Genomic DNA, 72089 nt, shown 5'->3' with positions numbered 1-72089 from the left:
AGATGGCTACATGTCCCATCAGGACAGCTAAGACAGTGGAGACATCTACATGTCCCATCAGGACAGCAAAGACATTTGAGACGGCTACATGTCCCATCAGGACAGCTAAGACAGTGGAGACATCTACATGTCCCATCAGGACAGCGGGTCTCAGCAGATCAACCTTAAAGAACAGCCGCTGGCAGGAAACCAGACGGCTGACAAAGGAAGGAGAAAACATATAAATTACGCAGGTTTTTAAATGAAGCCTTTTGACAAACGCTGATATTTCCCATAATGCAATGCACCAGTGAAGATTTGCAGTCATCCAGGTCATAGTCGCTCCAAAAAGGTAAAAAAAAAAACAACAACAATCGAGTGAAGAGAGTGAAGGAAGAAAGAAGAACCGACCTTAAACAGAGAGGGTGTCATGGTTTTAGTTCTGTTCAAGTTTAATCTTTGCTTTCATTGGTTTTATTTCCAGTTTATATTATTCTGGTTATTTTTGATTATATTTGAGTTCTTATGTATTTTTGTTTTCTTTCTGCTGCCCTCTAGTGTCAGTCTCCTTTCCCCTAGCTCCTTTCTAGTCTCCTCTGTTTGCACCTGCTCCCACTCTGCTGATTAGCCTGCTCTTTGTTTCTCTGCCATATATGCACCTCCTGCTCAGTCACTGTTCCTGGTTTGTCGTCGTTTCTTTGCCGCCTTGTGAGGATTCCTGGTTCTCAGTTTTTGTGCATTTATGTTTTGGATTTTTCCGTTGTTGGTCCACTCTATAAGCTTGGAACTAAACGCTATTCCTGACATTTTGAATTGAAAAAGTTTCCTGGATGGAAGAGAAACGTCTTCAAATTTGGAAACAAAGTACGAATTCCCATAATGCACTTCTTCATGTTTGGAGAACCTCGTAGAAAATCTGCTCCACCTCCGTTGTGCACTGGAAAAAAAACGAAATCATTTTTTTTCCTAAAATAAGTGCATTTGTTCTTCAATTGAGGAGATAAGAGATATTTTGCCAATGGAACTAGACAATTTAGATTTAAAGTCGTAGGGAAGCGGCTGTTCCAACCGTTGTATTTCCGAATTCTCCCCAGTGGTGCCCGACTTTACACAAATGAATGAAGTGAATGTGATTGGTCGATTATCAAGGGGGCGGGATTGTTGTGGCGGAAGGTTCGCAAGCAAGTTTGGTTGTGGCCGGTTTGTAAGCAGCATTTTGCTAACCAGTTAGCAACTTAGTGCTAGCAGGTTCCCAATGGGAAATTCCATTGGGACCAAGTAGCACTAAATTGGTGACTTAGAAACGACGCTGTCAAGGAACGCTATGGACAGCGGAAACACGCAAGAGGAGGAGAGTTTAGTGTCGGAGGTCGTGGATGAGTCTCCTCCGTCATCCATTTTTTATTTAGAGGAGGAAAGCGGGATGAAGATGTTGTGGAAGAGGACGCCAGGGCGGCAGAAGCTTGGTTTGGTGTAGAAGGCTTCCAGCCGTACATGTTTGAGCCCTTGCCTCGCAACGCTGCCAGTTCTGTTAGCTCTACGCCTGCCGAAGACACAGACGTTCATCCCCGTGAACACTGGGACGCAACTCAATGGGAAAGGAAAGGATTCTGGTTTCAACCGTTGCGTATATTAGCTGCGACACATGAATCTAGATGCTATGACCGAAAACATTTGATTGACAGATGACCGTTGATCTATGATTGGCCGAATTTAGGTGTTCAGGCTGACGTAGAACTAACTGGCCTGCAGGAGATAACGGGAAAAAACAGACAGGGTTGTTTTTTAAATATAAATTTAACTTTTGGATAATATGGTCTTATAAAGAGTACATTATATACATGTTTAAGCTAGAATGATTTGACATTTAAATATGATTTCCCTACGAATTTAAAATAGGTGCATTGTATGGAGGACCAGCTCTACCGTATTTAAAAATAAATACATCAATAAATAACTAATCATATAATTAACTTTCCCCTAAAATACAATAAACCAATAAATGTAGGTAGAAATTAAATGATATAGTGTATATTCGCCTCTTTATTTATTTGCCTTTGTAATAATTACCTTATTTATTTATTGTCTGTTATATCTTCAACTTTATTTATAAATTACTTATTTTTACAAGTATTTATTTATGTGCATGTTCTAATATTTTGGTCTGTTTTATTCTTCCTAATTATTTCTGTATTTATTTTTAAATATGGCAGAGCTGGTCTTCCATACATTTGTTTTGAATTGAGGAGATAACAGAGATATTTTGCGAATGGAACCAGACAATTTCGATTCAAACAATAAAACACTATTTCATTGTCTTATTTCAAGTGCATATTATGGAATGATCTTATTTTAAGAGTAAAAATACTCCATTGGTAAACTATCTCATTTACCTACTCAAATGAACGGTAAATTCAATTAATTTAAGACCGGTTACTTCAGGTCAAGCCCGGACTGCACGTACTCTTTCACACACATCTTTTAATCCAGCTTTATGATGTTTAGTAAAATAAAGTTATGACAGAATCGGATGTATTGAGAGCATTTTAGAACCTGCTGAGGTCTGAACCATGTGTAAACTGCCTAAGTTAGCCCCCAGGACTAACCTTAAGCCCAACACTAAAGCTAAACTCCTTGGTCGGTGTCTGCAGATCGTCCCTCAAATGCAGAAGAAGAGTTCAGTTGTTTATTGTTTCAATCAAACTTCCGTTTATTTGGGCCTCTAACGGCGAGGCTGGAAGGGGCTTAGCTCCAGTGAGTCACAGGAATCTAACCCCCCCCCCAAAACAAAGAGAAGAGAAATCCGCCTGACGACAGCCACGTCGGCACTGGCGTAAACATGAACAAAGCCCCCCTCACAGGTGGTCATTTAGAGAAGCTCAACCCACTTAATCCACACACAACATCTGAAGCTTAAGCTGCAAACCAATCTCATCAAACTCTGAAATACCAGCAGGCTCTTATCAAAATGTCATGGCGTGTTTTAACGTTGGGTTTAATGTTTAAAAAGTAGCAGCAGCAGACTGCCATTAGCCAGAGACACACACATGAAGGAGTGAAATGGCAGCTCTGTGAACAAACGGCCACGCCGGCTGAATGCCAAGCAGCTGAGCTGGGAGCAGCCACTGTTTACAGGGAAATGATGGGAGGAAAGACTGGGACTGGAAAATATCCATCCATGTCTCCATCTTCAAGGTAGAGGGAGCTGAGAGGGCGGCAAGGTCGGGTAAGAAGTGTCCAATCATCCAGCTTTGCAGAGGACTTTCTGATTTCTAGCAGATTAGGGAAGAAATGGGAGCAGAGCGGAATGATGGTCGGCACAACAAGCCTCGGTGGGAAACACAGGAAAACCACTGAGACGCAGAGCCAAGATGGGGATGGTCTAAAGCCTGGGCTGTGCTCAGAAACCTGGTTGTCTGCGCCACAGCCAGTCTTTAGGAAACACACACGGGTTGTAGATGGCGAACAGCCCCGTCAAACCGACACACAGACGCCCACGATGCTAGCTAGTTCCTGATTGTCCCCTGGCGTTGTGGCGTGGAATAACAGCGCAGAAAACTGGAAAACAGGCCAAGCTCCAACATATAGAAACAAAGGTGTTGATGGCAGCAGCACAGCTGATATTTCTCTCCAGGATGGAGTCACAGCCAAACAGGAACAGACCAGATGAAGCTACTATGAGAAAAAGCAGAGAGAGCAGAACGTTAGAGATTGAACTAACAGATTCTGCAGAGTGGGAGAATAGAGATAGAATGAAGCAGAATGATGAAAAAGGGGTCCCTATGTCCTCCAGCAGTCTAAGCCTATAGCAGCAGAACTATAGAGATAGCTCAGGATAGATCTATAGGAGATAGAGATAGCTCTATAAGGTCCAATTGGAACCGACTGATGTGAGGGGAGGCAGCTCAGCTGATCCTGCTTACCGGCGGCCATGTTGGAGGTCATTTCCACAGCTGTGGTTCTTTTGATCTCCACCTGAGAAACACCACGCTAAGGTTAGCTAGAGCTGCTAACTACAGACGTCTAGTTTCTGTGCTGTTTGTCTCTGAAGGAAACATCTGAACCAGTTAACGTTGTCTGAGCACCCTGGGCCGCCGCTGACTCGTCTCTGAGGGCAGAAGTCACATTGCAATCAAAGCAATCTCTGCAGCGCAGCTGACATGCAGCCAGATTCTCCTCTCAGGGGCCCCGCGGCGGTCTTACAGCCTAATAAGGTGACTCAGATGGGGTTTAGAGAGCTGAGCAACAACAGCGTGTCTCATAATGCTCTCCAGATATCAGCGGCTGTCAGACGGTGAGCCTCACTGTGAAAGACCATGCTCTGCTAACCGCACCATCTAGGTTTTACACAGAAGCACCAACCAGACCACAGTGGTGGCAGCATCATGCTGTTGGAGGCATTCAGTCAGAGGGGGTGGATGGAGCTAAATCATGGAGCTCCAGGCTGCAAGGAGATGGTCTAGTCCAAGTCCAGACTGTAATCCACAGAGAATCTGTGGCTGAATTCCAAGACGCGTTCCTCGTCCAGCCTGGAACAGAGGACAAAAAATGTCCTCAGATTAGCCAATATTCTGTTGCCTGCTTCCCATTCAACGTTGCTGTGTGCCGTCGCCCCCTGCTGGCAGCGTCTAACAGGACACTTAAACAAAGACTGTCTCTGGTCCCTTCGTCCATCTCCATGGAGCCCTCTACATCCTGACTTCCTGATCCTTTCCTGAGCCTCCATCTGTGGCGGCTCCATCGCCCGCATCATCATCAGAGCCTGATGGTCCGTGGAAGGCGACAGAATCTCCAACGCTAGCAGAGATAGGAAACCCCCCCAACCCATGGAGGATGAGGATGTGGCACCTTCCTAAAATGGAGGCGTTTGGATCAGGCAGGTCCAGGAAGTGGACCTCTGGCTCATCTTAGGGGACATTATGGCCTGAAGATGTTAAACCTCTTTGCTCCATCTAGTTGCTCTGTCTCCATGGCAACATGTCAGCGCCCCTATCCTCCCATGTTTTCCCCACCATCTTTGGTCTATTAATGAGGACAGAACCGGTAGAAGTGGGTCCAGCCTGCAGTCTCACCAGCTTTCAGACCCTCTAGATCCTGATCTCCTCGTCCTCCTGATGTTCTGCCCATCTGCTGTTGGACTGAGGACGTCCTCCTTCAGGCTGATTGCTTCAATATAATTTATTAGTTACGTATTAGAACCTGATGGAGTCAGAGAGAAGGTCTCCAGATGTTGCTCCAGCTGTGACGCCGCCTCCTTTCAGTTAAGTTCAGTTCTGGACCGGTTCCCCTGTTGATCAGGTCTCTCTACCAACACCAGGAGCCACTGGAAGGCCGCAGACTTCTGTCTTTAATCACAAACAACTGATCAGATGAAGGTGGGACCTTCAGCTGACCTTCAGCATCACCATCTGATCGTTTCTGAACATTTGAACCAGAAACGACGACAGAGAGTAAAGAATCCGAGTCAGGAAGAAAGGTAAACGTCTGCCTTCACTGCAGCTCTGCTGAAGCTCCGAGGGGAATCAGCTGGAGAGCGAAGGTTTGTTTTTCTGCTGCCTCATCGATCCGGAGGAGCTGCAGAGATACATTGACTGGAGTCACAACCAGAGCAGGTATCTGAGCAGAAAAAGAAAGGAAAAATGTGTTCTGCAAAGAAAAGACAGAGGTGGTTGTTTTCTACCAGCTGCAGGTGTCTGGATCCAGGCACTGGGTGAACCCTACCCCAACCTAAACCCTAACCCAACCCCAACCCTAACCTCAAACCCTAACCTCAAACCCTAACCCTACCTCTCCTTTGAGTAATACTATGGTGATATACACATACAACTTCTATTTGGGTAGTTGGACTTAGTTTAGGTCTACTACTCCAAAGCTCTGAGCTGTAGAGTAGTAGTAGTTATCTAAGCTTCCTGCTTCCTGTTTGGACCTGTTCACTTCCTGTTTGGATTAACTGAGTGTGCAGCTGTTCAGAGGATCTCCATCTGAAGTTAAGTTATTTTCTCTGTGATATCTCTGTATCTAAGTAACTCTAACTGACTACTTTAAAACATAGCACCTTCTGCTGCACTTTTCTACTGAGCACTTGTCAGTTTCACACGGTTTTATTTCTGATAGCAAGGAGTAGCTAGCCTAGGCTAGCGCTAGCTTAGCATTGCTATGGCTTCTCTCTCTCCCTCCCTTGACTCTTTTCCAACTCTTCCTTCTTCCTCTCCTCTCTCCTGCTCTCTGTGTCAGATGTTCAGTTATTCCTCTGCCTCCTTTAGTGATAATGGGATGTGTAATAAGTGTAGTATTTTTGTAGCTTTGGAGGCGAGGGTGTCAGAGTTAGAATCCAGGCTTCAGGCTGTTGAAGTAGGCCCCCCACGTAGCTGTCCTCCAAAAGTGCCTGAGCAGCCAGGCGATTGGGTAACTGTACGCAGAAAGCGTAGTCGTGGATCTCTGCCCACTGGTCACCACCAACCCGTTCACGTTTCTAACCGGTTTTCCCCACTCAGTGACACACCCACTGAGAAGCCCACTCTGGTGATTGGCAGCTCCATAGTCAGAAACGTGGCATTAGAGACACCAGGGACCATAGTCAAATGTTTGCCGGGGGCCAGAACGGGCGACATCAAATCCTACCTGAAACTACTGGCTAAGGATAAGGTTAAATACAGTAAGATTGTTATTCACGCTGGTGGTAATGACACCCGGTTACGCCGATCGGAGGTCACTAAAATTAGTGTTGCTTCGGTGTGTAAGTTTGCCAAAAAAATGTCGGACTCCGTAATTTTCTCTGGTCCCCTCCCTGATCTGACCAGTGATGACATGTTTAGCCGCATGTCGTCATTCAATCGCTGGTTGTCTAGGTGGTGTCCTGAAAACAACGTGGGCTACATTAATAATTGGCAATCCTTTTGGGGAAAGCCTGGTCTGATTCGGAGAGACGGCATCCATCCCACTTTGGATGGTGCAGCTCTTCTTTCTAGGAATCTGGCCACATTTATTAGTCCTCCAAAACCCTGACCACCCAGGGTGCAGACCAGGAAGCAGAGTTGTAGTTTAACACACATCTCTGCAGCTTCTCTACTGTTACCCACTCTTTACTCCATCCAGACAGTGTCTTGCCCACGACCAAAATCTAATAAATTAGCAAAGATTCCCAAAGGAGTAAATCATGATAATCTAATTAAAATCAAAATAACTCAAATTGGGGAAAAAGTTAAAACAATTAAATGCGGTCTGTTTAACATAAGATCGCTTTCCTCTAAAAGTCTACTAGTTAATGACTTGATTTGTGATAATCACATTGACTTGTTTTGCCTTACAGAAACCTGGCTGCAGCAAGAGGATTATGTGAGCATAAATGAGGCAACTCCTTCAAGCTATTTAAATTTTCACATCCCCAGAAGTTCTGGGCGAGGAGGAGGAGTAGCAACAATCTTCCAGTCTGACTTACTGATTACTCCCAAAACAGTTAATACCTACAACTCTTTTGAACATTTAACCCTTAATTTCCCTGATCCAAATTTCAAGGCAAGAAAACCTCTTCTTTTTGTAACTTTGTATCGTCCACCAGGTCCTTACTCTGAATTTTTAGATGAGTTTTCAGAGTTCCTTTCTGATTTGGTATTAAATACTGACAGGGTCATCATAGTGGGAGATTTTAACATCCATGCTGACATTGAAGGCGATAGCTTAAGAGCAGCCTTTAATGCTATCTTAGACACTATTGGCTTTGTTCAAAATGTGAATAGTCCCACGCATTCTCATCTTCATACTTTGGATCTTGTGCTGACATACGGCATAGAATGTGAAGAAATAACAGTATTTCCTCACAACCCTGTCCTCTCTGACCACTTTCTAATAACCTTCAGGATTACTTTAACAGAGTTCTCCTCCCCCAAAAGAAGGTTCAATTTTAGTAGATCTTTATCAGATAGTGCAGTTATAAATTTTAAAGAATCTGCTTCACTTTCTCTCTCCTCTGTGTCACTGAGCAGTGCTGCAGAGTGCAAAAGTTTAGCTTATTCGCCTTCACAGGTTGATGATTTTGTTGATGGGGTTGCTAGTTCTCTGCGTATTGCCTTAGACAACGCAGCTCCTTTGAAAATGAAAACCGTTAAAAATAGAAAGCTTGCTCCTTGGTTTAATGCAGAGCTGCGTACTTTGAAGCAAAATGCTAGGAAACTGGAGAGAAAATATCGCTCCACAGGCCTGCGAGAGTCCTTCCTAGTCTGGAAAAATGGTTTACTGCTGTATAAGAGGACCCTTTGTAAAGCAAGAGCAGCATACTTCTCCTCATTAATAGAGGAGAATAAGAATAATCCTAGATTTCTTTTTAATACAGTTGCCAAACTCACCCAGAGCCATAGCTCTGTTGAACCGTCCATTCCACCTGCTCTTAGCAGCAATGACTTTATGGGATTCTTTATAAATAAGATTGATCTTATTAAAAATAAGATCATAAGCACTCCTCTATCCGCGATTGTACCTGAGGTAGTCATGGAATCTGAACTGGGTCTAGACTGCTTTGATCCAGTTGAACTCTCTGAATTAGCAAAATTATTGTCTTCATCTAAGCCTTCAACTTGTATGTTAGATCCAGTTCCAACCAGGTTATTTAAGGAGGTATTCCCTTTGATCTCCTCCTCCATTTTAGATGTGATTAATCTATCTCTGTTACAGGGATATGTACCTAAAGCTTTTAAGGTTGCTGTAATTAAACCTCTGCTTAAGAAACCGTCTCTTGACCCAGATGACTTGGTCAATTATAGACCTATATCCAATCTTCCTTTCTTATCCAAAATTCTTGAGAAAGTAGTTGCCAAACAAGTTTGCGATCACTTCCACCATAATGAACTTTTTGAAGAGTTTCAGTCTGGCTTTAGAGCTCATCATAGCACTGAAACAGCTCTGGTGAAAGTCACTAATGATATTCTCATGGCCTCAGATAATGGACTTGTATCTGTGCTCGTCCTGTTGGATCTTAGTGCTGCATTTGATACAGTTGACCATAATATTCTTTTAGAAAGACTTGAATATTTTGTTGGAATTAAAGGAACAGCACTAGACTGGTTTAAATCTTATCTATCTGATCGAATTCAGTTTGTTCATGTTAATGATAGATCTTCAACACGCTCAAAGGTTACCTGTGGAGTACCACAGGGATCAGTGCTAGGACCAATTCTCTTTACTTTATACATGCTCCCAATTGGTAGAATTATTAGACAGCATGGGATTAATTTCCACTGTTATGCTGATGATACCCAGCTATATCTGTCTATAAATCCAGATGAAGCTAACCCATTACATAGATTACAGGCATGTCTTGAAGACATAAAAACCTGGATGACTCTTAACTTTCTGCTTCTGAATGCAGACAAAACAGAAGTTATAGTCTTTGGACCAGAGTCTCTGAAAAAGAAACTGATTAGCCAGTCACTTCATTTGGATGGGATTAAACTGATTTCAGATAATAAAGTAAAAAATCTTGGTGTTGTTTTTGATCAGGACCTGTCATTTAAATCCCACATCAAAGAGGTTTCTAGAATTTCCTTCTTTCATCTGAGGAACATTGCAAAAATTAGAAATATCCTGTCCAGGGGTGATGCTGAGAAACTAGTCCATGCATTTGTTACTTCAAGGCTGGACTATTGTAATTCTTTACTATCAGGAAGTCCACAAACTGTAGTTAAAAGCCTTCAGCTGATCCAAAATGCTGCAGCCAGAGTTCTAATGAAAATTAAAAAGAGAGATCATATCTCGCCTATCCTGGCTTCTCTTCATTGGCTTCCTGTTAAATCAAGAATAGAATTTAAAATCCTCCTTCTCACATATAAAGCCTTAAATGGCCAAGCTCCATCTTATATCAGAGATCTGATTGTTCCTTATGTTCCTAACAGAGCACTTCGCTCTCAATCTGCAGGTTTACTAGTGGTTCCTAGAATTTCTAAAAGTAGAATGGGAGGCAGATCTTTTAGTTATCAGGCTCCTCTCCTGTGGAACCAACTACCAGTTTTAGTCCGTGAGGCAGACACCCTGTCTACTTTTAAGTCTAGGCTTAAAACTTTCATTTTTGATAAAGCTTATAGTTAGGGTGGCTCAGGTTATCCTGAGCTATCTCTATAGTTATGCTGCTATAGGCTTAGACTTTTGGAGGACATAGGGACCCCCATTTCATCATTCTGCTTCATTCTCTCTCTGTTCTCCTATTCTGCAGAATCTGTTAGTTCAATCTCTAACCTTCTGCTCTCTCTGCTTTTCCTCAGAGTAGCTTTGCCTCGTCTGTTCCTGTTTGGCTGTGACGTCATCCTGGAAAAAAATATCAGCTGTGCTGCTTCTATCAACACCCTTGTTAATAGATGTTGGAGATCGGCCTGTTTTCCAGTGTGGTCCTGTTTCTCTGACCGTGACTGAGTGGATGTGCTCTCTTCGTCCTCTGGCATGGGAGCTGCCTCGGAGCTCGTCTGCCTGGCTGTGTGTTTCCTGGACGGGGCCGCCTTTTACAGCTGCTTTTTGTATCTCTGCTTCTGTCTCCTTGAACCCCAGTCGGCCTCGGCAGATGGCCGCTCACACTGAGCCTGGTTCTGCTGGAGGTTTCTTCCTGTTAAAAGGGAGTTTTTCCTCTCCACTGTCGCTACAAGCATGCTTAGTTTGGGGGATTGTATTTGAGTCAATGAGTCAATGCAATCAACTGGTTTTCCTTAGATAGAAAACTTTGTATCAATTTGATCTGGTTGAACTGTAAAGTGCCTTGAGATGACATGTGTTGTGAATTTGGCGCTATATAAATAAACTGAATTGAATTGAATTAAGTTAGCCCAGCTAGTTATGTCCTACCTGGGCTAAACACAGAGATGAGCTCTTGAGTGACACGCGTCGGCCCGTACCTTGCCTTTGACTCCCTAAACCAAACTTTTTTGGTTATTGCACTGAGTTAGGGGGACGTCATCGTGACACTAGTCCTGCACCTAACCACATGACCTGCTGAGGACGACCTCTGACCTCCACCAGAGACGGAAGCTGCTAGTATGACCAGTGTTTGCAGTAACATCATTATTGGTTAGTCTAAGACCAGATTCACAGCAAAACAAAGTCACAGAAAGCAGATCTGCTGTCAGGGAAACAAAGCTGACCGGACTGGTTTCCAGCGTCTCTTTACTGGTGGGAATGGGAGCGTGGTGGGAGAACAGCAGAGAGGAAAAAGCTGCAGCGAGGCGTGGAAACCTCAGCCATGGATTTCAGGGGACCATAATGTGTGACGGAGCTGTCAGCAGTGCAGCAGTGAACCCACCCACTGTGACGAGGTGTGGACTAAGATGAGGGGCTGCAGAGGAAGAGGATGACTGGGAGGCGCTGATGTGACTGTTTTTCATGAATCTTCCAACAGGGAGGAGTGAAAGTAACCAGAAATATCTGCAAACAAACACACATCCCGGCTCTGACTCAATCTGGGTCACCAGGCTTTCAATCTGCTCCTTCCTCAGCTGCCCTCACACACACACACCTCGCCCCGCACCATCTGTCCTCCACCACCCTGCCCATTAAATCCACCCTCCCCCACAGCAGCAGAGCTACCATGCTAACACAAACTGGTGAAAGGTTCTACTAATGTCTGCTCCCCATCTTCCCTTCCAGCTTTAGATCAGACACCAGTACTGGCTTCACTGGGTGGACTGGGTTTAAACAACCAAAGCTGATTAACTGCAGTGAGTCCAGCTTTCTGCCTGCAGGGATCTAGCTCTGGTTTAGGGACAGGAAGGGAGTTCTGATCCGTCATCCTCAGGGAGCTGCTGCCACAGAGTCAGAGATTTATGAATCAGCAATGCTTTCACTGTAGAGTCTGCTGATAGGGAATGCTCTGTGTCCGAATAGATACAGTCCTACATCTCATGACGATGGCCGTCTGTTTAATGATAGTCCTGACAGGATGACACCCTCAGTCCTTCTGGTTTTAATGAGTGCAGACAGCAAAGCCAGGTTCTCATCAGTACGTTACATAACCAGTGACATCGTCTGTTTGAAAAATCTGCTGAAAAATCAAACTGTACTGGAAAAATCTAATTCTCTCATCATAAGGTTTAAACTTTCAAAAACTGCATTATATTTATCTACCCCATGATTAAAGCAGCAATCCACAGATCTGACCAGTGATGACAAGTTTAGCTGCATGTAATCATTGAAGTGCTTAAGTCTCCACCACCCTAAAGTCCTCTGATCACGGCTACCGTCACACATTAAGTTAGCGCCATAAAGGTTCTAGAGTTAATGAACATAGACAGGTGTGGATTATTAAACAATCAATATCAATATAATGACACTGAGGGCCAAAGATAAGCTGATGACAGCTGGTCCTCAGGAAGCCGGCCTCCTCCATCTCAGACAGAGCTGCCAAGTCACCAGTCAGCCAAAGGAAACAGATCGATGAGATTGCTCCACATATTAGCAAACTGATATTTACTCTATGTAAACATCACAGCTTCTAGACCGGGGGTGGGGGTGGGGAAACTCTGTTTCCATGGTTAATACACCTTCTTCTTTGTGAACATCAATTATGTTGTTAATAAAAGTCCTTTCTCTAAAATGCCATCAGAACGCTGATAATATTAAGTGTGTCTCAGCCCCCCCCCCTTCAGTGTCCACCATATTGGATCAGTCCATTTGCTGCACATGTTTAGAAAGGTCCAGACAGACAGCAGCAAACCATTTGAAAACAAATGATCTAGAAAAGCACATTAACTAATAATATAATAAAATCAGACTCCCAAATGAACTGTCCTTGGTGCTGAAATCACATGTTGTTCCACAGGAGCTAACAAAACACCATTAGTTTGTGGTGTAGGAGAACAAAGGAGCGTGGCGGAGGAGTCTTCTGACATTGGTGAATATTTATCACCTTTACTTGCTGCTTTTCACTTTCAGTTCAAAGCTTCTGCTTCTATTGAGAGAAGAACATGAGGCCAACGGATAAGATGAACATGAACCCATGAAGAAACTAACCCTGTGGACGTTTAACATGCGGATACCTTACAGGTTTCTCTTTGGTTCCCTATCCCGTTTACAGCCACACGCTGTGAAGCTTGTGACATCATCGCCCGTGTGATCTTCCCTCAGCTAACCGCCATAGATTCTCTATGACCTTCAGCAGGTCCGCATCATCTGACCTCTTTCTACCCATTCCTGCCTTCCTGCTAGCTGCAGACAGACGGTCCTGAAGCAGGAGGGAGGAGCTCTCCTCCAAATGATGCACTTTGTTCGGATGATTCAGGCGAGGTAATTAGGAGAGAGGCAGCAGGCGCCTCCTCCTCCTCCTCACTTGTGTCTCTACAAGATCAAAGCCACTCTGGCCCACTTGTTGGTTGGCCGTTTGGCTCTCCTCTCTCTTTGGCCTGGAGTTGTTGAGCAGCATCGCTCTTTAATCAGCTTGGCATCTGGGGAGGATTCTGCCCCCCAGATATCATGCAAATGAGGGCGGCTGTCTTTGTTGGTGGCTTCCTGCATGCTGGTGGTCTGCCGCTGGATGCTGCATCGTTACGTAAGCAGCTTGAAACTTCCTGCACTCTCAGCAGACTGAGTGGATTCCTGCGAGCAGCTCCATGTTTGGGCGGGTTTCCGCTTGGATGGGGCTGGAAACAGATCCTCCTGCCGTATGTGGGCCGTGTCGATTCGGGTCACTGAACGTTTGCCTGGAGTCTTGGAGGCTGGTGTCTGTGGCTTCTGGAAATGAATCCATGGCTGGTACATCATCAGCTCATGCAGACGGTCAGAGCGTTAGCTGCCAGCTGCTGTTACCATGGAGATAGCATCAGAGACGCCTCCTTTCAGGCCAAAAACATAGCTTTATCTCTGCAGGCCGACGAGCAGAGCTTCAAACAGGTCTGGCCAGTAGAGGAGACGCTGAACATCAATGCTTCCATTTATCAGAAACACTTAGAAAAGCAGCCAGTCAAGCCCTTCCTTTCCTGACTGACCTTTGACCCCCAGCGCTGGTCCTGATGCATCCCTGTCCTCCTCCATCCCTGTCCTCCTCCATCCCTGTCCTCCTCCATCCCTGTCCTCCTCCATCCCTGTCCTCCTCCATCCCTATCCTCCTCCATCCCTATCCTCCTCCATCCCTGTCCTCCTCCATCCCTGTCCTCCTCCATCCCTATCCTCCTCCATCCCTGTCCTCCTCCATCCCTATCCTCCTCCATCCCTATCCTCCTCCATCCCTGTCCTCCTCCATCCCTATCCTCCTCCATCCCTATCCTCCTCCATCCCTATCCTCCTCCATCCCTGTCCTCCTCCATCCCTGTCCTCCTCCATCCCTGTCCTCCTCCATCCCTATCCTCCTCCATCCCTGTGCTCCTCCATCCCTATCCTCCTCCATCCCTGTCCTCCTCCATCCCTATCCTCCTCCATCCCTGTCCTCCTCCATCCCTATCCTCCTCCATCCCTGTCCTCCTCCATCCCTGTCCTCCTTCCTCCCTGTCCTCTGGTTTTCTGTCCTCAGTCTGTGTTTGACCTCCATGTCCAAATGAATCGGTGAATCCTGGTGGCGTTCCTTTTGCCTCTGATTCCAGAAGTGTCCTAAACAGGCCAACAATAGGAGTTATTAAATCCTGGCTCTGCTGGCTGATATAGGATCCATCTTTATTCATGCAGCGCTCATTTCCTTAGCGCCTCCATGCTAATGCCGAGCAGAGCGGCTCCCGATAAGGAGAGGAACATTGTCTGACATCAGCTTCCGCCATTTTGCAGGAATAAAGATGTGCTGCCTTTGATTTGCTCGACAAAGAGCCGCTGTGATTAGATGCCACTCAGCTCCGCCGCACAGTGGCACCGCTACGTCTGAAGCTGTCTAGATAAACGAATCAATGAGCAGGAGCCTCAGAGGTGCACCCTCCTCCTCCTCCTGCTGCTCCTCCTCATTTAAAGCAATCTCCACTTAACCTCCAACCTCCTGGAAAAATATGGCTCACACCTGCTGAACGTCTTCTTCACACCTGTAGTCCATCTCCATGGAGACCAAGGATTGAAGGAGCTTCGTCTAATGTGAGAGGCTGCTGAGAGTGGGCGGAGCTTCTCCTCCTGGATCCACCTCTCAGATAAGAACTGAACCAGTACCAGTCTGGATACACCCCTCAGATAAGAACTGAACCAGTACCAGTCTGGATACACCCCTCAGATAAGAACTGAACCAGTACCAGTCTGGATCCACCCCTCAGATAAGAACTGAACCAGTACCAGTCTGGATCTACCTCTCAGATAAGAACTGAACCAGTACCAGTCTGGATACACCCCTCAGATAAGAACTGAACCAGTACCAGTCTGGATCCACCCCTCAGATAAGAACTGAACCAGTACCAGTCTGGATACACCCCTCAGATAAGAACTGAACCAGTACCAGTCTGGATCTACCTCTCAGATAAGAACTGAACCAGTACCAGTCTGGATACACCCCTCAGATAAGAACTGAACCAGTACCAGTCTGGATACACCCCTCAGATAAGAACTGAACCAGTACCAGTCTGGATCTACCTCTCAGATAAGAACTGAACCAGTACCAGTCTGGATACACCCCTCAGATAAGAACTGAACCAGTACCAGTCTGGATCCACCTCTCAGATAAGAACTGAACCAGTACCAGTCTGGATCTACCTCTCAGATAAGAACTGAACCAGTACCAGTCTGGATACACCCCTCAGATAAGAACTGAACCAGTACCAGTCTGGATACACCCCTCAGATAAGAACTGAACCAGTACCAGTCTGGATCAACCTCTCTGATAAGAACTGAACCAGTACCAGTCTGGATACACCCCTCAGATAAGAACTGAACCAGTACCAGTCTGGATCCACCTCTCAGATAAGAACTGAACCAGTACCAGTCTGGATCTACCTCTCAGATAAGAACTGAACCAGTACCAGTCTGGATACACCCCTCAGATAAGAACTGAACCAGTACCAGTCTGGATACACCCCTCAGATAAGAACTGAACCAGTACCAGTCTGGATACACCCCTCAGATAAGAACTGAACCAGTACCAGTCTGGATCTACCTCTCAGATAAGAACTGAACCAGTACCAGTCTGGATACACCCCTCAGATAAGAACTGAACCAGTACCAGTCTGGATACACCCCTCAGATAAGAACTGAACCAGTACCAGTCTGGATACACCCCTCAGATAAGAACTGAACCAGTACCAGTCTGGATACACCCCTCAGATAAGAACTGAACCAGTACCAGTCTGGATCTACCTCTCAGATAAGAACTGAACCAGTACCACTCTGGATCCACCCCTCAGATAAGAACTGAACCAGTACCAGTCTGGATCCACCCCTGAGATAAGAACTGAACCAGTACCAGTCTGGATCCACCCCTCAGATAAGAACTGAACCAGTAGCAGTCTGGATCTACCTCTCAGATAAGAACTGAACCAGTACCAGTCTGGATCCACCCCTGAGATAAGAACTGAACCAGTACCAGTCTGGATACACCCCTCAGATAAGAACTGAACCAGTACCAGTCTGGATCCACCCCTGAGATAAGAACTGAACCAGTACCAGTCTGGATTCACCCCTCAGATAAGAACTGAACCAGTACCAGTCTGGATCCACCCCTGAGATAAGAACTGAACCAGTACCAGTCTGGATCCACCCCTGAGATAAGAACTGAACCAGTACCAGTCTGGATCCACCCCTCAGATAAGAACTGAACCAGTACCAGTCTGGATCTACCTCTCAGATAAGAACTGAACCAGTACCAGTCTGGATCCACCCCTGAGATAAGAACTGAACCAGTACCAGTCTGGATACACCCCTGAGATAAGAACTGAACCAGTACCAGTCTGGATCCACCCCTGAGATAAGAACTGAACCAGTACCAGTCTGGATCTACCTCTCAGATAAGAACTGAACCAGTACCAGTCTGGATCTACCTCTCAGATAAGAACTGAACCAGTACCAGTCTGGATACACCCCTCAGATAAGAACTGAACCAGTACCAGTCTGGATCCACCCCTCAGATAAGAACTGAACCAGTACCAGTCTGGATCCACCCCTGAGATAAGAACTGAACCAGTACCAGTCTGGATCCACCCCTCAGATAAGAACTGAACCAGTACCAGTCTGGATACACCCCTCAGATAAGAACTGAACCAGTACCAGTCTGGATCCACCCATCAGATAAGAACTGAACCAGTACCAGTCTGGATCTACCTCTCAGACAAGAACTGAACCAGTACCAGTCTGGATCTACCTCTCAGATAAGAACTGAACCAGTACCAGTCTGGATCCACCCCTCAGATAAGAACTGAACCAGTACCAGTCTGGATCCACCCCTGAGATAAGAACTGAACCAGTACCAGTCTGGATCCACCCCTCAGATAAGAACTGAACCAGTACCAGTCTGGATACACCCCTCAGATAAGAACTGAACCAGTACCAGTCTGGATCCACCCATCAGATAAGAACTGAACCAGTACCAGTCTGGATACACCCCTCAGATAAGAACTGAACCAGTACCAGTCTGGATCCACCTCTCAGACAAGAACTGAACCAGTACCATTCTGGATCCACCTCTCAGACAAGAACTGAACCAGTACCAGTCTGGATCTACCTCTCAGATAAGAACTGAACCAGTACCAGTCTGGATCCACCCCTCAGATAAGAACTGAACCAGTACCAGTCTGGATACACCCCTCAGATAAGAACTGAACCATTACCAGTCTGGATCAACCTCTCTGATAAGTCCAGAACCGAATAGGGGAGGAGTCTGCAGGGAGGTCACAGTCGGTCTCATTCAATCTGGAAAACAGCAGCACATGGTCGGTTTCCCAGCCATGAGCTGTAGTCATGGCGACGAGCAGCAGTGACAGGAGGCGCCATATTTCCATCTCTTTTTTCTCTGACATCAAAGCTTCCAATATAATGTGGCTGAAAGTCAAACTTTCAAAGGGAGAAAATTAAGAAAGTTTTCCTCCTGAAACTGGAGCACCTTTGATCTGGAGAACGTCTCCCTTGGTCACACATGGCCTGTTTTTGGTCAACCTTTAGGACTTTGACTAGGCCGCTCTGAAACCTGAGGGAGGAGTCCTCCTCACGGTCCAATCAGAGACCTCCAGAACCAGCCAGCCCCACCCCCTCTGGTCGACCATGTGGACCCAAACCCAACTCTGACCAGCTCTGCACTCACAACTCATTTAACTGTTGATGAAACATGCTCACCAACCAGCCAATCAAAGGCCAGCCTTTTTCATCCAATCAAAGCCATCCATTTAAATCCTGCATCTGGATGGATGGAATCAGCCAATCACAGCCAGGAACTAAAAATCCCCTGAGACAGAGATTTGGATTTAGGAATCAAACTGTCAAAATTTTAAAGCTTTTTGATTTAACTCTTTAAACTATAAAAAAGTGTCAATGTTGTGTATTAATAGATCTATTAAAAACTCTTAAAACTCTAAAATCTTTTTAATATTTTTCCTTTTACTTCAGTTAAGAGACGTTTGATGAGGATTTTCTTTCATCTCAAGTGGAATTAAGACAAAGAACTTGGATCTGGATCAAAATATAAATATTAATAAAAACAGAGTAAAGGTTGTTGGTTAGCAACCAAAGGGAATTTTGCATCACCATGAAGGACTGCTGTGATTGGATGGAGGCTGGCCTGCAGTCACTATTCATCAGAATCTAACTGATAAACTACATTTCTTTGAATACCAAAAGTAGGACATGAGTAAAGTTTCTCTGTGGAAATCTGACAGCATCTGATCCGCTATGCTCTGAGTCATAACCACGCCGCATGTCGCCATAACTGCAGGGAACGAGTTTTCACTCGGTAGATGTCGACATGTTTTCCTCCTCATATCTGGCCCCACCCAGCAACAGCCTGACTCCTCCCCCAAATGGACGGCAGCTTAGGGAGGCGTGCCCTGAGCAAGCGGTTGGCAGCAGCTGCAGCTCCCATTGTGCTTCCGGGAGGATGGAGGAGGAAAGATCGGGGAGCAGAGTCATTTCTGGCTGAACCTCCAGAACCTCCTCCTCTCTGGGTCCATTCAGAACCAGAACCTCTTGCTCTCTGGGTCCATTCAGAACGAGAACTTCTTCTGCTTCACTCAGCTAACCAGACTAAACAGCTTCAGTATTGCTCAAAGCTGGTGAAACATCCCATAATTCATTAGTTACCATCTCAGCTGAACATGAATGGTTCTGATCCGACTGAGACTGGGACTCCCCATCAGAAACCCCAGCTGCTAGTTGACCCAGAACCCCCAAGCTGGTAGTTGACCCAGAACCCCCAGCCAGTAGTTGACCATGACAGATTGAGGCAGACTGACCCAAAACCCCCAGCCAATAGTTGACCGTGACAGACTAAGGCGGACTCATCCAGAACCCCTAAGCCGGTAGGTGACCCAGAACCCCCAGCCAATAGTTGACCGTGACAGACTAAGGCGGACTCATCCAGAACCCCTAAGCCGGTAGGTGACCCAGAACCCCCAGCCAGTAGTTGACTGACAGACTGAGGGAGACTCACCCAGAACCCCCAGCCAGTAGTTGACCGTGACAGATTAAGGCGGACTCACCCAGAACCCCCTGCCAATACTTGACCGTGACAGACTAAGGCAGACTCACCCAAAACCCCCAGCCAGTAGTTGACTGTGACAGACTAAGGCAGACTCACTCAGAACCCCCAGCCAGTAGTTGACCATGACAGACTAAGGCAGACTCACTCAGAACCCCCAGCCAGTAGTTGACCATGACAGACTAAGGCAGACTCACTCAGAACCCCCAGCCAGTAGTTGACCATGACAGACTAAGGCAGACTCACTCAGAACCCCCAGCCAGTAGTTGACTGTGACAGACTAAGGCAGACTCACCCAAAACCCCCAGCCAGTAGTTGACTGTGACAGACTGAGGCGGACTAACCCAGAACCCCCACCCAGTAGTTGACTGTGACAGACTGAGGCGGACTAACCCAGAACCCCTAAGCCGGTAGGTGACCCAGAACCCCCAGCCAGTAGTTGACTGACAGACTGAGGGAGACTCACCCAGAACCCCCAGCCAGTAGTTGACCGTGACAGATTAAGGCAGACTCACCCAGAACCCCCAGCCAGTAGTTGACCGTGACAGATTAAGGCGGACTCACTCAGAACCCCCAGCCAGTAGTTGACCATGACAGACTAAGGCAGACTCACTCAGAACCCCCAGCCAGTAGTTGACCATGACAGACTAAGGCAGACTCACTCAGAACCCCCAGCCAGTAGTTGACTGTGACAGACTAAGGCAGACTCACCCAAAACCCCCAGCCAGTAGTTGACCGTGACAGACTAAGGCAGACTCACTCAGAACCCCCAGCCAGTAGTTGACCATGACAGACTAAGGCAGACTCACTCAGAACCCCCAGCCAGTAGTTGACCATGACAGACTAAGGCAGACTCACTCAGAACCCCCAGCCAGTAGTTGACTGTGACAGACTAAGGCAGACTCACCCAAAACCCCCAGCCAGTAGTTGACTGTGACAGACTGAGGCGGACTAACCCAGAACCCCCACCCAGTAGTTGACTGTGACAGACTGAGGCGGACTAACCCAGAACCCCTAAGCCGGTAGGTGACCCAGAACCCCCAGCCAGTAGTTGACTGACAGACTGAGGGAGACTCACCCAGAACCCCCAGCCAGTAGTTGACCGTGACAGATTAAGGCGGACTCACCCAGAACCCCCTGCCAATAGTTGACCGTGACAGACTAAGGCAGACTCACTCAGAACCCCCAGCCAGTAGTTGACTGTGACAGACTAAGGCGAACTCACCCAAAACCCCCAGCCAGTAGTTGACTGTGACAGACTGAGGCGGACTAACCCAGAACCCCCAGCCAGTAGTTGACTGTGACAGACTGAGGTGGACTAACCCAGAACCCCCAAGCCGGTAGATGACCCAGAACCCCCAGCCAGTAGTTGACTGTGACAGACTGAGGCAGACTCACCCAGAACCCCCAAGCCGGTAGGTGACCCAGAACCCCCAGCCAGTAGTTGACTGTGACAGACTGAGGCAGACTCACCCAGAACCCCCAGCCAGTAGTTGACCATGACAGACTAAGGCAGACTCACCAAGAACCCCCAGCCACTAGTTGACGGTGACACACTAAGGCGGATTCCTCCAGAACCCATGGCCGGTAGTTAACCCAGAACCCCCAGTCGGTAGTTGACCTTGACAGAATGAGACAGATGCCCCCAGAACCCCCAGCCGGTAGTTGACTGTGACAAACTGAGGCAGACTCATCCAGAACCCCCGGCCAGTAGTTGACTGTGACAAACTGAGGCAGACTCATCCAGAACCCCCAGCTGCTAGTTTAACGTGACAGAATGAGGCAGACTCAATGAGAACCCCCAGCCGGTAGTTGACCCAGAACCCAAAGATGGTAGTTTGCCATGACAGAATAAGGTGGACTCACCCAGAACCCCCAGCCAAATGTTGAATGTGACCAACTGAGGCAGACTCACCCAGAACCCCCAGCCGGTAGTTGACCATGACAGACTAAGGCGGACTCACCCAGAACACCCAGCCGGTAGTTGACTGTGAAACACTGAGACTGACTCACCCAGAGCCCCAAGCCGGTAGTTGGCCCAGAACCCCCACTCGGTAGTTGACCTTGACATAATGAGGCAGACTTACCCAGAACCCCCAGCCGGTAGTTGACCGTGATGACGATGACGTTGCCATAGCTGGCCAGGATGCTGCCATCGATCATGTTGCCGGTCCCCTCCACGTAGGAGCCTCCATGGATATAAACCATGACCGGCTTCAGTCCGTTCTCATCGTGGATATCTGGAAAAAACACACAGGAGACAACAGTGACGACCCGGTTGGTTCAGGTGGTTCTAGAGGAACCCATTTGGATCACTTGGTGCAACAAGCCCTAGATATAGTGAGAGAGGGTCCCCATTTATATGTTACACCCTCAGATGCCACCAGAAAGCCAGAACCAGGAAATTATGTCATCTTCACCTCTGGAAGGAATCAGAAACTAGCCTCTATTGATCAAAGAAAAGAGAGAGGAACTTCCTTAGAAAGTAAAACCTGAGAGAAGCAGAACCTTCACCCTCACATCAAAGTGTTTATGAACAATTATGGCTCATTCCTCCTTTGATCCACATGTCTGGAACTGAACCAATTCATTCTCCATAGATCTGCCAACCAGCCAGCTTGGAAATCTCTCAAATGGAGGTCTCTACTGAGGAGAACGGTCAATTGAAAGCAGAGGAAACATTCAACACAAGGAAGCTGGACAGTAAAGATGGAGGATTCCTCCATTTCAAGTGGAAATAAACAGGATGACATCATCAGACGCTGTGGATTATTATCTATCAGACAGCAGATATCCCCAGTAGATAATCATTCATCAGAAAACTGACATCATTAGAGGATTATTGTACATTATTGATCAGACAGCGATTCAAAATGGCTGACCTGTTGAAGTCTGGACACTTTTAGCAGATTCTGAGATTTGGCATAAAGGAGAGAACCAGCAGTTACTCCTAGCAACCACCTCATCAGGTTCACCTGTCCAACCAGCCCAACCAGTCCAACCGGCACAGCCACTTCAACCAGTCTACCCACTCCAACAAACCAACCAATCCAACCGAACCAACCAGTCTGATCACCCAACCCTTCCAGCCAGTCCAACCAGTCTAATCAGTCCAACCAATCCAACCACTCCAACAGGCACAGCCACTCCAACCAGCCCAACCAAACATACCAAACCAACCACTCCAACCATCCCAATCAGTCCAACCAATCCAATCCAACCACCCCAACCAGACCAACCAGTCCAACAAATCCAACCAGCCCAACCAAACCAACGAGCCCAACCAAACATACCAAACCAACCACTCCAACCATCCAAATCAGTCCAACTAATCCAATCCAACCACCCCAACCAGACCAACCAGTCCAACAAATCCAACCAGCCCAACCAAACCAACCAGCCCAACCAAACCAACCAGCCCAACCAGTCCAACCAAACCAACCAGCCCAACCAAACCAACCAGTCAACCCAAACCAACCAGCCCAACCAGTCCAATCAATCCAACCAAACCAACCAGTCCAATCAGCTCAACCAAAATAACCAGTCCAACCAGCCCATTCAAACCAACCACTCCAACCAATCCAACGAGGCCAACAAAACCAACCAGTCCAACAAATCCAACCAGCCCAACCAAACCAACCAGTCCAGCCCAACCAACCAAACAAACCAGGCCAACAAAACTAAACAAAGCCTACCAAACCAACCAGCTCAACCAAAATAACCAGTCCAACCAATCCAACCAACCATTCTAACCATTCATCATTACTGCATCTCAAGGTGATGAAGACAACATTTGAGGTTTGTCTCTTTCCTTGGAATGGAGACAAACTAAAGAACAATAATCTGGACTTTAGGACTTCCTCCTCTCCCAGAGGTCATGTTGGATCAAGTCTGGTTTCACTGGATATACCGGATTTATCTGAACAGCATCTTTACCTGCAAAAAGAGGTTAGAACATTCAACCTTCATCACCTGAACGTTGGGTTAGTTCCACAGTTCGTCCACCAACTTTTCCCTGAGAACAGACCTAATCTATTATTGAAATCTATTGGATAGGGTCATCCCCACTAAAGCAGCACTTCTTCCACATGGTTAGCTTCTTAGAGACCAGATCTACAAACAAGCATTTGCTGTGGCCTAAAGGTTTCTCCTGATCAGGTAGCTGTTATTGGTAAGATCTCAAGAACCTCAACAAATACAGCCTAAAGTCTTCCATCTGGGAATAGAAGATTAAATCAGGTAGCATCTATGTAGGTGATGAAGATCTATGCAGGAAAAATCCCACTATCATCAGGGAGGGGCAGGGTTTATCACAACTTTATCCTCAGAATGGTTTGCTTTGATCTCTTTAATCAGCTGGACTCTTTCTGACAACATGTGGTGGGGCTAGCCTTGGCTGCTAACTAAGCTAAAGCAGCTAGCTGAGTGTATTGGAGCTAAACTCCAATCAGTTCCGGTTCTTTCCAAAAACCTGTACCTTTCAGGATGTTGAAAAGGCATTAAAAACTGGGTTTGTAACGTCTGACTGAGGGAGATCTGCTTTAAACTTTTCTATCTTTAAACCCAGAACCAGCTGATCTGAGATCAGAGCTGGAGGAAAGTGAACCAGGAGTCTGAGGTCAAAGGTTAGGATCAATGTTTGACACATTCATTCATTCGTTCATTCATTCATTCGTTCGTTCGTTCATTCATTCATTCATTCATTCATTCATTCATTCATTCATTCATTCATTCATTCATTCATTCATTCATTCATTCATTCATTCATTCATCTGTTCATTGATTTAATCATTCAATTATTTAGAAAAATAAAGAGAGGAAGGAAGGAACCAAGGAGGAAAGAAGGAAGAGAGGAAAGGAAGGAACCAAGGAAGGAAGGAACTAAAGGAAGGAACCAAGTAAGGAAGGAACCAAGGAAGGAGGGAAGAAAAGTTGAAACAAGCATGCTTAGTGTGAGGGATTGCTCAAGAGTCAATGAGTCGATGCAATCAGCTTAGATAGAAAACTTTGAATCAATCTGACTGGATGATCCGGTGAACTGGAAAGTGACCTGAGATGACATGATGTGAATGGGAGATATAGAAATAAAATGAATAGAATTTTAATTTAAAAGGTGTTCAACTATTTCTAATCTAAATCCAGACTGTGACAGACCTAACGGGTTTAGCCTGAAAACCAACGTTTGAATGACGTCTGCTGTTTGGGGGTTATGGCAATGTCAGTGGATACTGTTGTAGATCCAGATGCAGAGCTGGAGAGGCAGGAATGATTTCTGGCAAAATCTAAACTGAAGGGATGAAGAGAATCCAGCAACTAGTAACTGGGAGGAGTATATATGGCAAACAAAACAAAGAAAGGAGGGATTAACTACCTGGGAGCAAGCGTGGATAGAGGGACCTAGAAGGGAGCTAGGGAAAAGGAGACTGGCACAAGGGGGCAGCAGAGAGTAAAGGAAAAAATACAACACTCCTGAAATAAAACTAGAAAGCAACTAGAATGATACTAAATGAAAAGAAACCAATGAGCTAGAAAACACCAGAATGACAGAAATCAAAGGGAAACTGAAAAATGTAAAAGAAAACTGAAACACAGCAAAAAATGGTCCAGAAACAGACAGAACCATGACATTGTTTATACCAAGGCTCTTATTTCTGTTAAACCGGCTCTGGCCTGTCTCTGGTGGTCTCAGACCTAAAGGCCTCTGTCCAGCCCAGTCATTAATCCCTCTTTCAGTTGGTGAAGCTTAAGGCGCTAAAGGAAGCGTTAGCCTCCATGGAAGCAGCCTGCTAGCTCTGAGGCAGGAGGACAGAGTCATCCTCCTTCTCTACAAAATAAAAGCTGAGGCCAAGCAGTTCCTCAGTGAGGGGTTATTCATCTCTGCTGCTGCATTGTTAGCAGTTAGGGAGGGGGGTTGGCGGTTAGCCCATCTCCCCCGCTTAAAGACATACCTGCTAATTGCCAAGGCTCTAACAGATTGCCGTCTGATGGTCGCTGCAGGCAGAAAACTCGCCTCCAGCTTTCCATCCTGAACGCTGCTACGGTTTACGACCGACTCCTTAGATCGACAAACCCAAAACTATTCACCCCCCTGACAGATCAAGGCTTTAACAACCAGCTCCCTCTGAATGGAAGCTACAGATTAGGTCCAATGGATGTTTGGGTGCTAACCTGCGCAGCTCGGAGGATGCAGAAAGGTCCAAACCAAGGACTGACTTTTTGGAGGTCTGCGTCTTCAACCACCATGCTGATAATGATGGATGGTCCCCTACAATTAATTTTTAAACATCTGAAGTATTCTTTCTGTCCTGATTTGTGGACATTAAGATCCAAAGAGAAGCGCCATCTGCTGGTCAGACCCTGTAATTCAGTGAGAGGATTCTGCTGGGAGTTGCAGGGAAGTGGGCTGCCATTCAGGGCCGTGCGTTTGACTGGGAACGGCCATTTTGAATGGCAGAAGATAGACGCTCCTTGTTTACGACAACTTGGTGAAACAAGCTTGAGGGAATTTCACTGAAGCATCAAGAGACCGACGGCAGGCGACCCACTCAGAGACGGAGGTTCTGCCACTTAAAGGTTAAAACCATTGCTGCGTAGTTATTGGGGAATTAATTGTTCATTTGGATAAAATCACCACTTTAAATGGCGCGGCATTTAGAACGGCGGGGCTCCTGCCACCGTGAAGCGACCTGGAGCGCTAAGTGGATGAAGCCCAGGAGGAACTTTTTCTATTCCTGCACCAGAATGTGAAAAGCATCGTACTATTGGTGAGGAAGGGGAATGACTTGATCAGGAGCGATAGAAGCACAGGCCATCAACCATATGAAGTGTTCCTGATCTCCTCCACCCTGAATTATTCTCTATGGATGCTTTATGAAAGAAAACGTTATAGTCATGGTGTTTATGTCAGTTTGTAAGATCTACTTTAGACGTTTAGATAATAAGTTCAATTTAATTCAGTTCAGTTAGTTTCTATAGCGCCAGTTCACAACCCATGTCATCTCAAGGCACCAGCTCCCATGTCAAGAGGATGAAGAGAGCACATCCAGTTAGTCACAGTCAGAGAAACAGGACTACACTGGAAAACAGGCCAATCTCCAACATCTAGAAACAAAGGTGTTGATGGCAGCAGCACAGCTGATATTTCTCTCCAGGATGGAGTCACAGCCAAACAGGAACAGACCAGATGAAGCTACTATGAGAAAAAGCAGAGAGAGCAGAACGTTAGAGATTGAACTAACAGATTCTGCAGAGTGGGAGAAAAGAGATAGAATGAAGCAGAATGATGAAAAAGGGGTCCCTATGTCCTCCAGCAGTCTAAGCCTATAGCAGCAGAACTATAGAGATAGCTCAGGATAACCTGAGCCACTCTAACTAGAAGCTTTATCAAAAAGGAAAGTTTTAAGCCTAGCCTTAAAAGTAGACAGGGTGTCTGCCTCACGGACTAAAACTGGTAGTTGGTTCCACAGGAGAGGAGCCCGATAACTAAAAGATCTGCCTCCCATTCTACTTTTAGAAATTCTAGGAACCACTAGTAAACCTGCAGATTGAGAGCGAAGTGCTCTGTTAGGAACATAAGGAACAATCAGATCTCTGATATCAGATGGAGATTGGCCATTTAAGGCTTTATATGTGAGAAGGAGGATTTTAAATTCTATTCTTGATTTAACAGGAAGCCAATGAAGAGAAGCCAGGACGCACTACAATCCAAAGGGTTAACTAACCTGCCTTAGCTGTGAGTCTTAGCTGCTCTCCTTGTTCTGGTGCCGTAGAGGAGTCTATTTAAAACAAAGCTAAGTGCTTGAAAAGCTTTTCCTCTAGCCTCTCCTCCTCTGTCTCTCTGAACTCTGCAGAGCCGCCTCGGTGACTGTGCACCGAGCTCTTCTTGGACATTTATCACTGCCACCCGGGCCTGGGGGATAATATATTCCTCCAGTGGCTGCGCATGTTGCACGCATTACTCATCTTTATATGGGTGAGGGGGAGGAAAGGGGGAGTGGATGGTGTTGGAGGTGGGCTGGTAGCTTGTTCAAGGGGAACCAACAGAGTTTTCTACCGCTTGCAGCACTTTCTGCTGTTAGCAGGACAAATAAAAGTGTCTGTTAATGGAATGTATGTGGAGCGGATGGCTGCAGGCTGCTCTGCTCTCCACTGCCATCCCAGCTGACTCTGACCCCCTTCACAGCTAGGGCCTCCGTCATGGTGGGTGAGACCACTGCTGGGATTAAATCTGCTCAGGTGTTTGGAAGGAGCGCTTTATTCTGGTTGGCCGCAGCTGATCAGGTGATCGTCTCTGCAGGGTGATCCTGCAGCAGTAAGGTGATAGATGGGCGTCACCATGGAGATGCCGTCATGGCATCTGGACTCCAAAGTGAAGGAAGAATCCAGCAGCTTCCTCTCCATGGATCTGGTCGCATCTCAAAGTGCTGCTAAAATTAAAGAGCGCATCTTTTTTCCTCCCACCTGAGCGGCCTGCCAGCATTTCCCCCAGAACCTCCTGGATGAAGGACTGACTGTAGGACGCCTCCATCGCCCGCCTCCCAGACTGGATGGATGTAGTTTGCATCCAGTAAGGCCGGCCTGTTCAATCTCTGGGTTCCTTATCTTTATTGTGGAAGTCGTTTATTCAAACTGCCTGCTGTTAAAAGTCGATTCCTACGAGGCTGAGATTTTTCACAGTTCTCACCGTCTAGGAGGAAACGATTAAACGGTAATTATGATGTCAGACTGTTGTGATACGGTTTCATGGCACTGTCCATGGTGCTGAATGTAGCCGTAACAGCATCAGCTGTTCCTGGAGGACGACTGCGGAGGGGAGGAGAAACTGAGACTCATGTTATTTAAAATAAATGTATTTAATGTCCTCAGACGGAGAGATAGAGCCTGACTGAGGCAACATCAAAACATTTATACCTTACAACATCCCAACACACACTCCCCCCATCAGGGGAACCAACCCACCCCCTGCATAAAGAACTTTCTCACACTTTCTCACCCTGTTAGCTTAATCTATCTTCCTCTGGTCAGATGGATCTCCTCCAAACAGCAGTCCTCCCCTTCATGCCATGAAGGAGGCTGTGACTCAGTCTGATCTCTCGTTTAGAGCCTGGGAGGCTAAGAACCTCAACATTTTTACTCCAGATGATGATCTCTGATGTTTTTCTGAGTGGCTTTATCAGTCTGCAGACTTTGGCTTTTTTCACCCATGTGACCTCAATCATTTTCAGTGTTTTGGTGGTGATGTTCAGCAGGTTGTTTGGGTTTTTACCTTTTGTTTATTGTTTTTTTTTTTTTTAGCCCAGCTGCTAACCTCACGGTTCACCGCTGGATTTCATTTATGTTCTGAGAATCTCACAGTTAAACACTGACAGCATGTAACGGCAGATTCAGACAGAGAAACTCAGACATTTGGAGATTATTTCCACACATGTTGGTCTCTAATGCCGATTGGTAGTCTTTCTCTGACAGAGTCCTTTATAAATAACTCTAGTAGTTTCTGCACCGATGCAGCACAGCCTCTTCTGTCTATTGTCCTTTAAACCGGTTATAACAGGAGATCCATGGTCACCACGGAAACGCCTCCATCAATAGTTTAAATCTAAGCTCCTTCTGGGATTTTTATTCAAAGCTTAATATTTTACACATGCAGGATTCGCTTTCCTTCCCTTTAGTCATTTTAATGAAACTTAATTCTAAGTTGATTCAATATTTTCATTTATTCAACCCTGTTAAATGACAAACTGCTTTAAATGTTTGGATAATAACAAATATTAGATTATTGTTTGTTAAATGTTTAAAGGATGAGTAGGACAATAAAAAGGCTGATTTAATGCTAATGTTAAAGAGTATTTTCAGGATTTATACAGGCCGCCTGTCAGTCAGAATATTATCATTTAGAATCAAATTATAAGTTATTTTACACTCAGTAAAAAGCAACTGGAAAAATGTGGTTTATTATGTTTATACAGGAACACATTGGGATTTCATGCCTAAGGTGGGAAAACACATTTTCTCTGAGGTTCAAACAGATGTGAGGCTCTGAAACAGCGTTATTTTCTGGTGTATTAAGTTCATTAAGCCGAAGCGAATCCAAATAATCATCTTCCTACAGTCTCTCTGCACAGTGGTGGCGCCCCACAGCACCCAGCCTGCAGCACATATTCAGAAATTCCATCCCTCCAACAGAAAACGATCACAGCATCTCTTTTCAAAGTAGGTCACAGGATATACCTGCTTTAAACCCTCACTGCTGATGCTTTTTATGAGTGGACTCATTTATACGTCTGTATTTCCTCTACTGAGAGAATCAGATCAGCTTATATTAACCCAGATAATCAAAACATAACAACTCAACATCGAACCACCGGTTCATGCAATCAGTTGACGTGCGACCTGCAGAGATGCTACACGAAATGGTTAAAATGGGCAGATTGGTTGTTGAACAGGCAGGCTAGGAGTGGCTTTCAAAGGAAGATGAGATTCTAAGCCATGTAGTTGGACATAACAGTTATTATTACTATTATAAATGCACAAGGTTCAAATGTATTTAATGTCCTCAGACGGAGAGATAGAGCCTGACTGAGGCAACATCAGAACATTTATAGCTTACAACATCCCAACACACACTGCTTTATAATAAATACAGGGAGCTTTTAAACTTATCAAGGTGTTATGAGCAAAAGTGAATGAAGGAAGAACTGCAAAGACAGGTGAGGACCGGACAGAAGGGCAGTTGATAGACGGGTTTTAGGGTTAGGGGCTTTACCATCATCAGGGCCATCAATAGATCCAACTCTCCCACCCAGAACCTAGCTAGCAATGCTACACCAAAGCTAATGCCTCTGAAGGTGGAGCTTCTCCACCTTATGACACTTGATCACCCAGCAAAGATGTCCTCCTAAAGCTGGAACCCTGTGGCGTCCCCGCTGGACCCCATGCTAACGGCCACTGGCTGGACACAGCTGGAGCAGAGGTTCACATCTGGGTCTGTCTGCAGGTAGGAACATCTGGAGGCCTTAAAAACCAGCAGGATGAGACCTGCGCTGCTCACCCTTTTTCTATCAATGCCTCTGGTTTCACTGCCTTCACGCAGCGGGACATCCTGGTTTCTGCTGCGGAGGAGCTGCTTCTCAGGCTGAGCATGGACGCTCAGGCCACACCCACTGCAGGTCTGCCACCTGCAGAATAAACACCTCAACCTAGATAAATGAAACCTGCAAAAGTTTTCACACCCTGAAGTCCTGCAGCCTCTCAGCGGCTCTGAATGGTGGGAAACTATGTCCGTCTGCATCGGTGGGATTTTCACAGATACAGTTCTCTGATAGATAATAAGAATAACAGATCTATGGCTTAGCATAAGAAGATAGAAGGGTGCACACCAGTAATCCCAGTTTAGACTGACTGGGAATACAGAGAAGCATCTTTGTCATGTTTCTATAAATATAATAAACTTCTTATTTAAGCAGAGACGTAGCGAACAGGAGCGGACTCTTTAACTAAGCTGCTAACGCTCTTCTATTCCAGCTGCAGCACCTTTAATGGATCAGAGGACATCTGTAAACGTCTCCGATGCTGCGCTCTTCCAGGGCAAAGTGGAACGCCGCCTGACTGCATCAAAGTGAGAGCAGAGCGGGAGCTTCCCACTGCTCCTCTGCCTGGCTCTGACCTCCTGCTCCTCCCTCAGTCTGTCTCTCACTCACTCAGCGCCTTTCAGAGGCTCTCTGAGTGCCGCAGACCCTCCAGATGATGACAGAAGGTCTGCAGGATCACAGCTCTGCTGCTCGCAACCATTCCAGCGGCCAGAGGTCCAATCGGCCGCAGCAGATTGGATCATTTCCCACTGAGTGGAGAGACGGAAGAAAAGCCAGAAATGGTTTGAAAATGATTCCTCTTCATTTAAGTGATCAATGTCTGGAACCCGGCAAACTAAATCCCCATTAGTCAGTCTGAGCTTTACTGAAAGCAGCTAAACCTGAGACCAAATTAGACCATTATTATCTGGACCTCAGGACGGCCCAGCTGAACCCAGGCAGCCAATCACAGTCCTGAACAAGGATCCTCATTATAATCTGGACCTCAGGACGGCCCGGCTGAATCCTAGGCAGCCAATCACAGTCCTGAACAAGGATCCTCATTATAATCTGGACCTCAGGACGGCCCGGCTGAATTCAGGCACCCAATCACAGTCCTGAACAAGGATCCTCATTATAATCTGGACCTCAGGACGGCCCGGCTGAATCTAGGCAGCCAATCACAGTCCTGAACAAGGATCCTCATTATAATCTGGACCTCAGGACGGCCCGGCTGAATCCAGGCAGCCAATCACAGTCCTGAACAAGGATCCTCATTATAATCTGGACCTCAGGACGGCCCGGCTGAATCCTAGGCAGCCAATCACAGTCCTGAACAAGGATCCTCATTATAATCTGGACCTCAGGACGGCCCGGCTGAATCCAGGCAGCCAATCACAGTCCTGAACAAGGATCCTCATTATAATCTGGACCTCAGGACGGCCCGGCTGAATCCTAGGCAGCCAATCACAGTCCTGAACAAGGATCCTCATTATAATCTGGACCTCAGGACGGCCCGGCTGAATTCAGGCACCCAATCACAGTCCTGAACAAGGATCCTCATTATAATCTGGACCTCAGGACGGCCCGGCTGAATCTAGGCAGCCAATCACAGTCCTGATTAAGGATCCTCATTATAATCTGGACCTCAGGACGGCCCGGCTGAATCCAGGCAGCCAATCACAGTCCTGAACAAGGATCCTCATTATAATCTGGACCTCAGGACGGCCCGGCTGAATCCAGGCAGCCAATCACAGTCCTGAACAAGGATCCTCATTATAATCTGGACCTCAGGACGGCCCGGCTGAATTCAGGCACCAAATCACAGTCCTGAACAAGGATCCTCATTATAATCTGGACCTCAGGACGGCCCGGCTGAATCCAGGCAGCCAATCACAGTCCTGAACAAGGATCCTCATTATTATCTGGACCTCAGGACGGCCCGGCTGAATCCAGGCAGCCAATCACAGTCCTGAACAAGGATCCTCATTATTATCTGGACCTCAGGACGGCCCAGCTGAATCCAGGCACCCAATCACAGTCCTGAACAAGGATCCTCATTATAATCTGGACCTCAGGACGGCCCGGCTGAATCCAGGCACCCAATCACAGTCCTGAACAAGGATCCTCATTATAATCTGGACCTCAGGACGGCCCGGCTGAATCCAGGCAGCCAATCACAGTCCTGAACAAGGATCCTCATTATAATCTGGACCTCAGGACGGCCCGGCTGAATTCAGGCACCCAATCACAGTCCTGAACAAGGATCCTCATTATTATCTGGACCTCAGGACGGCCCATCTGAATCCAGGCACCCAATCACAGTCCTGAACAAGGATCCTCATTATAATCTGGACCTCAGGACGGCCCATCTGAATCCAGGCACCCAATCACAGTCCTGAACAAGGATCCTCATTATAATCTGGACCTCAGGACGGCCCATCTGAATCCAGGCACCCAATCACAGTCCTGAACAAGGATCCTCATTATTATCTGGACCTCAGGACGGCCCGGCTGAATTCAGGCACCTAATCACAGTCCTGAACAAGGATCCTCATTATAATCTGGACCTCAGGACGGCCCGGCTGAATCCAGGCAGCCAATCACAGTCCTGAACAAGGATCCTCATTATAATCTGGACCTCAGGACGGCCCATCTGAATCCAGGCACCCAATCACAGTCCTGAACAAGGATCCTCATTATTATCTGGACCTCAGGACGGCCCGGCTGAATTCAGGCACCCAATCACAGTCCTGAACAAGGATCCTCATTATAATCTGGACCTCAGGACGGCCCGGCTGAATCCAGGCACCCAATCACAGTCCTGAACAAGGATCCTCATTATAATCTGGACCTCAGGACGGCCCGGCTGAATCCAGGCAGCCAATCACAGTCCTGAACAAGGATCCTCATTATTATCTGGACCTCAGGACGGCCCGGCTGAATCCAGGCACCCAATCACAGTCCTGAACAAGGATCCTCATTATAATCTGGACCTCAGGACGGCCCAGCTGAATCCAGGCACCTAATCACAGTCCTGAACAAGGATCCTCATTATAATCTGGACCTCAGGACGGCCCAGCTGAATCCAGGCACCTAATCACAGTCCTGAACAAGGATCCTCATTATTATCTGGACCTCAGGACGGCCCAGCTGAATCCAGGCACCCAATCACAGTCCTGAACAAGGATCCTCATTATAATCTGGACCTCAGGACGGCCCAGCTGAATCCAGGCACCTAATCACAGTCCTGAACAAGGATCCTCATTATAATCTGGACCTCAGGACGGCCCATCTGAATCCAGGCAGCCCAATCACAGTCCTGAACAAGGATCCTCATTATAATCTGGACCTCAGGACGGCCCATCTGAATCCAGGCACCCAATCACAGTCCTGAACAAGGATCCTCATTATAATCTGGACCTCAGGACGGCCCGGCTGAATTCAGGCACCCAATCACAGTCCTGAACAAGGATCCTCATTATAATCTGGACCTCAGGACGGCCCGGCTGAATCCAGGCAGCCAATCACAGTCCTGAACAAGGATCCTCATTATAATCTGGACCTCAGGACGGCCCATCTGAATCCAGGCACCCAATCACAGTCCTGAACAAGGATCCTCATTATTATCTGGACCTCAGGACGGCCCGGCTGAATTCAGGCACCCAATCACAGTCCTGAACAAGGATCCTCATTATTATCTGGACCTCAGGACGGCCCGACGCAGCTTTAATGATTAGATCAACAAGTCAGATTAATTATTAACTTATCAACCAGTGCTGTTAATATTTAAATGAGTTCTTCAGAATTAATCATTAATCAAACCAGAACAACATCCTCTCCTGATAACCCTGCCTGTCCTGTGATTGGCTGGTTGGAAATGGGCATAAAGGAGCAGCTGGAGAGGTGTACCTAATAAAGTTGAGTTGATCTATCTGGGATTATCGAGCCTCTCTTCGCTAACATTTCTCCACTTTATGAGCTCTGAAGGATTTTGGGGCTTTAAGGAAAACTTTTCTCTCAGATGAAATTCTGCTAAAATGTTACTAAAATGTCTTCACTGAGAGCCTCCTTCATTTAGCCTGAGGGCCTCTGTGCGTACGGGGCCCAGGCTTTATCAAACACTGAGAAGGAGGAAAAGGAAGGGGTTGCGCTGTTAGATGACCGGCCCATGGTCTGACCTCACGCTGGATTTCTAAAAAGGTCAACTGAGGGTCAACTGCAGCTTGAGCAGCAGAGACAGAAACCACCTGCTGTCTCGCATTATTAGGATGCTGTTCTTCTCTATCTCTGACTGCACGGATGGAGATGTTAAGAGACAAGAAAACACACGACATTTCCTTCTCTTTCTCTGATATTAGCTCTTCTCCATCCAGACAGTGTCTTGCCCACGACCAAAATCTAATAAATTAGCAAAGATTCCCAAAGGAGTAAATCATGATAATCTAATTAAAATCAAAATAACTCCAATTGGGGAAAAAGTTAAACTGATTAAATGTGGTCTGTTTAACATAAGATCTCTTTCCTCTAAAAGTCTGCTAGTTAATGACTTGATTGTGATAATCACATTGACTTGTGTTGCCTTTCAGAAACCTGGCTGCAGCAAGAGGATTATGTGAGCATAAACGAGGCAACTCCTTCAAGCTATTTAAATTTTCACATCCCCAGAAGTTCTGGGCGAGGAGGAGGAGTAGCAACAATCTTCCAGTCTGACTTACTGATTACTCCCAAAACAGTTAATACCTACAACTCTTTGATCATTTAACCCTTAATTTCCCTGATCCAAATTTCAAGGCAAGAAAACCTCTTCTTTTTGTAACTTTGTATCGTCCACCAGGTCCTTACTCTGAATTTTTAGATGAGTTTTCAGAGTTCCTTTCTGATTTGGTATTAAACACTGACAGGGTCATCATAGTGGGAGATTTTAACATCCATGCTGACATTGAAGGCGATAGCTTAAGAGCAGGCTTTAATGCTATCTTAGACACTATTGGCTTTGTTCAAAATGTGAATAGTCCCACGCATTCTCATCTTCATACTTTGGATCTTGTGCTGACATACGGCATAGAATGTGAAGAAATAACAGGATTTCCTCACAACCCTGTCCTCTCTGACCACTTTCTAATAACCTTCAGGATTACTTTAACAGAGTTCTCCTCCCCCAAAAGAAGGTTCAATTTTAGTAGATCTTTATCAGATAGTGCAGTTATACATTTTAAAGAATCTGCTTCACTTTCTCTCTCCTCTGTGTCGCTGAGCAGTGCTGCAGAGTGCAAAAGCATAGCTTATTCTCCTTCACAGGTTGATGATTTTGTTGATGGGGTTGCTAGTTCTCTGCGTATTGCCTTAGACAACGCAGCTCCTTTGAAAATGAAAACCGTTAAAAATAGAAAGCTTGCTCCTTGGTTTAATGCAGAGCTGCGACTTTGAAGCAAAATGCTAGGAAACTGGAGAGAAAACATCGCTCCACAGGCCTGCGAGAGTCCTTCCTAGTCTGGAAAAATGGTTTACTGCTGTATAAGAGGACCCTTTGTAAAGCAAGAGCAGCATACTTCTCCTCATTAATAGAGGAGAATAAGAATAATCCTAGATTTCTTTTTAATCCAGTTGCCAAACTCACCCAGAGCCATAGCTCTGTTGAACCGTCCATTCCACCTGCTCTTAGCAGCAATGATTTTATGGGATTCTTTATAAATAAGATTGATCTTATTAAAAATAAGATGATAAGCACTCCTCTAACCGCGATTGTACCTGAGGTAGTCATGGAATCTGAACTGGGTTTAGACTGCTTTGATCCAGTTGAACTTTCTGAATAAGCTAAATTATTGTCTTCATCTAAGCCTGGATGTTAGATCCAGTTCCAACCAGGTTATTTAAGGAGGTATTCCCTTTGATCTCCTCCTCCATTCTAGATGTGATTAATCTATCTCTGTTACAGGGATATGTACCTAAAGCTTTTAAGGTTGCTGTAATTAAACCTCTGCTTAAGAAACCGTCTCTTGACCCAGATGACTTGGTCAATTATAGACCTATATCCAATCTTCCTTTCTTATCCAAAATTCTTGAGAAAGTAGTTGCCAAACAAGTTTGCGATCACTTCCACCATAATGAACTTTTTGAAGAGTTTCAGTCTGGCTTTAGAGCTCATCATAGCACTGAAACAGCTCTGGTGAAAGTCACTAATGATATTCTCATGGCCTCAGATAATGGACTTGTATCTGTGCTCGTCCTGTTGGATCTCAGTGCTGCATTTGATCCAGTTGATCAGAATATTCTTTTAGAAAGACTTGAATATTAAATATTAAATCTTATCTATCTGATCGAATTCAGTTTGTTCATTTTAATGATAGATCTTCCTCATGCTCAAAGGTTACCTGTGGAGTACCACAGGGATCAGTGCTAGGACCAATTCTCTTTACTTTATACATGCTCCCAATCGGTAGAGTTATTAGACAGCATGGGATTAATTTCCACTGTTATACTGATGGCACAGAGCTGAAGGCTATGGTTGTCTCTGAGTGGAGATGATCCAGGTGTGGAGCAGAGGATGGATGGATCTAAAAGAGGATGACCAGGTCTGGATTAGAAGATGGATGGATTTGAGAGTGGGGGATCCAGGTGTGGAGCAGGGCGACAGCGGTGTTGGATGTAGGAGTTTGCCCTGAAATCGAAGGATTGACGGTTCAAGCCCCGACTCTGACTTTCAGTGTCGTTGTGTCCTTTGGCAAGACACTTCACCTGCATTGTCTACTGATGGTGGTCAGAGGGTGGCGCCAGTGTACGGCAGCCCCGCTTCTGTCAGTGTGCCCCAGGGCAGCTGTGGCTACAATGTAGCTTGCCACCATGAGTGTGTGAGTGTGTGTGTGAATGGGTGAATGTAGTGTAAAGTGCTTTGGTCAAGTCTCCTGACTTGAATAAAGGCGCTATATAAGTACAGGACATTTACCATTTAGCAGAAAATGGATTGATCTGAAGAGGAGAATCCAGGTGTGAAGCAGAGGATGGATTGTTCCTGAAAGAAGATGAGTCCAACTAGGCCACATATTGCCTTTCATGCGATTTCATTGGATTTTTTTTATTTGTATGTTTCTGTTTATTCTTGGACCAAATAATAGTTTGGACATAAAATTAAGTTTATGTCTATTTAGGTTAATTCTTATGGCAAAACTGGTTCAGCATAAAATTTTCCCCCTGTTAAATGAACCTGAATATTTATGAAATCATCAGAGGCACTCGTGATTCTCAACAACAACAACAAAAAAAAAACACACACAGGAAGTGTTTAATGAACAAATGACGATTTCCTGCTCAGGGTGGAGAAGCCCAGCCTGAAAGGTGGATATGCTCCCTGCTGCTGCTTCATGCTGCAGACTGCTGTTAAAACACTGCATAATACCTCCGTCAATCACAGACAGGAGGCCATGTTCTGTTTGAATAGCTACTCAACTAGAGGAATCTATTGGATTCTTCTGGAAGAAGATCTCAGATTTGGTTTCCTGCCAACAGGTGGCTGTGATCATGTGGATGCAGCAGGATGAACATGCTAGAATGTAGATATTAAAGAAATAAATCAGAAACTGATGGGATACTATAGGTCTTAGCATGTCAGGCTATCCTTAGCTAATAGCTGGGAGGTGTTAGACCATCAACCAGCAAGGATCCAGCCTGACATGAACTAGAAACTGGTGAAGAACCAGTCCAGGATAAAGCAGGTCCCATTCCCACAGACTGGGAGGCTGGTTACTCTACGAACCAACAGGTTATCCTCTTTTTAGTTAATCTACAGCTTGGTCGCTATGGTAATGGCTAATTGGCTTGAATAAAGATTCAAGGTCAAGGCTTCTCCAATGAAAAACATTTTACAAACTGTCAAGCAAGGCAGTGGTAGCATCATGCTGTGGAGCTAAGCTGAAGCATTGCCCTGATTGGAAGGAATGATCAAGGGAAGGAGCTAAATCCAAAGTCCTGAACCTAAACCCAAATAAAAAGACAATACTTGATATCATCTTTCAGGGAAGAACATAAACACTTCACCTTGAAGCAAATGAAATAAACTGAAATTAAGCTTTTGGGATGGTCCTTACCCCAGGCTTGACCCTGACCCCAGGCTTGACCCTGAGCCCAGGCTTGACCCTGAGCCCAGGCTCGACCCTGACCCCAGGCTTGACCCTGACCCCTGGCTTGACCCTGACTACTGTCTTGGCCCTGACCCCAGGCTTGACCCTGAGCCAAGGCTTGACCCTGAGCCCAGGCTTGACCCTGACCCCAGGCTTGGCCCTGACCCCAGGCTTGGCCCTGACCCCAGGCTTGGTCCTGACCCCAGGCTCGACCCTGACCCCAGGCTTGGCCCTGACCCCAGGCTTGACCCTGACCCCAGGCTTGGTCCTGACCCCAGGCTTGGCCCTGACCCCAGGCTTGACCCTGACCCCAGGCTCGACCCTTACCCCAGGCTTGGTCCTGACCCCAGGCTCGACCCTGACCCCAGGCTTGGCCCTGACCCCAGGCTTGGTCCGTTGATCTTGGCCTTGACCCTAGCCCTAAAGTGGGCCCTGGATATAGCATTGATCTTCATCCCAGTTCTAACCTTAACTTTGATCTTGACCCTTGCTCTAACTCAGACGATGGCTCTAACCCTAGTCTTGACCCTGACATTAAGTCTAGTCTTTACTGTGGCCCTGGCCCCTGCCTTGACTCTAGTTCTGACTTTGGCTTTGATCGTGACCCTGACTCCAGACGCTATCTTGACCCTGACACTAGCCCAAATAATGGCCCTGGGTCTATGTTTGATCTTGACACTTGTTCTGAACTTAACTCGGAACTTGGCCCTTGCTGTAGCTCCAAAGGTGGCCTTAACCCTAACCTTGGCATTTAGTGTAGCCTCTATATGGCCCCTGGCCTCTGCCTTGAGTCTAGTTCTGAGCTCAACCCCTTATTACTACGGCCTTAAGCCCAGTCCTGACCATGTTTCTGACTCTAAGGCATGTGATGCATATCTTTTCCGTACTTGGGATACCTCTCACGCTTTACTGTCTCATATCTCACGCTATTAACTCCTGGTTTTCCCATTAAATGTCTTAAAATTATCTCATTTTCACTCACCGATTTTCATAAAGAACTAGTCACTTAGATGTGTTTCAATAATAAATAACAATGCCCTAACTGAAGACCAAAGGACTAAGTCAACATTATCCCACCCAGCAAAAATTGATTTGAAAGACGACATGATTGACGTCCAAATGACGTCTACATTTGGTTGGAAAGTGAAAAATGAAAAGCTGCAATTTCCAGGTAATTGAAAAGATGTTGAAAACAGGGTTTGTAACGTTGGACGTTGGACTAAGGCCAAACCAAACAGACCATTTTCAACAACTATTTCTGGACTAAATCCAGACTATGACGGACCAACGACATTTGGCCTAAAAACCAATGTCTAAATAACATCTCCTGTTTGGTGGGAATTAACCAAAATACAAACTCTATGAGAACATCAGCAGATCCACATTCAAATGCTTTTCACCTAAAGGTAGTATGGCACTGCAGGACATTCATCTCATTAAAACTAACAGAAGCTAATGGCTTATATTGTTGCCCAAGAGACAGAAACCATCTGAAAATAGAATAAACTCTAATAAGGCAGACCGATCTTGTGGTTTGAGTTGTTTAATGACTACCGTTTGGATAGAATAAACTGGTGGACCATTAAAATGCTCCTGGACACCTGTCACCACTTTAGTCAAACCATTCTAGCCTTAATTAGCGTGTTGGCTCTGACTGTGGTGTCATGTACTGACAGCCTGAGCCACTCTAACAGCCATCATGCAGATAATGACTGCAGGGATGGCTAATGTCGGCAGCAGATTTTAACTAAACCTTGATATCGGTTGTCCAGCATTCAGGAGACATCTAGTTCAGGTTTTCTTTGCCACCTTTCACACTGAAGACATCGAGATGGAAGACTGCTACTATGAACCATCAGACATTTCCTTAATGCGGACACACAGACTTTTCTTAATCAAAGCAGGATCACTAAATCTGCTTCTGATACCCAAACAGTGTCTCTAACCTGAAAACAGAAGCAGCAGAAGAAGTGAGTGGCAGACCTACCGTCTTCAGTCGGGACGTAGATGTTTAAGTAGAGGCAGTCCTCGCTCTGCTCCTGCACATAGCTCACTATCGTATCCAGGTTGGCGGTGAACCACACAGGGAGCATGTCGTTGAGTAAAAAGCGGTCCTCTAAGAACTGAGGACAAACCGGAGCAAAGTGAGTAGCGTTTCTTATTCCCGGCCAGGACATAGGTGGTTCCGGTGGCTGGAACCTCCGTTCCCCTGTTGGAGCCAGTGCGTAGGGAATCCCCAGGTACTGCTCCACTGGTCCCAGGATCTCATTGGGTAATGTAACCTTCACTCCTCGCAGTTTCCCATAGTTGGTGGTGGCTACCGGATGCTGCTGGGCATGGACAGCAGCTAAACACACAGACAGCAGGCCCATCCACAGCAGGAGTCTGGCCCTGGCCTCGGGATACCACATCCATGAAGGCCCCACTGAAACGGACATGCTCTCTGTGGGCGTGGCCTGAACCTGGCAGGCTGTGCTTCTGGATCCTCCTCCTGGGAACTTGGTGCTTTTCTTCAAACTGAGAGCTGGGTGAAGGAATCCCAGCCGAAAACAGTAGCTTTCTCTGAGCTCCCCATCCTCAGGGCGCGCCTCAGAAGATGATGAGCTCCTCCGGTCCAGGAAAAGCCTAGAACACTCCAACAGATCACCTGGAGTCCAGTGTGGTCCAGTTCCCTAGAAGGAAAAGCAAATACCCAAATATTACCGGATGAACTAGCAGTGGATGACGAAAACATCAACATGGTAGCATAGCAGGATATTATCTCTGCACTGCGCCATGAGATGACACTTTGAATACAAAATAAACTGAACTGACGCCAATGATTGAAGCCCAGTGAGGGCAGGATCGGGATCAGAACCAGCTCTGGTCCAGATCAGGACATTACGGGTTTGGAGAAGACGCAAACATCTTCATAAGCCTCATTTCAGGGAAGAACATCTATAGACGTATTAAAGGTACAGTGGGATTAATAACCTTAATCAAAGCTAATATCTGCTAGCAGCGTGGAGGCCCATCTATAAAAGGGCAGTGCAGATATCTGTCAGGATGGATGGAAAAGGCTTGGAGACAGAAAATGGCAGATAAGAAGCCGCTCATATCTTTGGAAGCTAATTCAGGTATAATTACATTAGAAGGATCTCTCATCCATGACTTCTTAGAGGAGATAATAACACCATAACCACAGGATTACTGCTTATAGCTAATCGTGTGACCTACTAATGCTTCTCTTTGGAGGTCTGGCCAGCAGCCAGGCAGTCTGTAATTCTAGCCGTCTTTATCCTGAACAGTTTGGGTCAGAGCTCAGCTTCTATTTCCAAACACAAACACATTATCTCAGGTTGTTTAAGCGAGTCTGAAATTCTAACCCTTCCAGCCCAAATATATCAGAAGGCTGGGATCAATAGATCCAGTCATAAGAACAGAAATGTTTCCATGACTCTGACTGCAGGAAAGGAAAATAAATGTAACGTTTTGGCTGGTCTGGCTGCAGCAATGATAATGATTCAGAGCAACAGTAGCTGCATCCTTAATCCAGCTTAGGCCTTTTTCTATCTTACCTGGGAAATTCTCTCTATAGCTATCAATCAATCAACTCACAGGGGAATGGAGAAGGAAATTCACCTCCAGTAACTGTTTCAGAAGAAAGAAATATCCCAGAGCTCCATCTAAGCCTCAGGAAGACTGAAGTTTTCTCTAGTTTATGACAAACAATTCCTAAGAGGATGCTTCTCCTCTGCAGAAAATGGAAACAAAACTGCTGTTTGCAAAGATGCATCAGGGTCTGGTCCCAGGTTGGAGAACGAACCGAGGAGCTGATGGAGCCAATAGAAACCAAAGGAGATCCGGTCTGTCTGGTCAGGGTCTGGTCCCAGATTGGAAAACGAACCGAGGAGCTGATGGAGCCAATAGAAACCAAAGGAGATCCGGTCTGTCTGGTCAGGGTCTGGTCCCAGATTGGAGAACGAACCGAGGAGCTGATGGAGCAAATAGAAACCAAAGGAGATCCGGTCTGTCTGGTCAGGGTCTGGTCCCAGATTGGAGAACGAACCGAGGAGCTGATGGAGCAAATAGAAACCAAAGGAGATCCGGTCTGTCTGGTCAGGGTCTGGTCCCAGATTGGAGAACGAACCGAGGAACTGATGGAGCCAATAGAAACCAAAGGATATCCAGTCTGTTTGGTCAGGGTCTGGTCCCAGGTTGGAGAACGAACCGAGGAGCTGATGGAGCCAATAGAAACCAACGGAGATCTGGTCTGTTTGGTCAGGGTCTGGTCCCAGATTGGAGAACGAACCGAGGAGCTGATGGAGCAAATAGAAACCAAAGGAGATCCGGTCTGTCTGGTCAGGGTCTGGTCCCAGATTGGAGAACGAACCGAGGAGCTGATGGAGCCAATAGAAACCAAAGGAGATCCGGTCTGTCTGGTCAGGGTCTGGTCCCAGATTGGAGAACGAACCGAGGAGCTGATGGAGCCAATAGAAACCAAAGGAGATCCGGTCTGTCTGGTCAGGGTCTGGTCCCAGGTTGGAGAACGAACCGAGGAGCTGATGGAGCCAATAGAAACCAAAGGAGATCCGGTCTGTTTGGTCAGGGACTGGTCCCAGATTGGAGAACGAACCGAGGAGCTGATGGAGCCAATAGAAACCAAAGGAGATCCGGTCTGTCTGGTCAGGGTCTGGTCCCAGACTGGAGAACGAACCGAGGAGCTGATGGAGCCAATAGAAACCAAAGGAGATCCGGTCTGTTTGGTCAGGGTCTGGTCCCAGATTGGAGAACGAACCGAGGAGCTGATGGAGCCAATAGAAACCAAAGGAGATCCGGTCTGTCTGGTCAGGGTCTGGTCCCAGGTTGGAGAACGCACTGAGGAGCTGATGGAGCCAATAGAAACCAAAGGAAATCCGGTCTGTTTGGTCAGGGTCTGGTCCCAGGTTGGAGAACGAACCGAGGAGCTGATGGAGCCAATAGAAACCAAAGGAGATCCGGTCTGTTTGGTCAGGGTCTGGTCCCAGGTTGGAGAACGAACCGAGGAGCTGATGGAGCCAATAGAAACCAAAGGAGATCCGGTCCGTTTGGTCAGGGTCTGGTCCCAGGTTGTAGAACGAACCGAGGAGCTGATGGAGCCAATAGAAACCAAAGGAGATCCGGTCCGTTTGGTCAGGGTCTGGTCCCAGATTGGAGAACGAACCGAGGAGCTGATGGAGCCAAAAGAAACCAAAGGAGATCCGGTCTGTCTGGTAAGGGTCTGGTCCCAGGTTGGAGAACGAACCGAGGAGCTGATGGAGCCAATAGAAACCAAAGGAGATCCGGTCTGTTTGGTAAGGGTCTGGTCCCAGATTGGAGAACGAACCGAGGAGCTGATGGAGCCAAAAGAAACCAAAGGAGATCCGGTCTGTCTGGTCAGGGTCTGGTCCCAGGTTGGAGAACGAACCGAGGAGCTGATGGAGCCAATAGAAACCAAAGGAGATCCGGTCTGTTTGGTCAGGGTCTGGTCCCAGATTGGAGAACGAACCCAGGAGCTGATGGAGCCAATAGAAACCAAAGGAGATCCGGTCTGTTTGGTCAGGGACTGGTCCCAGATTGGAGAACGAACCGAGGAGCTGATGGAGCAAATAGAAACCAAAGGAGATCCGGTCTGTTTGGTCAGGGTCTGGTCCCAGGTTGGAGAACGAACCGAGGAGCTGATGGAGCCAATAGAAACCAATGGAGATCCGGTCCGTTTGGTCAGGGTCTGGTCCCAGATTGGAGAACGAACCGAGGAGCTGATGGAGCCAATAGAAACCAAAGGAGATCCGGTCTGTCTGGTCAGGGTCTGGTCCCAGATTGGAGAACGAACCGAGGGGCTGATGGAGCCAATAGAAACCAAAGGAGATCCGATCCGTTTGGTCAGGGTCTGGTCCCAGATTGGAGAACGAACCGAGGAGCTGATGGAGCCAATAGAAACCAAAGGAGATCCGGTCTGTTTGGTCAGGGTCTGGTCCCAGGTTGGAGAACGAACCGAGGAGCTGATGGAGCCAATAGAAACCAAAGGAGATCCGGTCTGTCTGGTCAGGGTCTGGTCCCAGGTTGGAGAACGAACCGAGGAGCTGATGGAGCCAATAGAAACCAAAGGAGATCCGGTCTGTCTGGTCAGGGTCTGGTCCCAGGTTGGAGAACGAACCGAGGAGCTGATGGAGCAAATAGAAACCAAAGGAGATCCGGTCTGTTTGGTCAGGGTCTGGTCCCAGATTGGAGAACGAACCGAGGAGCTGATGGAGCCAATAATTCAATTCAATTCAGTTTATTTATATAGCGCCAAATTCACAACACATGTCATCTCAAGGCACTTTACAGTTCAACCAGATCATACAGTCAAATTGATACAAAGTTTTCTATCTAAGGAAAACCAGTTGATTGCATTGACTCATTGACTCAAATACAATCCCCCACACTAAGCATGCTTGTAGCGACAGTGGAGAGGAAAAACTCCCTTTTAACAGGAAGAAACCTCCAGCAGAACCAGGCTCAGTGTGAGCGGCCATCTGCCGAGGCCGACTGGGGTTCAAGGAGACAGAAGCAGAGATACAAAAAGCAGCTGTAAAAGGCGGCCCCGTGCAGGAAACACACAGCCAGGCAGACGAGAAACCAAAGGAGATCCGGTCTGTTTGGTCAGGGTCTGGTCCCAGGTTGGAGAACGAACCGAGGAGCTGATGGAGCCAATAGAAACCAAAGGAGATCCGGTCTGTCTGGTCAGGGTCTGGTCCCAGGTTGGAGAACGAACCGAGGAGCTGATGGAGCCAATAGAAACCAAAGCAGATCCGGTCCGTTTGGTCAGGGTCTGGTCCCAGATTGGAGAACGAACCGAGGAGCTGATGGAGCCAATAGAAACCAAAGGAGATCCGGTCTGTTTGGTCAGGGTCTGGTCCCAGGTTGGAGAACGAACCGAGGAGCTGATGGAGCCAATAGAAACCAAAGGAGATCCGGTCCGTTTGGTCAGGGTCTGGTCTCAGATTGGAGAACGAACCGAGGAGCTGATGGAGCCAAAAGAAACCAAAGGAGATCCGGTCTGTCTGGTCAGGGTCTGGTCCCAGGTTGGAGAACGAACCGAGGAGCTGATGGAGCCAATAGAAACCAAAGGAGATCCGGTCTGTCTGGTCAGGGTCTGGTCCCAGGTTGGAGAACGAACCGAGGAGCTGATGGAGCCAATAGAAACCATACAAGATCCGGTCTGTCTGGTCAGGGTCTGGTCCCAGATTGGAGAACGAACCGAGGAGCTGATGGAGCCAAAAGAAACCAAAGGAGATCCGGTCTGTTTGGTCAGGGTCTGGTCCCATGTTGAAGAACGGACCGAGGATCTGGTCTGTTTGGTCAGGGTCTGGTCCCAGATTGGAGAACGAACCGAGGAGCTGATGGAGCCAATAGAAACCAAAGGAGATCCGGTCCGTTTGGTCAGGGTCTGGTCCCATGTTGAAGGACGGACCGAGGATCTGGTCTGTTTGGTCAGGGTCTGGTCCCAGATTGGAGAACGAACCGAGGAGCTGATGGAGCCAAAAGAAACCAAAGGAGATCCGGTCTGTTTGGTCAGGGTCTGGTCCCATGTTGAAGAACGGACCGAGGATCTGGTCTGTTTGGTCAGGGTCTGGTCCCAGATTGGAGAACGAACCGAGGAGCTGATGGAGCCAATAGAAACCAAAGGAGATCCGGTCCGTTTGGTCAGGGTCTGGTCCCATGTTGAAGGACGGACCGAGGATCTGGTCTGTTTGGTCAGGGTCTGGTCCCAGATTGGAGAACGAACCGAGGAGCTGATGGAGCCAAAAGAAACCAAAGGAGATCCGGTCTGTTTGGTCAGGGTCTGGTCCCAGATTGGAGAACGAACCGAGGAGCTGATGGAGCCAATAGAAACCAAAGGAGATCCGGTCCGTTTGGTCAGGGTCTGGTCCCATGTTGAAGAACGGACCGAGGATCTGGTCTGTTTGGTCAGGGTCTGGTCACAGATTGGAGAACGAACCGAGGAGCTGATGGAGCCAAAAGAAACCAAAGGAAATCCGGTCTGTTTGGTCAGGGTCTGGTCCCATGTTGAAGAACGGACCGAGGATCTGGTCTGTTTGGTCAGGGTCTGGTCCCAGATTGGAGAACGAACCGAGGAGCTGATGGAGCCAATAGAAACCAAAGGAGATCCGGTCCGTTTGGTCAGGGTCTGGTCCCATGTTGAAGAACGGACCGAGGATCTGGTCTGTTTGGTCAGGGTCTGGTCCCAGATTGGAGAACGAACCGAGGAGCTGATGGAGCCAATTGAAACCAAAGGAGATCCGGTCCGTTTGGTCAGGGTCTGGTCCCAGATTGGAGAACGAACCGAGGAGCTGATGGAGCCAATAGAAACCAAAGGAGATCCAGTCTGTTTGGTCAGGGTCTGGTCCCAGGTTGGAGAACGAACCGAGGAGCTGATGGAGCTAATAGAAACCAAAGGAGATCCGGTCTGTTTGGTCAGGGTCTGGTCCCAGATTGGAGAACGAACCGAGGAGCTGATGGAGCCAATAGAAACCAAAGGAGATCCGGTCTGTTTGGTCAGGGTCTGGTCCCAGGTTGGAGAACGAACCGAGGAGCTGATGGAGCCAATAGAAACCAAAGGAGATCCGGTCTGTTTGGTCAGGGTCTGGTCCCAGGTTGGAGAACAAACCGAGGAGCTGATGGAGCCAATAGAAACCAAAGGAGATCCGGTCTGTCTGGTCAGGGTCTGGTCCCAGGTTGGAGAACGAACCGAGGAGCTGATGGAGCCAATAGAAACCAAAGGAGATCCGGTCTGTTTGGTCAGGGTCTGGTCCCAGGTTGGAGAACGAACCGAGGAGCTGATGGAGCCAATAGAAACCAAAGGAGATCCGGTCCGGTTGGTCAGGGTCTGGTCTCAGATTGGAGAACGAACCGAGGAGCTGATGGAGCCAAAAGAAACCAAAGGAGATCCGGTCTGACTGGTCAGGGTCTGGTCCCAGGTTGGAGAACGAACCGAGGAGCTGATGGAGCCAATAGAAACCAAAGGAGATCCGGTCTGTCTGGTCAGGGTCTGGTCCCAGGTTGGAGAACGAACCGAGGAGCTGATGGAGCCAATAGAAACCAAACAAGATCCGGTCTGTCTGGTCAGGGTCTGGTCCCAGATTGGAGAACGAACCGAGGAGCTGATGGAGCCAAAAGAAACCAGAGGAGATCCGGTCTGTTTGGTCAGGGTCTGGTCCCATGTTGAAGAACGGACCGAGGATCTGGTCTGTTTTATCAGGGTCTGGTCCCAGATTGGAGAACGAACCGAGGAGCTGATGGAGCCAATAGAAACCAAAGGAGATCCGGTCCGTTTGGTCAGGGTCTGGTCCCATGTTGAAGAACGGACCGAGGATCTGGTCTGTTTGGTCAGGGTCTGGTCCCAGATTGGAGAACGAACCGAGGAGCTGATGGAGCCAATAGAAACCAAAGGAGATCCGGTCCGTTTGGTCAGGGTCTGGTCCCAGATTGGAGAACGAACCGAGGAGCTGATGGAGCCAATAGAAACCAAAGGAGATCCAGTCTGTTTGGTCAGGGTCTGGTCCCAGATTGGAGAATGAACCGAGGAGCTGATGGAGCCAATAGAAACCAAAGGAGATCCAGTCTGTTTGGTCAGGGTCTGGTCCCAGGTTGGAGAACGAACCGAGGAGCTGATGGAGCCAATAGAAACCAAAGGAGATCCGGTCTGTTTGGTCAGGGTCTGGTCCCAGATTGGAGAACGAACCGAGGAGCTGATGGAGCCAAAAGAAACCAAAGGAGATCCGGTCTGTCTGGTCAGGGTCTGGTCCCAGGTTGGAGAACGAACCGAGGAGCTGATGGAGCCAATAGAAACCAAAGGAGATCCGGTCCATTTGGTCAGGGTCTGGTCCCAGGTTGGAGAACGAACCGAGGAGCTGATGGAGCCAATAGAAACCAAAGGAGATCCGGTCCATTTGGTCAGGGTCTGGTCCTAGATTGGAGAACGGACCGAGGAGCTGATGGAGCCAATAGAAACCAAAGGAGATCTGGTCCGTTTGGTCAGGGTCTGGTCCTAGATTGGAGAACGGACCGAGGATCCGGTCTGTTTGGCCCGAGGGATCCACTCTTTCTCTATAGACCCTCTGAGAAGTTCAGCCTCACAGGAAGTGACACTCTGTTTGGATGGAAATGTTAAAAAAAATAGATCACTTCCTGTAAGGCTGAACCTTTCAGAGGGTCTACGGAGAAGGGGCGGATCCTGAAGCTAGCTGCTGGATGCTGATTGGCCGACACACTCAAGGATTTCTGACAGCGCAGAGGTTTTCATCAGGATGGGAAAAGTGATTATTCAGTTGGAGCAGTCATCTGGTATTGTTGCCATGGTTACTGGGGGTTATCACTTTAATCGCTGTAGTAATGACATCGATGTATTTCTAAATGTAAAGATGAGCCTCCACTGTTCCAGCTGCTATAAACCATTATTATTCTGATGGAAAAAGGTAGCAGACTAACAGCGCCGCCCTGTTGGCCATGCAGCGTAACTGCAGAGGCAGGACACCAGCCTGGAGATAGACATTACTTCATAGATGCTGAATCTAAAACCACATTACCAATCTAATCTTAGTAGATCTATCCATCCAAAGGGACAGCATCACTTTCCTTCATTTCTGATGTGCGCATGCGCGAAAGCAGCATGCTGCAGTTACACCGCTCCTGTTACGCTTTTAACTTTCGTATTTTTATCTTTTTTTGATTGCTCTTATTTTTTCACAGTGACTCTGTGAAGTACTATCCTCTATAATGAGGTATTTTTCGGGGAGTTTCTGTGCTTTTTTGTGCTGTTTTTATCATGCCACTCCCACCGGGACACGCTGCCTTTGTTTACTCCAGAGAACAGCTGATCGCTCTAATGCCGGCCGGCGTTTAACCAGACCAGCTGGAATACCACCCGAACTCTGGAGGAAAACACGCCGTGGTTGCAGAGGAGGAAAACAACATCGTGGGATGAAAGGAGGGTCGAGACGGGACGGACTTATTGAAAGGAGAAGATTTAAGCAGTGTCTCCCCTCTGTTGTTATGGGAAATGTGCGGTCCCTTAGCAACAAGATGGACGAGCTAACGGCGCTAACGCGGAGTCAATCGGAGTATCAGGAGTGCAGTTTGATGTGCTTTACGGAGACATGGCTGCACAAAGACATTACGGACCTGATTGTCTCCGTGGATGGCTTTCATACCATCCGGGCCCGACCGGGACACTAAGAGTGGTAAGCGAAAAGGAGGGGGGCTTGCCATTCTAGTAAACAGCAGATGGTGTTACCCGGGTCACATCACCATTAAAAAACAGCTCTGTTGCCCGGATGTTGAACTGCTGGCCATTGGACTCCGTCCATATCAGCTGCCCAGAGAGATCCCGCATGTCATCGCTGTTGTCCTGTACATCCCTCCTTCTGCAAACCCAACATCTGCCTGCAGCACCATCCATAATATCATCTCTGAACTACAGACCCATCATCCCAATGCCCTCATCATCATGTCGGGAGACTTTAACCATGTCACCATGAACAAAGTTCTACCGACCTTCAAACAATATGTGAGCTGCCCTACCAGAGATGTGAGGACCCTGGACCTGATGTATGCTAACATTAAGGATGCATACATCTCCTCTCCACTCCCCCCTCTGGGCAGGTCAGATCACAACCTGGTTCATCTCAAACCCTGTTATGTGCCTCTGGTGAGGAGGAAGCCAACGACCACAAGAACTGTGAGGAGGTGGTCGGAGGAGGCTTGTGAGGCACTGCAGGCCTGCTTTGAGGTGACCGACTGGCCTGCACTCTGTGAGCCCCACGGGGAGGACATTGATGGGCTCACAGAGTGCATCACGGATTATATAAACTTCTGTGTGGACTGCAATGTTCCAGCTCGGACTGTCACCTGTTACCCCAACAACAAACCTTGGATCACCAAGAAAATAAAGGCCATCCTGAATGAGAAGAAGAGAGCATTCAGAGATGGCAACCGTGAGGAGGTGAGGATAGTGCAGGGGGTACTCAAACGAAAAATCAAGGAGGCTAAGGACAAATACAGGAGAAAGCTGGAGAATAAACTCATGACCAACAACATGAGGGATGTGTGGAGTGGGATGAAAACCATCACAGGGTTCCAGAAGTCCACTGTTGTGGGGTTGGAAGGGTGCGTGGACCGGGCCAATGAACTGAACTTATTTTTTAATAGGTTTGATACTGCGGCCCATCCCCCACAACCCTCCACTGCTGGCTTCCCTCCAACGACCACTCCACCTTCTTCCACTCCTCCTCCATACAGACCCCCTGTCTGCTCTTCACCACTGCAATCCACATCCACTGTCTCCACCCCTCCCTCCTGCTTCACATCCTGTCCTACAGAACATGAGGACCTCACCCCTCCCCCTACAGTCACCTCTACAGTGTCCTTCACTCCTGACCTAGTGAGAAGACAGCTAACCAGACTCCACTCTGGCAAAGCTGCGGGCCCCGATGGTGTACTCCCCTGGGTGCTCAAAGCTTGTTCCAACCAGCTGTGTGGAATATTTAGCCTAGTCTTCAGCCTGAGCATGCTCCTCCAGAGAGTACCCGTGCTGTGGAAGACGTCCTGCCTCGTTCCGGTGCCAAAGACGTCGCGCCCTAGCGACCCTCAGGACTACAGACCGGTAGCACTGACGTCCCATATCATGAAGACCTTTGAGAGGCTAGTCCTGGAGCAGCTAAGGCCCATGGTCAGGCCCTTACTGATCCACTACAGTTCGCCTACCAGCCCCGCCCGGGAGTTGAGGACAGCATCATCTTCCTGCTGAACAGAGTCTACAATCACCTGGACAAGCCGGCGAGCACAGTGAGAATCATGTTCTTTGACTTCTCCAGCGCCTTCAACACCATCCGCCCGGCTCTACTAGGTGAGAAGATGACTGCGATGCAGGTGGAGGCCCCCATCGTGTCCTCGATTGTTGATTACCTGATGGGCAGACCACAGTATGTACGCCTACAGAACAGTGTCTGACAGGTTGGTCAGCAACACTGGGGCGCCTCAGGGGACTGTCCTCTCCCCCTTCCTCTTCACCCTTTTCACCTCGGACTTCAGCTATTGCTCTGAGTCCTGCCACCTTCAGATGTTTTCTGATGACTCAGCAATTGTTGGCTGCATTGAAAAGGGTGAGGAGAGTGAATACAGGACCGTGGTGGGCAACTTTGTCACTTGGAGTGAGCTGAACCACCTGCAGCTCAATGTGACAAAGACTAAGGAGCTCAAAGTGGATCTGAGGAGGACAAAAACACCTGTGATCCCTGTTTCCATCCAGGGGGTTCCTGTTGACACTGTGGAGGAGTATAAGTACCTGGGAGTGTACTTTAACAATAAGTTGGACCGGACTAGAAGCACCGAGGCGGTCTACAAAAAGGGCCAAAGCCGACTATTCTTCCTGAGGAGGCTGAAGTCCTTTAACATCTGTGGGACCATGCTGAGGATGTTTTATGAGTCTGTTGTTGCCAGCACGCTCTTCTTTGCTGTCACATGCTGGGGCAGTGGGCTGAGGGTCGCTGAAAACAACAGACTGAACAAACTGATCAAGAGGGCCGGTGATGCTGTGGGGGAGCAGCTGGACACCCTGACCTCCGTGGCAGAGAGGAGGATGCTGTCCAGGTTTCAGTCCATCTTAGACAATGACTCACATCCTCTCCACGACACACTGGTCCAGCAGACGAGCTCCTTCAGCAGAAGACTCCTCCTACCCAGATGCTCCACAGAGCGCCACAGGAAATCATTCCTACCTGTGGTCATCAACCTATATAACGCCTCCCTCAAGTGATTCAGCCCCCCCCCCCCCCCCCCCCCCCCGTCCGTAATTGACATTTATGCACTATTTTTGCACGCCACATATCACTTTACATGGATTTATTCACTTTAATTGGACTTTTCACTTTATTTGGATTTAGTTTTTACATATACATAGATATATGTACAGAAGAGCTATATGTGTATATATATTTTATCTCTTTTAATTCTTATTTTTTATCTTATTATATTGTATAGTTGGATGTGTGTATATATCATGTAAAACTGTAACTAGAGCGTGTAACAAAAGTAATTTCCCTCTGGGATTATTAAAGTATTTCTGATTCTGATTCTGCAGTGCAATGGCCGCTGCATCCTGTCTCCTGACCAGTTCATGGCAAGCTAACCCAACCAGGTCGTAGCTACAGATTACCAGAAAGTTGCCCTGACTGGACATGCCTTTCAACTGTAACCAGCCAGGAGCTCAAAGCTGGGGGGACAAACATGTCCCTCTGTGTGTCCCTCCTCCTCCACCATGAAGGTAGATCATAGTAACGTCCTGGTCTCAGCTGATCTAAGGGGCTTTGCTTTAATGTTTCCACATCCCGATTTATTCTCAGGGTTGCCACCTATCCTGCGTCCCTCCCCATAAACCCCAGAGTATGTACGTCCCAGCTGGTTCCTCAGACACTGGATTCCATTTTAATCTGTAATCCTTTGGGATTTCTGGCTGCTTCCTCTCAGAGCGGCTTCAAAGGACAGATAAAATGATGAAGAAAACAAAGGAGAAATTTGAGGATTTTTGAAAGAAAACCTTGAAATAAAATCCAACCAGAGGGTTAGGGTTAATTTTAGGTGCAGTACTTGTGTCCCGATGACATCCCCCTAATTTAGTCCAGTGACCTAAAAAGTTTGGTTTAGGGAGTCAAAGAAAAGGCACGGGCCGACGCATGTCACTCAAGAGCTCATTTCCTTGTGTTTAGCCCAGGTAGGAGGGTCAGGTGAGGTTAGGGTTACTCCTGACAGTCAGAGCCTCAGTGGCATCAAACATAAAGAGAAACAGGAGAGCTAACGGTGCCTAGCTACACAGTGAAAGGAAGAACTTCTACCTGAGTCCAAAGCAAAGCTGAATGAAGCAGCAGCGCATTAAAATGTAAAGGTTTAATGTTTCAGGATCTAATTAAAGCTTAGCTGCATTAAAATGACACCATGTGAACCTCTGCAGGTCCCTGCATCCATTATTAGATCGTAGATGCACCTGAAGCACCCAGCTGTCAGCTACCTGGCTGCTGTCCAGTGGGACACGTCTCAGATACGTCAAGTGGACACGTCTCAGACGACGTCCAGTGGGACACGTCTCAGACGACGTCCTGTGGACACGTCTCAGACGACGTCCAGTGGGACACGTCTCAGACGACGTCCAGTGGGACACGTCTCAGATAACATCCTGTTGACACGTTTCAAAGGCCGCCAAATGGACACGGCTCAGACGACGTCCTGTGGACACGTCTCAGACGACGTCCTGTGGACACGTCTCAGACGACGTCCAGTGGGACACGTCTCAGACGACGTCCAGTGGGACACGTCTCAGACGACGTCCTGTGGACACGTCTCAGACGACGTCCAGTGGGACACGTCTCAGACGACGTCCAGTGGGACACGTCTCAGATAACATCCTGTTGACACGTTTCAAAGGCCGCCAAATGGACACGGCTCAGAGACCATCCAGAGGGACATGGCTCAGAGCCCAGCAGGATGCGGACAGACACCCCATGATGGGTTCTGAACCAGAGTCTTTGGATCAACTCTTACTCTGTCAGTCTAATGGATAGATGAACAGAACTAGATCTTCTGCATCGAACATCCTGGAAATAAACTGAACAAACTGGGTTGGTGGAAAGCAAAAGGTCCGGAGAGGTCCAACTGGTTCTGGTTCTTTGTTCTGGTTAGTAGAGGCCATGTCTGACCTCCTAATGTCTGGCTCTGTTAGGGTTAGGTTTAGATCTGACTAGACCAGCTCTGACCGGACCTGGTGGCTTGACTGGACCGGACCTGCTGCGGGGAGCGGAATGGATCTGCTGCCTGGAGCGGACCAGACCTGGTGCCTGGAGCGGACCAGACCTGTTGCCTGGAGCAGACTAGACCAGACCGAACCTGATGCCTGGAACGGACCGGACTGGATCTGTTGCCTGGACCGGACTAAACCTGCTGCCTGGAGCGGACCAGACCTGGTGCCTGGAGCGGACCAGACCTGTTGCCCGGAGCAGACTAGACCGGACCGAACCTGATGCCTGGAACGGACCGGACTGGATCTGTTGCCTGGACCGGACTGGACCTGCTGCCTGGAGCGAACCAGACCTGTTGCCTGGAGCAGACTAGACCTGCTGCCTGGACCAGACCAGACCTGGTGCCTGGAGCGGACTAGACCTGTTGCCTGGAGCAGACTAGACCGGACCGAACCTGATGCCTGGAACGGACCGGACTGGATCTGTTGCCTGGACCGGACTGGACCTGCTGCCTGGAGCGGACCAGACCTGTTGCCTGGAGCAGACTAGACCGGACCGGACCTGATGCCTGGAAAGGACCGGACTGGATCTGTTGCTTGGACCGGACTAGACCTGCTGCCAGGACCAGACCAGACCTGGTGCCTGGACCAGACCAGACCTGGTGCCTGGAGCGGACTAGACCTGTTGCCTGGAGCAGACTAGACCGGACCGAACCTGATGCCTGGAACGGACCGGACTGGATCTGTTGCCTGGACCGGACTGGACCTGCTGCCTGGAGCGGACCAGACCTGTTGCCTGGAGCAGAATAGACCGGACCGGACCTGATGCCTGGAAAGGACCGGACTGGATCTGTTGCTTGGACCGGACTAGACCTGCTGCCAGGACCAGACCAGACCTGGTGCCTGGACCAGACCAGACCTGGTGCCTGGAGCGGACCAGACCTGTTGCCTGGAGCAGACTAGACCGGACCGAACCTGATGCCTGGAACGGACCGGACTGGATCTGTTGCCTGGACCGGACTGGACCTGCTGCCTGGAGCGGACCAGACCTTTTGCCAGTGGCAGACTAGACCTGTTGCCTGGAGCGGACAAAACCGGACTGGACCTGATGCCTTGAACGGACCGGAGTGGATCTGTTGCCTGGACCGGACTAGACCTGCTGCCAGGAGCGGACCAGACCTTTTGCCAGTAGCAGACTAGACCGGACCGGACCTAATGCCTGGAACGGACCGGACTGGATCTGTTGCCTGGACCGGACTAGACCTGCTGCCAGGAGCGGACTAGACCTGTTGCCTGGAGCGGACAAAACCGGACTGGACCTGATGCCTTGAACGGACCGGAGTGGATCTGTTGCCTGGACCGGACTAGACCTGCTGCCAGGAGCGGACTAGACCTGTTGCCTGGAGCGGACAAAACCGGACTGGACCTAATGCCTTGAACGGACCGGAGTGGATCTGTTGCCTGGACCGGACTGGACCTGCTGCCTGGACCAGGCTGGACCGGTTGCCTGGAGCGGACCAGACCTGCTGCCTGGACTGGAACAGACCTGCTGCCTGGACCAGACCTGTTGCCTGGAGCGGACTGGACCGGACCTGTTGCTTGGACCAAACCTGCTGCCTGGACTGGAACAGACCTGCTGCCTGGACCAGACCAGGCTGGACCGGCTGCCTGGACCGGACCAAACCTGCTGCCTGGACTGGAACAGACCTCCTGCCTGGACCAGACCTGTTGCCTGGAGCGGACTGGAACGGACCTGTTGCTTGGACTAGACCTGCTGCCCGGACCGGGCCGGATTGTATCTGTTGCCTGGACCTGACTGAACCTGCTGCCTGGACCAGACTGGACCTGCTGCCTGGGCTTGATCAGACCTGCTCCATGGACTGGAACAGACCCTGTTGCCTGGACCGGACTGGACCAGACCCATTTCCTGGAGCAGACTGGACCAGACCTGTTTCCTGGAGAAGACTGGACCAGACCTGTTGCTTGGACCAGACCTATTGCCTGGAGCGGACCAGACCTGCAGCTTGGACCGGACTGGACCACAACTGCAGCCTGGACCGGACTAGACTGGACCGGCCCTGTTGCCTGGACTGGACCTGATACCGGAAGGGGACCTGCTGCCTGGAGCAGGAGCAACCACCTGCACCCAGCACTAAAGGACATGTCCCCCAAAGATCAAGAACGTCAGAAGGAACGTCTTCTTCCTCTCTGAGTGACCCTGCAGGGTTCCTTCAGAAGATACAGGCCCTTGTTTCCAGCTTCCCCTCCGCTAATACGCTATCCATCCAGACTCTGAGGGTTAGAACCTTGGAGTCCATCCACAGCTGATCCATCATCTGCTGCTCCATCCTGACCATCTCCATCCTGACCATCTCCATCCTGACCGGGTCCATAAACCTTCTGACCATCTCCATCCTGACCATCTCCATCTGACCCATCTCCATCCTGACCATCTCCATCTGACCCATCTCCATCCTGACCATCTCCATCCTGACCATCTCCATCCTGACCATCTCCATCCTGACCATCTCCATCCTGACCCATCTCCATCCTGACCATCTCCATCTGACTCATCTCCATCCTGACCATCTCCATCCTGACCATCTCCATCTGACCCATCTCCATCCTGACCCATCTCCATCCTGACCATCTCCATCCTGACCCATCTCCATCCTGACCATCTCCATCTGACCCATCTCCATCCTGACCCATCTCCATCCTGACCATCTCCATCCTGACCATCTCCATCCTGGTCCTGCTTCCTCCTCTCAGCCTCCACAGAACAAACTTCATCCACCACAGGTGACAACCTGCCGGTTTAACCCCTTCCTGCCCAGGTTTCTCCACACCTCCATCTTGTGGCAGCTCGGATCGGATCGGATCGGACCGGACCGCATCGGCCGAGCTGCGCATAGAGAGTAATGATGGAGGACGTCAGTCCGCGTTTATTCTCATGCGCGCGCGCACACAAACAATGCGCTACCTATAGACATAGATCCAGAGCAATCAGAGTTGGTGACTAAAGCGTCTGCATCAGATGGTTGCTGTTTGCTCTGACTTTGCTCTCCGCGCAGGAATGACGCGGATGCGCTAATCTGCTGCTTCCCTCCCATCATCCAGAGCAACTCAGGGAAAGTCCTGCAGAACCATCACTCACCTCAGCCTCGGATCCTGTCAGTGCGCCGATCTGCAGCCTCACAGAACAAATGCATGGAAGTCCAGAACGGAGCGAATCCACAGCGAAGCGGCGCAGTCCATGAGCGCAGGAGGAGCCCTGCAGGAGAAGGAGGCGTGCAGGAGGAGGAGCGCTGCAGGAGGAGCGCTGCTGTCCCTGCTCTCTGAGCAGTATGGCGCTGCGTCTCTATCAGCTCTGAGGATGTTTCAATGAGTCACTGCGGAGCTGCAGCTCACTCTAATTGCTCTGAGAGTGGATGGCGCGCGCGAGATTAGTGATACAGAACCATCTCTCTCTCACTCTCTCCTCCCCCTCTCTCCCCCCTCTCTATCTCTGGCTTTGATTGGACGACAGGGGCAGGGTTTGAGCGAGCCAGAAGCCAATGGGAAGCAGCAACCTCTCCTTACTGAAATAAAAAATGCATGAAACAATAGTTTTAAAGTACCTAAACATAATTAAGTAAATGCCTAAAGCTGTGGCATCATTTTTTTCAGTGATTCACAAAAGGCTTTCTGCTGTTTGATATAGATCTAGATATTTAGAATTTCTTCATCATATTCTGTTCATTTCATGCAATGCTGTCACACTTTTCAAGCACCATAGACCCACCGTTTCAAAGTATAACGATCTAAGCAGATCTAAGCCCACGGAGTCAGAGACGGTCCTTCTCTCTGTCCTCGGCACGCTTACCGAAGACCTAGGAGTCAGAGACGGTCCTTCCTTTTGTCCTCTGAACGCTAACCGAGGCCTACGGAGTCAGAGACGGTCCTTCTCTCTGTCCTCTGAACGCTAACCGAGGCCCATGGAGTCAGAGACGGTCCTTCTCTCTGTCCTTGGCATACTAACCGAGGCCCACGGAGTCAGAGACGGTCCTTCTCTCTGTCCTCGGCACGCTTACCGAAGACCTAGGAGTCAGAGACGGTCCTTCTCTCTGTCCTTTGAACGCTAACTGAGGCCCACGGAGTCAGAGACGGTCCTTCTCTCTGTCCTCGGCACGCTAACCGAGGCCCACGGAGTCAGAGACGGTCCTTCTCTCTGTCCTCGGCACGCTAACCGAGGCCCACGGAGTCAGAGACGGTCCTCCTCTCTGTCCTCGGCACGCTAACCGAGGCCCACGGAGTCAGAGACGGTCCTTCTCTCTTTCCTCGGCTCGCTAACCTAGGCCCACGGAGTCAGAGACGGTCCTGCTCTCTTTCCTCGGCACGCTAACCTAGGACCACGGAGTCAAAGACGGTCCTTCTCTGTCCTCAGCACGCTAACCGAGGCCCACGGAGTCAGAGACTGTCCTTCTCTCTGTCCTCAGCACGCTAACCGAGGCCCACGGAATCAGAGACGGTCCTTCTCTCTGTCCTCGGCACGCTAACCGAGGCCCACGGAGTCAGAGACGGTCCTTCTCTCTGTCCTCGGCACGCTAACCGAGGCCCATGGAGTCAGAGATGGTCCTTCTCTGTCCTCGGCACGCTAACCGAAGACCTAGGAGTCAGAGACGGTCCTTCTCTATCCTCTGAACGCTAACCGAGGCCCACGGAGTCAGAGACGGTCCTTCTCTCTGTCCTCGGCAAGCTAACCGAGGCCCACGGAGTCAGAGACGGTCCTTCTCTCTTTCCTCGGCTCGCTAACCGAGGCCCAAGGAGTCAGAGACGGTCCTTCTCTCTGTCCTCGGCACGCTAACCGAGGCCCATGGAGTCAGAGACGGTCCTTCTCTGTCCTCGGCACGCTAACCGAAGACCTAGGAGTCAGAGACGGTCCTTCTCTATCCTCTGAACGCTAACCGAGGCCCACGGAGTCAGAGACGGTCCTTCTCTCTGTCCTCGGCAAGCTAACCGAGGCCCAAGGAGTCAGAGACGGTCCTTCTCTGTCCTCTGAATGCTAACCGAGGCCCACGGAGTCAGAGACGGTCCTTCTCTGTCCTCTGAACGCTATCCGAAGCCCATGGAGTCAGAGACGGTCCTTCTCTCTGTCCTCGGCACGCTTACCGAAGAGCTAGGAGTCAGAGACGGTCCTTCTCTGTCCTCTGAACGCTAACCGAAGCCCACGGAGTCAGAGACGGTCGTTCTCTCTGACCTCTGAACGCTAACCGAGGCCCACGGAGTCTGGGACGGTCCTTCTCTCTTTCCTCGGCACGCTAACCTAGGCCCACGGAGTCAGAGACGGTCCTTCTCTGTCCTCTGAACGCTAACCAAGGCCCACGGAGTCAGAGACGGTCCTTCTCTGTCCTCTGAACGCTAACCGAGGCCCATGGAGTCAGAGACGGTCCTTCTCTCTTTCCTCAGCACGCTAACCGAAGATCTAGGAGTCAGAGACGGTCCCTCTCTGTCCTCTGAACGCTAACCGAGGCCCACGGAGTCAGAGACGGTCCTTCTCTGTCCTCTGAACGCTAACCGAGGCCCACAGAGTCAGAGACGGTCCTTCTCTTTGTCCTCGGCACGCTTACCGAAGATCTAGGAGTCAGAGACGGTCCCTCTCTGTCCTCTGAACGCTAACCGAGGCCCACGGAGTCAGAGACGGTCCTTCTCTCTGTCCTCGGCACGCTTACCGAAGACCTAGGAGTCAGAGACGTTCCTTCTCTGTCCTCTGAATGCTAACCGAGGCCCACGGAGTCAGAGACGGTCCTTCTCTCTGTCCTCGGCACGCTTACCGAAGACCTAGGAGTCAGAGACGGTCCTTCTCTGTCCTCTGAACGCTAACCGAGGCCCACAGAGTCAGAGACTGTCCTTCTCTCTGACCTCTGAACGCTAACCGAGGCCCACGGAGTCAGAGACGGTCCTTCCTTCTGTCCTCTGACACTAACCGAGGCCCAAGGAGTCAGAGACGGTCCTTCCTTCTGTCCTCTGACACTAACCGAGGCCCAAGGAGTCAGAGACAGTCCTTCCTTCTGTCCTCTGACACTAACCGAGGCCCATGGAGTCAGAGACGGTCCTTCTCTCTTTCCTCGGCATACTAACCGAGGCCCACGGAGTCAGAGACGGTCCTTCTCTCTTTCCTCGGCACGCTAACCGAAGCCCATGGAGTCAAAGACGGTCCTTCTCTGTCCTCTGAATGCTAACCAAGGCCCACGGAGTCAGAGATGGTCCTTCTCTGTCCTCTGAACGCTAACCGAGGCCCACGGAGTCAGAGACGGTCCTTCTCTCTTTCCTCAGCACGCTAACCGAGGCCCATGGAGTCAGAGACGGTCCTTCTCTCTGTCCTCGGCACGCTTACCGAAGACCTAGGAGTCAGAGACGGTCCTTCTCTGTCCTCTGAACGCTAACCGAAGCCCACGGAGTCAGAGACGGTCCTTCTCTCTGACCTCTGAACGCTAACCGAGGCCCACGGAGTCAGAGACGGTCCTTCTCCTTGTCCTGGGCACGCTTACCGAAGACCTAGGAGTCAGAGACGGTCCTTCTCTGTCCTCTGAACGCTAACCGAGGCCCACGGAGTCAGAGACGGTCCTTCTCTCTGTCCTCGGCACGCTTACCGAAGACCTAGGAGTCAGAGACGGTACTTCTCTGTCCTCTGAACGCTAACCGAGGCCCACGGAGTCAGAGACGGTCCTTCCTTCTGTCCTCTGACACTAACCGAGGCCCAAGGAGTCAGAGACGGTCCTTCCTTCTGTCCTCTGACACTAACCGAGGCCCATGGAGTCAGAGATGGTCCTTCTCTCTGTCCTCGGCACACTAACCGAAGCCCAAGGAGTCAGAGACGGTCCTTCCTTCTGTCCTCTGACACTAACCGAGGCCCAAGGAGTCAGAGACAGTCCTTCCTTCTGTCCTCTGACACTAACCGAGGCCCATGGAGTCAGAGACAGTCCTTCTCTCTTTCCTCGGCACGTTAACCGAGGCCCACGGAGTCAGAGACAGTCCTTCTCTATGTCCTCGGCATACTAACCGAGGCCCACAGAGTAAGAGAAGGTCCTTCTCTCTTTCCTCGGCATACTAACCGAGGCCCACAGAGTCAGAGACGGTCCTTCTCTCTTTCCTCGGCACGCTAACCGAGGCCCATGGAGTCAAAGACGGTCCTTCTCTGTCCTCTGAACGCTAACCAAGGCCCACGGAGTCAGAGACGGTCCTTCTCTGTCCTCTGAACGCTAACCGAGGCCCACGGAGTCAGAGACAGTCCTTCTCTCTTTCCTCGGCACGTTAACCGAGGCCCACGGAGTCAGAGACAGTCCTTCTCTATGTCCTCGGCACGCTAACCCAGGCCCACGGAGTCAGAGACGGTCCTTCTCTCTTTCCTCGGCACGCTAACCTAGGCCCACGGAGTCAGAGAAGGTCCTTCTCTCTGTCCTCGGCACGCTAACCAAGGCCCACAGAGTCAGAGACGGTCCTTCTCTCTGTCCTCGGCACGCTAACCAAGGCCCACGGAGTCTGAGACGGTCCTCTCTGTCTTTGGCACGCTAACCGAGGCCGACGGAGTCAGAGACGGTCCTTCTCTCTGTCCTCGGCACGCTAACCAAGGCCCACAGAGTCAGAGAGGGTCCTTCTCTCTGTCCTCGGCACGCTAACCCAGGCCCACGGAGTCAGAGACGGTCCTTCTCTCTGTCCTCGGCACGCTAACACAGGCCCACGGAGTCAGAGACGGTCCTTCTCTCTGTCCTCGGCACGCTAACCCAGGCCCACGGAGTCAGAGACGGTCCTTCTCTCTGTCCTCGGCACGCTAACCTAGGCCCACGGAGTCAGAGAAGGTCCTTCTCTCTGTCCTCGGCACGCTTACCGAAGACCTAGGAGTCAGAGACGGTCCTTCTCTCTGTCCTCGGCACGCTTACCGAAGACCTAGGAGTCAGAGACGGTCCCTCTCTCTGTCCTCGGCCTGCAGGATTTTCAGAGAGAAAGCAGAGAAGAAAAGAAGGAGTTTTTTTTTGCTGAGATGCCTGGAAAATGTTGACCTTCCACTTCAAGGTCAGGTTGGCTTCAAAGAGTCTAAAACAAGAAGGCCTGCAGGGTGGAGCATTAGCCGCTCTGATACCGCCATCATTCATTCCCTCCCCCCCACCTATGAGGCTGCGGTGTGCGGCTGCTGCTTGCGGCTGCGGCGTGTGAAGCAGATATTCGCTTGGCTGAGTTGGACCTGCTGACTCTCATCAGGCTGATGAGGCCAAGTGGAGCAAATTACAGCAGGACCTGTAGGCTGGCATGGAGGAACTGTGCAGGCAGCAGGTCATTAGCATGCATGCTGCGTGATGTCATTTTCTCCCGGTAGCCGGGGCGCGGGTTGAGCTGTTTGATAAGGAGGATCATTTCACACACGTCGTATCCCAGATAATTGGAAAGAGAGCAGCCTAATAACGGCCTTTCCCACCGCGCTATAATTACATGTCTGATATCTAAAAACACCTTCAGGACTAGATCCTGGTGACCTCCTGGAACCAGACGGACTCTGAGGTCACCTAAGGACCAGATCCTGGTGACCTCCTGGAACCAGACGGACTCTGAGGCCTCCTAAGGACCAGATCCTGGTGACCTGCTGGAACCAGACGGACTCTGAGGTCTCCTTAGGACCAGATCCTGGTGACCTGCTGGAACCAGACGGACTCTGAGGTCTCCTTAGGACTAGATCCTGGTGACCTGCTGGAACCAGATGGACTCTGAGTTCTTCTTCAGGACCAGATCCTGGTGACCTGCTGGAACCAGATGGACTCTGAGGTCTCCTTAGGACCAGATCCTGGTGAACCAATGGAAACAGACGGACTCTGATGCCCTCTCCTGGACTAGATCCTGGTGACCTGCTGGAACCAGATGGACTCTGAGGCCTTCAGGACCAGATCCTGGTGACCTCCTGGAACCAGACGGACTCTGAGGTCTCCTTAGGACCAGATCCTGGTGACCTGCTGGAACCAGACGGACTCTGAGGTCTCCTTAGGACCAGATCCTGGTGACCTGCTGGAACCAGATGGACTCTGAGGCCTTCTTCAGGACCAGATCCTGGTGACCTGCTGGAACCAGATGGACTCTGAGGTCTCCTTAGGACCAGATCCTGGTGAACCAATGGAAACAGACAGACTCTGAGGCCCTCTCCTGGACTAGATCCTGGTGACCTGCTGGAACCAGATGGACTCTGAGGCCTTCTTCAGGACCAGATCCTGGTGACCTGCTGGAACCAGACAGACTCTGAGGTCTCCTAAGGACCAGATCCTGGTGACCTGCTGGAACCAGACAGACTCTGAGGTCTCCTAAGGACCAGATCCTGGTGACCCAATGGAAACAAACAGAATCTGAGGCCTTCTTCAGGACCAGATCCTGGTGACCTGTTGGAACCAGACAGACTCTGAGGCCTTCTTCAGGACCAGATCCTGGTGACCTGCTGGAACCAGACAGACTCTGAGGTCTCCTAAGGACCAGATCCTGGTGACCTGTTGGAACCAGACAGACTCTGAGGCCTTCTTCAGGACCAGATCCTGGTGACCTGCTGGAACCAGACAGACTCTGAGGTCTCCTTAAGACCAGATCCTGGTGACCCAATGGAAACAGACGGACTCTGAGGCCTTCTTCAGGACCAGATCCTAGTGACCTGTTGGAACCAGACGGACTCTGAGTCCTTCTCCAGGACCAGATCCTGGCAACCCACTGGAGCCAGAAGGACTCTGAGGCCTTCTTCAGGTCCAGATCCTGGTGACCTGCTGGAACCAGATGGACTCTGAGGTCTCCTAAGGACCAGATCCTGGTGACCTGCTGGAACCAGACAGACTCTGAGGTCTCCTAAGGACCAGATCCTGGTGACCCAATGGAAACAGACAGACTCTGAGGCCTTCTTCAGGACCAGATCCTGGTGACCTGCTGGAACCAGACAGACTCTGAGGTCTCCTAAGGACCAGATCCTGGTGACCTGTTGGAACCAGACAGACTCTGAGGCCTTCTTCAGGACCAGATCCTGGTGACCTGCTGGAACCAGACAGACTCTGAGGTCTCCTTAAGACCAGATCCTGGTGACCCAATGGAAACAAACGGACTCTGAGGCCTTCTTCAGGCCCAGATCCTGGTGACCTGTTGGAAACAGACGGACTCTGAGTCCTTCTCCAGGACCAGATCCTGGCAACCCACTGGAGCCAGAAGGACTCTGAGGCCTTCTTCAGGTCCAGATCCTGGAGACCTGCTGGAACCAGAAGGACTCTGAGGACTTTCTTCAGGACCAGATCCTGGTGACCTCCTGGAACCAGACGGACTCTGAGGACCTTCTTCAGGACCAGATCCTGGCAAAATTGCTGGAACCAGACGGACTCAGGCCTTCTTCAGGTTCTAATCATGAGGAGAACCCAGCCAGACCAGCTGGACCCACATCCTCATGAGACGGATCGGTCCTGGTTCTGTTCCTGGAACTGGCCTCCACTGTGGCCTAGCAGAGCTTTAGATAGACTGGTTCTGCTAGTTCTGACCCGCCTGGATCCAGGTTTGCTCCACGTGTGCTTGGTGGTTCTGACCGGGAGTTCTCAAGAGTCCTGTAACCCGGACCGACAGTGGAAAGAGACCTTGTTTCTGTTCAGGGAACCATGTGATGGGATGGCTGACCTACTTTCTGTCGTCAGTCAGGTCCCACTGATGCAAAGATTGTTAAGTTAGTTCTTCAAAGCGGAGCCATGTGGATCATCTGAACCCAAACCTTGTAGAACTTTGGCATGGTATTTATCGCGGTAAACCTGAAGCTGGTGCCACACTCAGCCAGCAGTAGGTTCTCCCTCTCCAGCAGAACTTAAAGGCAGTGAGGCATTTCATACTTTGCCGTGGATGATGGAGACGAGCCGTGGCAGGAATCACATGCAGGGCGGCAGGGGCTGTGGGAGTGGGTTCCTGAGAGTGCCAGGACACTTCTCCTCCTCCGCGTTTAAGTGCAGACGATGGCTGTCGCCTGGGGCTGCAGAACTGATACATAAAGTCTATAAAGCGGTTGGTGAGGCGTGACGCCGGGACTCCTTTGGTGATGATGCATGAGCGGCAGGATGTGGCCTCTCTGCTCACTGCTGGGAGCCAGCGGCTCTCATCTAGGTTGGAGTTTTGATCGATTGCAGACTCACTGTTGATGCAATAAGGCTACATGATATTTGACAGTCTATTACAGCAACTAAATTAGTGATCAATGCCTGTCAGAGTTTTGCTGCTGAGGCAAACACTTCCAAGAGATAGAGGCCGAGCATTCTCTCTCTCTGTCTGTCTGTCTCTCTCTCTCTCTCTCTCTCTCTCTCTCTCCCACACACACACACCTCACAGGAGCAGAGGGGATAAACTGAATGAACATCAAGGCATGACTGAGGTGAGAAGAACTATCAGCATTAGTTTGGTCCTAAAATCTTCAGCAATATTTCCTTAATGATAAAACAATGAGACTTATTATCTCATTCTTTTGTTATGTACCCCCCCCTCCCCCCCACCCCCTCCCTAGGCTGCCACCTTATTGTGGTGGAGGGGTTTGAGTGTCCCAATGACCTTTGGAGTTTGGGATGTAGGTTGTAGTAGGTTCACCCAAGGACACAGCTCCTGGGTGAGGGACCAGACCAAGAGCAACCTAAAGACCTCTAATGATGAATAAAATAAATGGACCTAGTGTTCCCTCATCTGGATGTGGGTCACCAGGGCCCCACTCTGGAGCCAGTCCTGGAGGAGGGGCATGCTGGCGAGCACCTGGTGGTTGGGTTTTTAACCATGGAGCCCGGCCGGGCACAGCCTGAAGAGGAATGGGCTGTAGGAGGGGCCAAAGGGGTCGGGTGCAATGTGTGATGGGCGGGGACCCTGGCGTTCTGACCCTCGGCTGAAGAAACTGGCTCTTGGGACATGGAATGTCACCCCTCTGGTGGGAAAGGAGCCTGAGTTAGTGCGGACCTACCTCGACGCATGGCTCTGGCTCTGGAACCAGTCTCCTTGAGAGGGGATGGACATTCTTCCACTCTGGAGTTGCCCCTGGTAAGAGGCTCCGAGCAGGAGTGGGCATTATTGTTGCCCCTCATCTTGGTGCCTTTACGTTGGGGTTCACCCCAGAGAACCAGAGGGTTGCCTCCCTCCGCATATATGTGTGGGGGGACGGGTTCTGACTGTTGTTTGTGCTTATGCGTCAAACAACACCCTTTTTGGAGTCTTTAGAGGGAGTACTGGAGAGTCCCCCTAGGGACTCCTTTGTTCTTCTGGGGGACTTCAACGCTCACGTTGGCAATGACAGTGAGACCTGAGGAGATGATGTTGGAAGGAACGGCCCACCTTACCTAAACTGGAGTGGTGTTCTGTTGTTGGACTTCCTTGCTCATCATGGATTGTCCATAATGAACACCATGTTCAAGCATAAGGGTGTCCATATGTGCTCTTGGCACCAGGACACCCTAGGCCAGGGGTCGGTAACCAGAACTGCTCAAAGAGCCATATTGGGCCAAAAAAAAAATATATATATTTCTCAGGAGCTGCAAACTGTAAAATTCTTCTATCAGCCTCGTGTGGCAACACCGGCTCTAAGTGTTTTCAGCCTTCTGAATTTGGGCTGATATTGCCTGCAGTCTGTCGCTGACCTTTAACTGGGGACAATTCTCCGACCAACTGGGCTTCTGATCCAAATCATAAATGGCAGCTTCCATCAACAGGCGGAAAGACAGAACCTATTGATCTGGGAGGCAGAACCAGTCTTCTTCCTCCTGAACTTTAGCATGGCTGAGCTCTACGTACTCAACTGGACCCAAGAGTGAACCGGACTCTTGGAGACCCCCACTTCTCTTCCTGATACCTTCTTTCCTGGTTGGTTCTTATTTTCCCAGGAATGCATACCTTACAATACATCCAGTTCCTAAAATCTTCAAAGGTAAATGATTCTGGTAATCCTAAAATAATAAACTGAGGATGATTTGAAGGCTATGGTGTCATTAGCACAGACACTATCACCTTTGGATAATGAGTGTGAAACAGCTGGATGCCTCTGGGTAGCATTAGCATTTCATTTGGATAATATTATTAGCAGTGATGCTGGTAGGCTGAGCGTTTATAAAAATACCAGCTGTAGCATAAATGTCAGATTGACCAAGTCAAGCACCCTGAGACTGAAATGGTTTCAGTTGTAAGGCCTTGCTCTTCCAACTAAACAACTGTAACTACATTTTATGGATGTTTATACAGGAAAGTCACATCGGCAGTCAAAACAGTCACTGGAAAGCTGATCTTCCCATTTTCTATAGCACTTAAGAGGAGAATCAGCAGAAGTAGTTCAGAGCGTAACGTCCTCCTCTAAGCAGGAGGTCTGAGGGTTTACTGGTTGGGACTGGAGAGAAACCAGTCACAGCTGGGGCCAATAAGTCAGGACAGATTCCACTTTATGATTTAAACCGTTTAGGGCCAATCATCCTGCAGAGAAACAGATTATTTACCAACTTATTATTAGCAAACAAAAGCTACAGTTCAGCCTTACTGGGTCTCTTCAGGTGGACCAATCAAAGATCAGCTATTTGCTTCCAACAATAACAGGAATTATGGTCCATTAAGGTCACATGTCTAAGGGTTAAAGATTATTCTAAACTGAATCATCATTCCTTGTAAGAACCAAAACAGAACCATATAAGTGTTCCTAACAGAGCACTTCGCTCTCAATCTGCAGGTTTACTAGTGGTTCCTAGAATTTCTAAAAGTAGAATGGGAGGCAGATCTTTTAGTTCTCAGGCTCCTCTCCTGTGGAACCAACTACCAGTTTTAGTCCGTGAGGCAGACATCCTGTCTACTTTAAGGCTAGGCTTAAAACTTTCCTTTTTGATAAAGCTTCTAGTTAGAGTGGCTCAGGTTATCCTGATCTATCTCTATAGTTCTGCTGCTATAGGCTTAGACTGCTGGAGGACATAGGGACCCCTTTTTCATCATTCTGCTTCATTCTATCAATCAATCATCCATCCATCCATCCATCCATCCATCCATCCATCCATCCATCCCTGAATGTTTCAGCTGGCTCTAACCGACCATTAGCGGTTCTTTTCTGTGTTTGTAGCTCTGTTAAGCATCTACCTCCAGCCTCTTAGTCTGTCTGTCGTTTTACAGCCAACTTTTTAAGGGGGGGGGGAGCAGCAGAAAGTGGAGGAAAGGAATGTGTCACATGATGCACAGGCTGTGTTTGATTTAATCTATTCTCTTGCTGTGATTAAAGTTTTATTTCCTGTTATAGCCCAGAGTGTTTTTCTCTTTGTGTTTATCGTCTTTCTGCAGAGTGGCTTCCAGCAGGTTCCAGCTCCACCAGAGAATCACCAATCAATCATTTATGGAATTAAATCATGAAATAATTCATTTCTTAAAACATTATATTCCCTTTAGAAGGTGTTTTCTTTTAAATGGAGAATAGAGTGAAAATGGACACGGCAGAAAATCAGAGCTGCAGTTGCTTTCTGAATAAATATTAACCCGACAGACCAGCTGAGAATAGTAAACATTATTCTGTTAGAGACCAAAAAGAAAACCAAATATAGTGAGAAACTGAAGAATGATCCAAGAAACTAATGAGCAAGGGAAAGTGCAAAGAAGGCTGCATTAGCAAAAACAATCTAAAAATGAGTAAAAATGTTTCAAATTAAGTATATTTTCCCTTAAAACATGCAGGTAAATAAGATAATCTGCCTAAAGAATGTATATTTTTACTCTTAGAATAGGATAATTAGTTAATATGCACTTTTTTTTTATTTTAAATGTAAATTGTCTTGTTCCATTAGCAAAGTTTCTCACTCACATCCTTAATTCAAGAAAAAATGCACTAAAGATAAAAACGACATTTCCTTTTAATTTCTTTGCAGTGTGCTAGCTGGGAGGACCAGGTCCAGATGTCTCAGATAAAAACAGCTGGATTTTATTGCACTTTATTTTAAAGATCTTCTCCTACCAACAGGTTTAACCTTTTAAACATCAAGCTCGCCTCCTGGAACAAAGACCTAAGTCTAGAAACTATAGTTCTACTGCTGCTCTAACCACCAGGCCAACACTCCCCCCGTATCATGAGTTATTGGGTTTTAAACAAATTTGTATTTATAATTAATTCAACATTATTAAAATAAAGTTTGACAGGTTTCCATGTGGAGAAAGCAATAGTTTTATGCTTTGAGCATCAATGATGTCCTTCATCAGTTCAAAGGGATCACTTTTTGACCTTGAGCTTCTGATTTACAAAGTTTCTGTAGTTTATTTCAACGATCTGCAGCCGTGACGTCCTTATCTGAGCATCTACGGCGGATTCTTTATCTAAACATGTCATTTTTCCAGGTCCAAGTCTTAAATATATTATTTTTTGGGAGAGTTCAGATAAAGGAAACTCTGTAGGAGGATGGGAACGGAGAAACCAGGTCAGGAGATGAAAGGAAGCACGAAGGTATGCAACAAGAAAGAGATGAAGGCAAGTAAGAGAAGAGGGATGCAAGAGTGAGACGGGAGGATGAAAAACCAGGTTAATTCAGACGGAATAACATAACATGGGAGGTTTGGAGTACAGGGAGGAGGAGAGCTGAGCAAAAGCAGGCGGTAAGGAGTGGAATCCACCTTCATGGATGATGGTGCTGCCACCATCTGGCTGCTTTAGCTGAGGGGCTCAGCCCGCTCTTGGAGTAAAAGCCGATCCGTCTTTGTTTCTTTGTGATTCATTTTCACAGGAACTTTTACTGGGATGATTTCAGGGAGAAGGTAAACTCTGGAGTCAGCACTGTGACTGTGGCTCAGAAAGTAGGGTGTGTCTTTGGGTGAGACACCTCTTCTTACCCACCAGTGGCGGTCAGAGGGATCAGTGGCGCCTGTTTACAGCCAGCAGCCTCACATCTGTCAGTCTGCCTCAGGGCCGCTGCCTTTTAGTGGGTTGGTCATTACTTCCAGCTTTCCCCAAGAGGGAGCAAGAGTCCTGGGAGGGGATCTTTGCTTGTGTCCAAAGCCCGGCGGCCCTCAAGGTCCTGATCTCAGCTGTGCAACTTCTCCACCACCAGGTCCATCGTAAACATCCCGTTCGGTGTCCTGCCATCACCCCAGATCTCTCTAGATGTTCCCTTGCTTTTCATCTTCAGCAGCCAACCAAAAACTCCAGTTCCTCGTCTCCTGGCAGCCCAGAGAACCATCTGGAAATCCTGCCATCACCGAAACCCGGACTAGTTAGAGAGCGAGGAATCCGGAACGGTTCTAGATCTACTAGATACTAACAAAAACCATTGGACTCACATCCCATGTTTGGTCATTTAATAGTTAAAGATAGGCTCTGTGTTTGCACCCTGATGTTCTATCTCTCCGGTTCTTTTCCCGGAAAAGAGATCACTCGGGACAAAGTCTATAAATAAGACTTAATTCCTTATAAGTATTAAATAACCAGGAGACATGACAACAGATTTAGATAGAAATTATAATCTTACTCAGATCAGAGAAATTACTCAGGGTTACAGAAAGGCAGCTGCGTCATTCAGACAGCGAGCCCAACAACAGCCATGTCTCCCTCCGCCGCGGAGTTGTTGGGCTTGCTGTCTGAATGACGGCGCGCACTGATACAAACAGAGAGAAAATAGGACCAATTGATAACGACGTGTGACTTTTTCCACTACAATGTTTTTGGGATGCGAAAATATCACTCTTTTGGACACATAATGTTTTGGGAAGAGAAAAGTTTTATTTCGCTGTTCCTAAAAACCTGCAGGACTACTTTCGGCTTGACCAAAACTGGACGATAACTCTGCTCACAGGACGCTGCCAGGGGTAAGTCAGTGTGATTGCATGCCGCTGGTGATGGGGATGCCATACAGATTCATGTCAAAAATACCGAACTATCCCTTTAATTTCTGTAAAATTAATTCAAATTAATCTGAATCTATAATTCAGGACCAAATATCTTGGTTTGTCAGATTTTCCTATTAGTTTCTATGTTCCTGTATTTGGTTAGCATGAATCCTCCGGTGTCTCCTGCAGAGACCCGGATCTCAGTGGGACGTTAATCTGAAATGAAATGATCAGCGTCTCTCATTAGAATGGAAAACGTCTTTAAGCCTAATGTCTGTAGATGTGCAGATCTGCTGGAGGAACCAGGAAAGACTGGAAGATTCTTCTGCAAGGTGAAGTTTAAGGCAGTGAAGAGGAATCGCTGCTGAAGGTTTGAAAGATTCATTAAGATATAAATGTTAAGCGACTTCTAAGGAGTGATCATTGGTCTGTTTGTCTAACTGGCTTTTCTTCTGTGCTTCTCATATCAATGCTAACACCAGCCAATGAGCAACATTCTGTTCACGCCGACACGTCCAGTTAAAGAAGAGGAAGGAGGATCTGCATGGAAAGGCTGCTGCCAGTGTAAAGAGTTGTGCTGAATTGTTGATTCCAGACGTGTGGATGAGGTGCCAAACATTTGGGGTTGAATTGATCCAAACTGAACGCATCCTGCTCCCTAATTGAAAGTCCTTTCCTGGGCATTGAAGTCATTCCAGCAGACAGAGGCTGTTATTAAAATGCAGCATACCTGTTTGGGTAAACAAAGAACAGAAGGAGCAGGAGGCGGGGGGGCTGGAGCACACACC

The 72089-nt window shown here is 48.5% G+C and overlaps 1 protein-coding gene across 1 annotated transcript; it reads right to left on the bottom strand.

The window, feature by feature from the left end:
* Positions 1-14315: 14315 nt before the first annotated feature.
* LOC119777020 (neuroligin-4, X-linked-like) lies at positions 14316-57945 on the bottom strand. The gene is made up of 4 exons (XM_038275756.1): positions 57632-57945; positions 40696-41380; positions 21441-21765; positions 14316-14529 (listed from the first exon to the last, which is right to left on the bottom strand). Exons 2-4 carry the CDS (start codon positions 41144-41146, stop codon positions 14316-14318), a joined length of 990 nt encoding a protein of 329 aa, XP_038131684.1. The 5' UTR covers positions 41147-41380; positions 57632-57945.
* Between the last annotated feature and the right edge of the window lie 14144 nt (positions 57946-72089).

This window comes from Cyprinodon tularosa, unplaced genomic scaffold (genome assembly GCF_016077235.1).
Source record: "Cyprinodon tularosa strain WSP-4 unplaced genomic scaffold, ASM1607723v1 ctg978, whole genome shotgun sequence".
NCBI classification, from domain to species: Eukaryota; Metazoa; Chordata; class Actinopteri; order Cyprinodontiformes; family Cyprinodontidae; genus Cyprinodon; species Cyprinodon tularosa.
Note: the sequence above shows the minus strand (reverse complement) of the source record. Positions and strands in the feature narration are given on the sequence as shown.

Bases quoted from the DNA above. Each gene is read 5' to 3' on its own strand.
- LOC119777020 (XM_038275756.1), bottom strand. From the start codon at position 41,146: ATGTCCGTTTCAGTGGGGCCTTCATGGATGTGGTATCCCGAGGCCAGG. The intron at 21,766-40,695 runs GTAGGTCTGCCA...TGTTTTTTCCAG, and splicing joins CTACGTCCCGACTGAAGACG to ATATCCACGATGAGAACGGA. The intron at 14,530-21,440 runs GTGAGTCTGCCT...TGGCCTGTTTAG, and splicing joins CTACCGGCTGGGGGTTCTGG to GACACTTCTGGAATCAGAGG.